The 71512-nt window shown below is 41.4% G+C and overlaps 4 protein-coding genes and 2 long non-coding RNA genes across 6 annotated transcripts; 3 read left to right on the top strand and 3 right to left on the bottom strand.

The window, feature by feature from the left end:
* The first annotated feature begins 13688 nt into the window (after positions 1 to 13688).
* On the top strand, positions 13689 to 17992 carry LOC146651437 (uncharacterized). The gene is made up of 3 exons (XM_085384235.1): positions 13689 to 13775; positions 16918 to 17335; positions 17754 to 17992. Exons 2-3 carry the CDS (start codon positions 16994 to 16996, stop codon positions 17943 to 17945), a joined length of 534 nt encoding a protein of 177 aa, XP_085240361.1. The 5' UTR covers positions 13689 to 13775; positions 16918 to 16993; the 3' UTR covers positions 17946 to 17992.
* Positions 17855 to 38061, top strand: LOC146651433 (serine/threonine-protein kinase pim-1-like). Its single transcript, XM_085384236.1, has 11 exons — positions 17855 to 17913; positions 32091 to 32164; positions 33162 to 33287; positions 34663 to 34905; positions 35040 to 35192; positions 35314 to 35408; positions 35534 to 35581; positions 35685 to 35903; positions 36915 to 37095; positions 37182 to 37352; positions 37442 to 38061. The coding sequence occupies exons 2-11, from the start codon at positions 32128 to 32130 to the stop codon at positions 37531 to 37533; spliced, it is 1365 nt and encodes a 454-aa protein (XP_085240362.1). The 5' UTR covers positions 17855 to 17913; positions 32091 to 32127; the 3' UTR covers positions 37534 to 38061.
* On the bottom strand, positions 23875 to 24374 carry LOC146651436 (zinc finger BED domain-containing protein 4-like). Its single transcript, XM_085385540.1, has one exon. The coding sequence runs from the start codon at positions 24360 to 24362 to the stop codon at positions 23964 to 23966; it is 399 nt and encodes a 132-aa protein (XP_085241666.1). The 5' UTR covers positions 24363 to 24374; the 3' UTR covers positions 23875 to 23963.
* On the top strand, positions 26349 to 28984 carry LOC146651435 (uncharacterized). Its single transcript, XR_014907941.1, has 4 exons — positions 26349 to 26690; positions 27286 to 27451; positions 27689 to 27784; positions 28228 to 28984. It is a non-coding gene; the product is annotated as an uncharacterized LOC146651435 (long non-coding RNA).
* LOC146651434 (uncharacterized) lies at positions 35638 to 37493 on the bottom strand. Its single transcript, XR_014907887.1, has 2 exons — positions 37382 to 37493; positions 35638 to 35849 (listed from the first exon to the last, which is right to left on the bottom strand). It is a non-coding gene; the product is annotated as an uncharacterized LOC146651434 (long non-coding RNA).
* Positions 38062 to 66208: 28147 nt separating the features above from the next.
* LOC146651432 (uncharacterized) lies at positions 66209 to 68791 on the bottom strand. The gene is made up of 3 exons (XM_085384521.1): positions 66672 to 68791; positions 66489 to 66581; positions 66209 to 66401 (listed from the first exon to the last, which is right to left on the bottom strand). The coding sequence occupies exons 1-3, from the start codon at positions 68642 to 68644 to the stop codon at positions 66209 to 66211; spliced, it is 2259 nt and encodes a 752-aa protein (XP_085240647.1). The 5' UTR covers positions 68645 to 68791.
* Positions 68792 to 71512: the final 2721 nt, after the last annotated feature.

Below are 71512 nucleotides of genomic sequence, written 5' to 3'. Positions count from 1 at the left end.
GATCCAGCCAAGTGAGGCCGAGCCAACAAACAGCCCAACAATAAGAGAAAATATCACAACATCCCTGTGTCGTGCCTTTTAGTTTCCAGTGAAATTAAATCTATTTATTGTTGGCCAGCCAGTGCAAACATCTACAGTATATTTTATGTTACTTATTTATTTATTTTTTTCTCCGTCACTGTGGCCTGTCAACATGCTGCAGAAGGAAAAAATATTTTAAAAGCGTGTATGGAGTCCAGCCCTGAGGCGACTCGTGTCACTTCTTGGATTTGGTCTCAGTCGCAAACATTTGGCCTCGGCTGCTCTTGAACACTCACCGTTTCCCACACAAACACCGTTACAGATACTTTCTGTGCCTGATTCAAGCAGCAGTTCTAATGTACATGAATTTAACTCGTTCGTTTTCAGCTAAACCTTAGCACAGTATCACGTTTCCTGGTAGTTTAATGAATTGCAAACTTAAATGGAGTAAAGTTACTACATTGTCCCGTGGGGTGACATTTCTCTTGGATGTAGTGGGGGAAACAAAAACAAACAAAATCTTACTTTACTATACATAAAAATTTAAAGATACCCAGTTTTAAAGGATTGTATGAGAGTGAAATTCAAGTGAAGAAACTAGAAAATGACCAAAAAGCTATTTCTACAGATTAAAATCCAAGTGAATGAATTTGCTGGAAAATATGCTAAATCTGTGGTTAACTGAATGCTCCAAGTTTGGACAGTTGCCTTGTGGTCCCCTGTCAAGATGGAGACCATCGATGGTGCGAAGTGTCCAGCCTTCCACAGTCGGCTTTCTGACCAGTAGAGCTTCTAGTATTCATATTTGTCAGTGTAAACTAAAAATCGGAAGTGTAAGTGGACAAATATATGATCTGAGATACACTATTAGACTCAAGGCAGAAATCAGCATGTCTTAAAAAGGTAGAGGTCACTGTGTTTTTCAGCAATAACAATATCTGGCTTTAGTTGACACAGCTGAGGTAAAAACTGTATGGCTCTATTTTAGAAAATCTTTATGGAGGTGAAGAATGAAAGAATGACTTATATCCGCAAAAACTGTACATTTATTTGATTTCAGGATTACCTGATGAGTCACAGAATGAGACTGAGGTTTATGCTCTAGTGTGTAGACGAGCTATACTTTATCCCGTTTCTGAGTGGGGCCTGTGAGCCAGGATGGGTGGTCGATAGCTCTGATGGGATTTTTCTCTACCTCTGAGTTATTTCTGCCCGTGCTTAATAGATCTAATTATGGCCTCGTTTAGTGGATGAAAGGGTTGCTTTACTGTGGTCTTTTCGCCAGCAGAGAGCTTCAGAGAGCGAGGGAGAAGATGTTGTTTATCCATCATTAATTTTCTAATGTAGTTTATGAGTTTTCCTACGTGCCAGGCATCTCTTCCAAGCAAAACTTGATGAGGTGATGGAAATAATACAGAAAGAGTTTTGATCTTTTTGTGCTTTTCAGACAGATTTGAAGTTGGCTGCAGTTGATTCTTTTAAGAAGCAAAACTGTAGAGTTACTGTGGGCAGCATCATGACAATTTACCACAAAGTGTAATCACTGGGTTGTCGCTGGGCTGGAGACGATCAGACTGGTTGAGAATCTTTTACCTGCTGGGAACAGCTGGGGGTGGTTGGTAGAATGCTATTATTTTGAAAAGTAGTGTGGGGGAGAAAACAAAAGGTAAGTGTGTTATTTTGTGAATACTATTTTTGTTTGAACATCAAGTTTTGTGTGTGAAGTGGGCAGGGCTACATTAAGGAAGAGGTTTCTTGAGGATTCAGCTGTATGTATCTTTAACTTTTATAATTTTCAGTCTTTGTGTTTATGTCCTAAAGCCACTTTAAATGTGTCATGGTTCGGCTGCGTGGCAGGCGGGAGGAGGACCCAATCGCAAGATTCACAAACACGGGGATGAACTCAAAAGCAGCTTTATTGCTGACAGGCAGAACATAGGAAATACAGAACTCAACTAAACTGGGAATCAATAAACTAACACTCGTAGGGAGACACGGGGAAATCCACACAGCAATGAGGGAGAACGCGACACCGAACAGAGGGAGACGCAGACAGAAATACACAGAGGGTTAACGAGGAAAGTGGGAACACACGGGGACCACAGGTGACACTGATAATCATAACGAGACAGGGCGGGGTGAACTGAACATGACATGTACAGGCGTGAGAGTCACAAAATAAACAGGAAGTGCACAGAGGTTCAGACAGGAGGAGAGAGAGCACGGGGAAAACACAGACATAACGGGCTGGGGAAACATGAAACAACCACAAAGGGAGACGAGGGCTCATAAATACACAGGGCACACAGGGGGGGAGAGAGAGCACGGGGAGAACTTAGACATAATGGGCAGGGGAAACATGGAATAAAACATAAGGAGAGACGAGGGCTCACAGATACACAGAGGGGCACACAGGGGGTAAAAGCCATGAAGGGAAAACACTTAGGGAACAACACAACAGGGCAACTCAGGAAACATGGCCTAAATAAGGAACGAAATACAAAAATACAAGGAACTAAGAATACTGGGCCCACATGGCCCAGGACCATGACATCACCCCCCCCTAAAGGGCTGGCTCCCGACAGCCCAAACCCGAGAAACAAAAACAAAAACAGAAAACAACCCACCCAGGGCGGGAGGCGGGGGACCAGGACGGAGGGACCAGAACGGGAAACAAAACAAACAACAGAAAACACAGGAGCACATGACCATAGTCCAAATACAGTTCAGGGGGCCGACCCAGAGCCCACAGGTAAAAGAGTTCACAGGTCACACGGTCGGGGGGCCGACCAGGCGGGCGGCACAGGTGACAGAGCTGGTCCGGAGGCCGGCCGTGCGGAAGGCAGCGGCGGCGGCGAAGGAGACGACGGAGCAGTTCAGGGGGCCGGCCGCGCGGAAGGCAGCGGCGGCGGCGAAGGAGACGACGGAGCAGTTCAGGGGGCCGGCCGCGCGGAAGGCAGCGGCGGCTCTCCAGTGTTAGGCGTGCTGGCCATGGACCAGACGAGGCAGGACCAGACGAGGCAGGACCAGATGGTGGCGATGCGGGGGCTGGACCAGGCGTCGCTGCAGAGGCTGAGGCTGGACCAGGCGACGGCGAAGGCGATGCAGAGGCCGGTCCAGGCGACGACGGGGCCGGGCCAGGCGACGACGGGGCCGGGCCAGGCGACGACGGGGCCGGGCCAGGCGACGACGGGGCCGGGCCAGGCGACGACGGGGCCGGGCCAGGCGACGACGGGGCCGGGCCAGGCGACGCACAGGCTGAAGCTGGACCAGGAGGAGCAGAAGCCAAAGTCGAAGCTGGGCCAGTCGAGGACGAAGACTCTGAGGCTGGGCCAGGCGAGGACGAAGACTCAACGGGCCCCTCGGACCCTCCAGCAGAGACGAGGAGGTGCTGGCCGGGCTGACCTGAGCCGCCAGCGGAGACGAGGAGCGGCTGGAGGGGTTCTCCTGAACCCCCAGCGGAGACGAGGAGGTGCTGGCCGGGCTGGGCAGAGCCGCCAGCGGAGACGAGGAGGTGCTGGCCGGGCTGAGCAGAGCCGCCAGCGGAGACGAGGAACTGCTGGAGAGGTTCTCCTGAACCCCCAGCGGAGACAGATGCAGAGCCAGCAGGTGCAGAGACTTCTGGCTGAGGGGACGCTAACTGTGCTAAAGACAGAACTGGTGACAAAACAGGAAACTGTGCTAATAACTGAGCTACTGACTGAGTTATGGACAGCAATGCCAGTTGTAGTGGTTGTTGCGCTTGTGGTTGAGCAGGTGTCTGACTCTGGGCTGCTCTCCTCCGGGGAACAGGAATGGGTGCTGGGCCTGGCCGAACACCAGTCATCCCCACCCGAGAAACAGATACGGGTGTAGGGACGAGCTGGGCTCTAGCTGCCTTTACCCTGGGGGCCGGTGTAGGTGCAGGAGCTAACCGGACCTCTGCTGCTCCCACCCGAGGAACTGAGACTGGTGTAGGAGTCGGCAGGGTCACAGTAGACCTCACCCGGGGAACCGGAACAGGAGCAGGCAATGGCTGGGTGTCCATCAACCCCACCCGAGGAGCCGGTACGGGTGCCGGGATGAACGGAGCCTTTGCCAGACTGGGGACTGCACTGAAGTCTGCACTGGCACAGGGGGCTGCACTGATGGCTGTAGCAATAGTTGTGGTGAGAGTGGAGTAGGTGGCTGCACAGGAAACCGAGCTAATGGTTCTGTTGCAAACGTAGCTGCTGAAGATGGAGCAAACGGCTGTACTACAGGGAGCTGGGACACAGGAAACTGAGCTAGTGGTGGTGGTGGTGAGAGAGGAGACTGGGCTGCAAACTGAACAGTAGGCGAGTTAACTGACAGGGCTGGCGAAGCTAACGGCTGAGCAGGGGTTGGTGGGGCTAATGGCTGAGCTGAGGGCAGACTGTAATCCACAGAGGAAAACACGGCTTTACTCCCGATGGGTATGTTATCATGACGTCTGGGATCTGAATGCTCGAGCGAAACGGAAAAAAGACAGTCGCTCTCGCCAACGGATGAAAGCTGCTCCGCTGCTCGGGAACGCCGGCGACGTGAACACCGTTTTCTCCGGGAAGGGGGAGGAGACGAGCCGGGCCGCGAATCCTCCAGCGGACCGGGCTGAACGTCCTCCGGCTCTTCATACTGGAGCAACTGCTCCGGGAGGACGCCTACAGTGGAGACGAGGAAGTCCTGGATGTGGGGGCGGAGCGCGCCGAATAGCCACGGGAGTCCGGACACCATCCGCTGTAGACGGACGGCTACGGTCTCCCGGTACTCACCCTCGGGCAGCGCCACCCACTCCTGACAGTGATACTCCACTGTATAAATCAGATCCTCCCGGAGGTCAGCGGAGGGGTTGTGAATCGCTGGGTCCATGTCGTGGTCGCGTTCTTCTGTCATGGTTCGGCTGCGTGGCAGGCGGGAGGAGGACCCAATCGCAAGATTCACAAACACGGGGATGAACTCAAAAGCAGCTTTATTGCTGACAGGCAGAACATAGGAAATACAGAACTCAACTAAACTGGGAATCAATAAACTAACACTCGTAGGGAGACACGGGGAAATCCACACAGCAATGAGGGAGAACGCGACACCGAACAGAGGGAGACGCAGACAGAAATACACAGAGGGTTAACGAGGAAAGTGGGAACACACGGGGAACACAGGTGACACTGATAATCATAACGAGACAGGGCGGGGTGAACTGAACATGACATGTACAGGCGTGAGAGTCACAAAGTAAACAGGAAGTGCACAGAGGTTCAGACAGGAGGAGAGAGAGCACGGGGAAAACACAGACATAACGGGCTGGGGAAACATGAAACAACCACAAAGGGAGACGAGGGCTCATAAATACACATAAGGCACACAGGGGGGGAGAGAGAGCACGGGGAGAACTTAGACATAACGGGCAGGGGAAACATGGAATAAAACATAAGGAGAGACGAGGGCTCACAGATACACAGAGGGGCACACAGGGGGTAAAAGCCATGAAGGGAAAACACTTAGGGAACAACACAACAGGGCAACTCAGGAAACATGGCCTAAATAAGGAACGAAATACAAAAATACAAGGAACTAAGAATACTGGGCCCACATGGCCCAGGACCATGACAAAATGCTTATTCTAGGCTTTTATCTCAGGCTCCTGCTCGAAAATGATATACCCAAAATAAATGAAATGATAGTGTTTCATGTCGGAGTGTCTCTATTTTTGGCTTCTCCAGCTTTTTATTAGCACTATTCATGTGTGGCATGTTTTTAGATTGAGTTTTTAAAAATTTGACCTCATGATCAAGGGATTTCACTTTGGACATTTCATAGTGATTAATCCAAACCGCAAAGCAACATGTAATGAATTATCTTCTTGTCAGTGGATCAATTCAGATATTTTCTTGGTGTAAGTTTGGTCTCTTTATGTAGGGCTATGTAGCATTTTTACTCCTTGTCCTCCTGCCCCACATACTGAGTGAATTTCCCATGTTTTGATTTGTTCCATTACTCTAAATTATTCCCTTTTCACTTCAGTTTTATTTATATAGCGGCTTCTTTTATTGTCTGCGATAGGCCCAAGGTGGAATTTTACAAGTTACAACAAAGCCACAAGCTATGATATTTATGGAATATGATGAAAACTAACACATTACAAGCAGAATATCAGTTACAGTAACGACTGTGGCAGTTCCAGTGACTGAGTGAAGCTGTTAGAAGGTGAGTATTATTTCTCCAACAGAGATGTGACAGTTGACAGATGAACCTCTACACTAACCCAAACGACTACAAGATAAAACAAGAACTCTGTAGTGTCATGGTCCTGGGTCATTTTGACCCAGCGTTCTTAGTTTTCTTGTGTTTTTATATTTTGTTCTTTATTTATTCTATGATTCCTAGGTTGTTCAGTTTTGTTTATTAGATTTCCCCTCATGTCTTTACCCATCGTGTCCCCTTCCACGTATCTGTGTGTCCCCATGCCTCGTTTCTCCTCCTTGTGTTTTATTCCATGCTTTGCCCAGCCAGTCTGTATTCTCTTCCCCTCTGGTCTGCGTCTCTGTGTACTTCCTGTTTAATTGAGAGCAAACAAAACAACTGCTGTACAATGCCGTCCGCCATCTTAGTTGATATGGTCACATGACTGTAGGGCTGCTCAATTAATCGAATTTTAATCACGATTACGATCTGGGCTTTCAACGATCATTAAAAATGACTGAGCCGATTATTAGCCCCTCCCTCATTTATCCGCGACACCTTAAAGGCCGGTCCGTGAAAATATTGTCGGGCATAAACCGGTCCGTGGCGCAAAAAAGGGTGGAGACCGCTGATTAAGAGGACCCGAGGGAAGCTCGGAAAGCTAAGCAGAAGTTATTTGGAGAGTGACTGCCGTTGGTTGAAAAGAGAGTTTAAAAAAAAAAAAACTTCAGTGGTGTTGCACACTATTTTATATTATTTTTTTAAAGTCATTGTTAACCCTTTAAAGCCGGTCAGAGCTGCATGCTCCGTTTTGCGTAACTATTGTTAAATCCCTGTAGAACCTGAACCGTGTAAGCTAGCGCAATAATTTGTTTTGCATATGAAATGATGCACATGCTGTTTTCTTTGCAAATTTGCATCATAGGATTGTTTTTTGTTTTTCCTGCAGTATATAAAAATTGCTGTATCTCCAAAATAAAACTATGAAGACACTCAAAATAAATTTCCTGTGGTGGGAAACTATTTTTTGCAACTTTATTGTATTTAAAGTTTTGAGGGATAAACCTCTTAAATTTCTCCAAGTAGAAATATATGTAAACAAAACAAAAGCGATTTTCAATTTTTTTTGTAGTTTATTGCACTTTTTTGCAATTTATGTAATTACTATGGACTTAATGCATACATATTATTAAAATATGGGCTATAGCAGTTGTATTGATGTATAGCAACTTGAAATGCTCCCACAAATGGCACTACAGCATGTAAAAAAATAATATAAGCTCTGGTGGACTTGGTTCTATAGTAGGTCTTAAAGGGTTAAATAAATATCGTCAAATAATCGTGATCTCAATTTCAGTGAAAATAATCGTGATTATCATTTTTGCCATAATCGAGCAGCCCTACATGACTGCATTATATGATTAAAATGCGTCATTGTTTTCGAAAGCCTCCGTTTTCGCAGTCCACACTGCTGCGCGAAAACAGTTTTTTTTTTTCAAATGTATCCACTTTGGAGAGCGTTTTCAAAAAGCTCAGTTTTCCTTGACCAAAAACAACGTCTCAGTGTGGACGAAAGGCCAAAACGTATTAGAGTGGACATGGCCAAAGTGGGCATAATAACATGCTAGGTTAATACCACCTATCTGAACAAAAAGAGACTTTAAACTTCAGGAGTTTAACTTTTAAAGGTTTACCTAAACAAATTTATCTGTTCACATTACATCTCCCTTTTTGTTTAACTTTGAAAAGCCTTTAAATAAAAAATAAACAAAACTAAAACTGGCTTTTGAGCTTTAATTAAAGTGGATTAAAGTTAAAAGGATGGGACTACAACCAGGAAACATTAAAGTTTAAGATGTTATCTTTACTTCTTTCATTTTTTGATTAAAAAAAGAAATTGAACAACAAATAAAAACATTTTGAAGGAACTTTTTTCTTACACTCACACACACACACACACACACACTGAGTAACAGTTCTGAATAAATGCATTATTTCCTATTACTTAAGATTTTGTTAACGCTACAGTCTCCAACTTTGTTTTTTAAAGTTCTTTCACTTCATTGCTTGGACACTTTCCCATTGCCTCAAACAGTGAATGGTTATATTTTTCATGGCTTATAAGACTTCTGTGGTTCATGATATGATTTACTTGTGCATTTTTCTCATGTGGCCTAATTATACATATTAACTATCAATCAAGTAAACATTACGTTGCATAAAAAAATACAAAAAGAGGCCACTTTCATCATTCTTAGGAGGCTTATTTGGAAAACAAACATTTATTAGGTCTTTACTTTTCAACATGAGCTAATAACATAATATCAACAAGTTCCATTTTATGTCAGCAGAACATGAAATATACACTCTTCATTTGCAATTTAGTTTGGATAGTCAGTCCCGCGGAGTTCAAAGAATCCATTTTTGTAGGAGACCCCCTTATGAAGTGCTAAACTTAGACTCATAAGAAATAAATTAGACTTCAATCAAAACAGTAAAAGTGATATGGAAATAACTGCCGTCACGGTGCCAGGACCTCTAATTGTAATCTGCTCGGTTGAAAACAGGCCACAAATGCCTCCGAGCTGCACTTCCAAGAGCTGCGGGAGAGTGATGGACGTCTAAAATGAGCTGCTTTTGTACTTCACAGTGCAGCAAAGGTTTAGAAGTTGTGCTGGACAGCAGGGGAGGCTTTTGAAGAGAGAACTTAAACAAGAAACTGAGCTGATAGAGTAACTCTCTATTATGCAGAAAGTATCTTGAAATTTGGTAGAAGTTAGAGCCCAGGGTCATAAATCTGTCACTAGTAATGAAACACAGGATGTTGCAATAAATTGTTTGAAGGGGTCTCAGGGATGGAGTGGAAACATGCACCTTGATGTGAGCAGATGTGGGAACATCATTTTAAGACTGGACAAAGAAATAAAATGATTATAACAATGTTTAATATAATTCAAGAAGAAGTGCATGTATATCAGGCCAGACTTTTTTTAATGAACCTGATCTGCCTGAATGTCTGCCTTCTAATTTAAAAGCTACTAAATTTATCCCTATCACCAAATAATCTTCTCTTTAGACAATGTAATCACGGGCCTTCATCTGTTACTATAGTAACTCTGTCAGGCCTCGCTATGTTTCTGTGCAACAGCTCCAGGAAATATGAAGCTTCTATTTATCCTTCCTGTTTTCTACTGTGGCAATTTCTGTCTGTAGAACAGTCATCATGAAACTCTCTGTGTCTCTGTATTCAATTAAATTACATTAACATTAAAATTAAGCAACGTTGAGCTGAGAAACTCTTACCCTAAACTAGGGGTCAGCAACCTTTAACACCCAAAGAGCCATTTGGACCCAGTTTCCACGCAAAACACTTGGAGCTGCAAATACTTTTTGACATCTAAAATGAAGATAACATTGTATATGTTGTTTTTTACCTTTATGCTATGTGTGAACAACTAAGGTGTGCTGCTTATGAAATCCATGAAGTGCTACAGAGAAAATTTAATTTTATTTATGTAATTAACACATTTTGAACTCTTAAAGAAATATAACAAAAGGAAAGACACCCAGCTGAACTAAAATGATCCATGTAGCAAACAAAAACTGTTGTGAGCTGCCACCCTTATATCGCCTTTGTGCTTTTGGAGCCTTGACCTGACTTTTAAAAAATAATTGGAAAAAAAAGCACTATGCTGCGGAAAAATGAAAAATAGATATTTGCAAAATTCTGCCTAGATATGTATTTTACCTGGTTAATGTGTGTGGCGGGGCGTGGTCTGCAGTGCCGCTGCAGGGGAGGCGGACGCACGTGAGCGGCACCCACTATCACGCCTCGCCGCCTTAACGTCTGTGCTATCTATGCTGTTGTGTTGGTATGTGTCGGGCTGCGAGCTGCAAAGCTACAGCTGGCTGTGTGTGTACAGCAGCCATGTGTGAAAAGTGGTCAATAAAGAGAAGCTGTAAAGCATGTTCATGCAAACATCGTTGGGTCTGCTGTGATATGTTTACAATGGGACTTCTGCTCCTGAACCTCTGCGCACAGCGTCTGCAAATCGGAGCTGTACGAAGTCACTTTCAGATTTACGCAGAACTGTAAGCTGTCATCTGTGAGGTGTGAGCGGTGTTTGTTTTTAACATAGTTCACGGTGGAGAACAGCTGCTGACATAATGTGGATCTGAAGATCCATAATTGGCCTACCTGGGGTTGAAAGTCGGCGGGTATACCGGCTTCCACGAGTGTGACGCTTATTTTGAGCGATGAAAAAATAATATAATATAATTATATTTTTATATTTCAATATCACAATAATCTTCCAATTTAGAACTACAAGTTAAAAAAGAACTAACATAAATAAAATACACTTCAGCTAAATACTTCTAATTTATTTTCCCAAACCACGCGGAGCCGCACTATAAGGACTAAAGAGCCGCATGCGGCCGACCCCTGCCCTAAACATTCAGAATATGTGATTTTTGTTTTATTAATTTGTTGTATTCATTTTTCCTTTTTTCAAAAATAGTTATGTAGGATTAGGGTTGCCAACTATTATTACATGGGCCTCAGAGTGTTTAGATGCGCTGCTATCCTTCTACAAATTCTGGTTTGTAACTTGATTTTAAACTAAGGGCATCTTTTATTGATTATAGGACATTTTTTGTTGCTACTGTCTAGATTTATCTTAAAATATGAGATTTTTATAAACTCAACACTTATGCTTGGTCTAAGGTAACACTTTCTTAGAAATGAAATCCACATTAAAAACCATTACACAAATGTGGCTTCACAGACGATTTAAAGGAGAATAACATCAAGCTGCAAGCTACAGTTAGCCAGCTAGCTTGGATTTTACTACTTTTTTTTTTAACCATGTAGGCTAATGTTAGCCAACATTAGCCAAAACAAAGCCAGGTTTATCTAATGAAGTCTGCGTGTTTAAACAGCAATTTTACCATCAGCAGAAACCTGTTATCAATATATGCGGGACTTCTAAATTATGGAGGGATCATTTGGTTTTTGTTAACTTAACATTAACGTAGCGAAACAGCAAGCATCTGCTGTTGGTAGGTTCCTCATGTCCATGTCAGCTTAAATAGGCATTACACTGATACTCTAGTGTGCTGTAAATACACTGTTCACTCAGCGGCTGACATACAAAACACTGAATTGAGCAACATCATATTACAGGACTGCTTATGTAAAAAAGCTTTTGGGTACCAGGTAAATTGAAAAAAGCTCAAAATTGAAGAAATAGAAACTAAGGGTGTTATCACACCTGCACTGATTACTCAGTTTAAATCAAACTCTTTCCCCCTTGGTGTAGTTTATTTGTGCAGATGTGAACACTCATTTCCCATTATGCAGCTCAGAGACTTTAAAACACTTAATTCCTACTCCACATTTCAAAAACACAATTACAAATTTAAGTTAACATATATATGTTTGCACTATTTTTGCACTAAGTGTGTTTCTTGGCTGTTACTGATATGCCTATAAATTTTTATTCTTCTGTGTAATGTATACTGAACAATTCAGCAAACTATCATTAAGAAGTGGGAGGTGAGACCCAGCAGAGCCCCAAGGTTCATTTACACCCAGTATGCTGTGCCTGCCAATTCATGACCAGCTTATGTGTGTAGAAACTAAAATGGAAAATTGCATCAGATACCCAGATGGAAAGACATTTGTACATAGTAACAAAAGGAACTAAAAACAAAAAAAAATATAAATACAATAAAGAAATGTCAGCTCCCATGCTTTCTGCATGGAAGACGTCTGCTTTTCCAGATTTTTCAAACACAGGATGTGGAAGTAGTCTAAATGAAAAAAAGGATTAATGCAAAGACCAACCAACACCAAATTTAAAAAAGTAGCATAGGAATCCAAAAGCAGGAAATCGCAAACCCCAGGAAAACTCAAAGACCACAAACAGACAAACTGGCAAAGAAACATAGAAAGAGTGGACTATACACACAAGGGTGATTAGTGATGTGATACAGGTGAAGCGATCCACATCAGCCGAAACTAATGAGGGCTGGCTAGACACGAAAGAGGGGAAGGAATGAAGATAATATTTCTAAAAATCTAAGACATGCAGAACGCAAGTTGGAAGTAGAATCTGCTTATTGTGTGAAAGGGAGGTAATGTAAACCATACCACTGACAGAACAATGAGGAATGCCTCGGCCTAGAGTAGTTAGTAGACATGAGTCAACCGATATCAGCTGAATATCTGAGAATAAAACCCACACACAACCATAGACACACACACACACATCATATTTCCCACACACAAGCATTTGACTATCCTTGTGAAACCACTGAGATGCCCTTCAGTTATTGTGGACCTTATTAAATGATACACGCACTTTATACTTATTCAGGATCAAGATCAATCACCTTAGCATGGGGATGAACAGTAATTTCACAGATTAGCATCTGCCACCATCATATAATTCCCCTTGCCTTTTTTATCTATATTACGTAAACACTGTTCTTAAACACGGGTTCAAACACTGGTTGCTGTAGCTGCATCTGTCAATATACAGACTCCTGGGCTTACTGGCAGGTTGTCACTTTCTCCATGACCAGGCTCGTGACCGTTGGTTGACTTTCAGAATGGATTGTTTCCTGCCAGCTTGAGAGCATCTAATATTTCCAGTCTTTCACATTTCTAAAACCGTTTTTGATTCAGTCTCAGGGGGCCTTTGGACTCCTCCTGGGAGAAAATGGTCTGTATGGCATTTGGTTTTAGTCATTCTTTTTTCATTCTTACAGCATTTGTGACTCTTAGAGAACTTCCAAATGAGCGTCTGCTGTATTCTCTGCTCCTTTCTCGATGCATTTAGTTGACATTGTCCATGAGCATTTTGCCTCTTTTTTTTTACTTGCCAACAGGGAAGATGTGCAGACTAATATCACTTTCCTTGTTTTTATGGAATGGAATTACAATCTAAGGTAGCAGCCCAGTAAACACCAGTATGTGGGCCCCACATGGGCTATGGGGGTTCCAAGTGGGGATGGGCTTACAATGGGCATCCAATCTGGGACCCACCTGGGTTAGCCAAGTAGGACCCACTTGAGCCAGCCCAGATGGGCTATGTTCTATGGGCACCATATGGGTAACATATGGGAAGTTGCATGAACAGGCAACTGAGTTTAACGATCTTAGTTAAGTATAATTATTAGTCATGTGTAAGTATAAACATGAATTAAGATGAAATAACTGATAATAAATTATGCCAGAGGCAGCATATGTATATTTAATTAATAACAAAATATACATATAAAATATATTAATATAAGTGAAACACAAAGAACAGATGTGACTTAAAATTGTAAGACGCTTAATAAAATAAAACAAATGGTTTTACATTTGAGTGGGAAAAAAATTTCACTCCATGTAGGAGTGCTTTTCGAAATCTCGCGTTATTTCATGAAATATCACGAGGTTTTCTCAAACCCGTCCCCCCATTCTGGAACATTCTTCATTTCGCGCCCTTGGACAAAGCTGACAGTTAAGCTGGCAATTTTTGGATTAAGTTCATCTTTGAGCTACGGACTTATTTTCTGCACTAACGGTAAGAACTTTTTGACTTAATTTGAATCCCTAAGTATAAATGAAATGTTTACAAAGTTATGATGCTGCAAAGTAATGTATGGCACAAGTGCTGGCGAACTTTTTCCTAGCACTCAGGCAAGGCTAAGCTAGTTTAAATTTTTAGGTAATGTTGGATTTAGCCAATTTTCACAGTTTGAAAGCATTGTCTGGTGTCCTGTATACTGCTTAACTAGCACCAAAATTAATGACTGCATGTACTTAACATCAAGTTGTACTTAAACATTATCTTGGTTTTTCTCTATGATTAGTATTAATAAAGGACTGTATTAGACCAATTTAATAAAGTTCTAGTTTTTTAGGAGGAATATGGGAGGGTATTTTCACTATCAGAGCAACCAAAATTGCTTTGGTGTTGTCTTTATTAGCTTCATTCCTCACGGCTAAGTGAGGAGGGTAGGCCATGGCCATGAGCAACTAGTCCCCAGCTTTTGCCCCTGTGTCAGGAGCATGCACAGCAGTCAGAGAGGCAGATCAGTGAGCACTCTATTTCTGTAGAAGACATAATCATCATTTTTCTTGCCATTGTTCTCATTTTTCCAGAAAAAGCAAAAAATAAAATATAGGTATTCTTGATTTGTTTGGGTTTTTTTTTTATACACACTTTAGTATGCAACTTTATATGTGTAGTTGTTTTAGTGAGAACTTCATCAGAAATACTGTACTGACTCAAGAATCTGCCTCTTACTGTTGTGCAAGCTCTGTACATGAGGGAAACTGATTATTTAAGCAGAACTGGTCGGTCTTGTTAGGGCCACAGTGCCAACTCCTTTTACTATGATTGCTGTGGCCCTCCTTTTTTCCTTTTTGTAATGTATATTTGGCTAGAATCTACACATTTATTTATTTATAAAAAAGAAAAGCAATTGCTCTTTGGATGTGGTCCTAAAGATCTGTGATCTTTAAGTGTTTGTCTGATGCCTTATTTGTGCATGCGCACTGTTATTTTAATTTGTTTCATTATGGCTTAAATTTGTTTGAATTTTGTGCATGCTCCTTTATCAGCCTTCCTGCATGGACAGCTTGTGTGGTTATTGGCCAGGAGGGTTTGCAATTATCTCAAAACTTGAGATGTTTGTTGTTTTGATTATGACTATGGCTACTTATAAATTGCATAGTCACACTATTACAATAATATGTTATTAATATCTGTATATTGGTTTGATTTTGCTGTTGGACAGTGGAGTGAATAGTAGCAAGGGTTATGTGTGATTTCTTTCTTTCTTTATTTTTACAGACTTTGACATAAGAAGCAGTGTATATTTCAAAATTCATTTCTATTTAAAATTTGATGCATGCCAGAAATATACTTGTAGGAATCTTTTTTTGAGTTTGTAACAATTAGAATTGTTACTTTATAAAGTGATGTCAGGGTCTTTTATTGTAATACAACAGCTTTTAAGGCTGGTGTAAGCATCACAGGAGATGTCTTTATGCCAAAGTAACTGAGGATAAAACACAGAAAAAAGGAGATTTTCCTGGAGTGGCTTTTTAAATCAGATAGCCTTAGAAATATTCTGCAGTTGAACAAAAACTGAAGAAAACCATGAATCAATATATGAACATTACCTGATGCTGCTGAAGTAAAGCAGAGCAAAGTTACAGAAATTTTTTTTAGAGGTTTTATTAGTGAACAAGGTGAGTTTTTTGCAATTTGGCATAATTTGGCACAAAAAACAACTGACAACAGCGCTAAGCACAACTGTACACTGATGTATAATAAGCAAGGGAATAACGTGGAAAACATATTTCAGATGGGGAAACTTTTCTTGAAGTATACTACGAGAGAGCTGTGCAAGAAGTATGATGTTTTGTTTTTTTTTGTTTGTTTTTTTTCAATCGTGGTGGAAACAAGACAGGAAGAGGGAATTAATGACAGTATTTATCAAATGTGAAGCGTAGTTTGGATCTTCTTTTGCTGCTGGTTCAGTTAATTTTGAATTTTGATTGGAGAGTGATGAAACCTGGAGCTTCAGAATCTGTGAGCTGTCTTTCAGAAAGCAATGGAGCAATCTCAGAGGACAAAGAGCTCAGAAAGTTGTTGAACATTTTAGTTTCGTTTCACAGTAAAATGAGTCAGAGCATCATCAGGACTTAATATTGTACTCTGATTCTTTTGAGAATAAAACACTTGAGGAAGAGCACTACGATTGCGATGAATATGCTAAAGATTATGTTATCATGAAATTTCTGTTGACTAAAGGACTGATGAAACTTTGTGCTATGGCCAACAAAGAGCACCAGGTTGGGGTGTCACTTTGAACGAGCTGGGTGTGGGATATGGGGGTAATGCACAAGCTTATTTATCTTTGGTTAAAAAGTCCCCGAAAATGCAGACAGTCTATGCAAATTCTAACTGATTTCAGCATTCATGGTTTCTGTCAGGCAATATCTTCCTTAAAGTTTTGCAAGGAAACCAAGGGCTCTCATTGAAATTAGCACGTAGAAAGCAACTGAATTGAGACAAGTTTTGCTTTACACAAGCCCAGTTCTACTGAATAATATACCAAGCCAAATGTATAGATACTCTATACTGTTATCTGTATCTACAAGAATTCTTCTAAGTCCTGATTTGTATATTGATAACTGACTGTGATTATGCAGAGGATGTTTTGAAGCAGTTTGTGAAAGATTTTGCTTTGATTTATGGTCTTGACTTTGTTGGTTATAATATACATTCTTTAATACACCTAGCTCAAGATGTACGGAAGTTTGGCCCTTTAGACAGCATTTCCTGCTTCCCATTAGAAACCTTCCTTGGTGGAATTTATTTGGATTCTGGAAGCAGATTGGGAAAGGGAAGCGGAAAAGGAGGTAATTATGTTGAAAACACCTTAAAAGCAAAAATTTATTATTGAGATTATAAGAAAAAAAAAACCTGACAGTTTCTTTAGCAGACCCTTGCTGCTCATCAGGTTCAGATATGATTTCAAAATAGCGCTTTATAACTTGTTGACTTTTAAAAATCTGTTTTAGACTTTTTTTTTGATGCCATTATATACATTAATGTTTTTAGTTTGTAGGACTAACCAGTACCCTAAATTATGTGTTTGGTTTATTATTTATTTGTGTGTGTATGTTTGTTGTATTTTGTTTGTTTTAAGGCCAGTGATCCCGTCGAGCTCTGATGAGGATTGGGACAACACTGCGGAACAGCCAGAGACCTCACCACCATCAGCAATGGAGAATAGACATTCAAGTGAAACTCACTTCCTGAACATCACTCATCCATTTGTTCAGCCGCTACAACCCTCAACTCCTTCACCTGTGGTTTCACAAACAGTTCCAAGACAACTTCTACAAGCCACCAATACGAGCATGTTTGTACGTGTTCTAACCCTCCTGGAAGACATTAAGGACACTCAGAGGATCCACAGTCGAATGCTACAGTCTCTCCTTACACAACGTGATGGATCAGTTGCTGCAGTATTACCCGAGGGTGCTGTATTTCCCATCCGGACAGTAGCAGATGTGGCAGCACTGGAGCAAAAACTGGCAGACCCTGTCTTCCTAAAAGAAGTGGTAAATAATAATGATGTAATAACAATATTCAATGATTAATGCCTCAATCAGTCTGTGTTTCATGCTAGCAGTTATGATCAAGGAAAGTTGCTGTTTGTTCGAACATGGTCAGTGCAATGAAGGAGTGGGAGGAGAGCTGAACAAAAGTTGCTATTTTTGTTAATAAAATAACTTCTCCAAACATTACCTAGTTATAAGTTGTGCCATGCCAAACCCAAAACTTAAGAAATTACTTTTGGTGAATCATTTAGCTCTTTGCATTCACATCAGACAGTGTTTGACTTTGACACCTAACTCTTTCTCAGTCAATTAGCATCAATATTATAGAGCCTAATTACTGTGTAGCTGTGCTTGCTTTCTTTTAGGTGTGACTGATGGTACTACTGTCAGTAAAATTATTGTCCTTGCGTGTCCTAAGGTTGCTGTTGTGGCAGAGATCAGAGGGAGCACTGTTGATGAAGCCACAAGAAGAATGATGGCCTACATTATGGACAATGCTCTTTTTAGGCAATATAACTTCGTTGGGTGCCATGGAAAGCGGGAATTTCGAGGGCTTAAAGTTTTTGAAGTGCTATATGGTAAGTTCATTAGTTGTAAGATATTTTGTTGATGTTTGAATAACGGATGCTCACTACAGCTGCAGTCATTCAGAATCAACTTTTCTCTCCACCATTGTGAGCGGCTAGCTTCGCAATAACAGAAGTTTGACTTGATTGACGCGGGAATGTTCCCAGTTAGCCTAGCGGTCAGCAAGGAGGCTTCAGCGCTGCATTATGGGATCTGTAGTTTGTATATTATTAGCGCCTCATATCGCCGGGCCATGCATAACAATAATAGTACATCTATATAAAATGATCTTGCAGGCCGGATATAAATGTATGCCGGGCCGGATGTGGCCCGCAGGCCTTGACTTTGACACGTGGTTTAGATAGACTGTACAAATTGTGGAGATGTCCTCTAACTGCCCACCAGCAGTTAGAGGACAGTGTCTGCAGGGGGCCTGTGGATAAGCATGGTTGTCTAAATCAGTGCTGACAGCCTCACTGCTCTTCTGTTGCCTGGTTTACAAGTGGACGAAGACTGGCACGGAAAAAAGCACACAGTATACGTCGTGGGATGAGAAATAAGGGCAAACCTGGTGACCTGGTGACCCTCCTGTGCATTTATTTTGGTAGTCTTCTGTTGGCCACTAGGCCCAGGATCCTCCTGCTCCACCAGGCCCAGGATCCTGCAGCAGCCACCAGGCCCAGGATCCTGCAGCAGCCACCAGGCCCAGGCTCTTCCAGCAGCCACCAGGCCCAGGCTCTTCCAGCAGCCACTAGGCCCAGGATCCTCCTGCTCCACCAGGCCCAGGATCCTCCAGCAGCCACCAGGCCCAGGCTCTTCCAGCAGCCACCAGGCCCAGGATCCTGCAGCAGCCACCAGGCCCAGGATCCTGCAGCAGCCACCAGGCCCAGGATCCTGCAGCAGCCACCAGGCCCAGGCTCTTCCAGCAGCCACCAGGCCCAGGCTCTTCCAGCAGCCACCAGGCCCAGGCTCTTCCAGCAGCCACCAGGCCCAGGATCCTCCAGCAGCCACCAGGCCCAGGATCCTCCAGCAGCCACCAGGCCCAGGATCCTCCAGCAGCCACTAGGCCCAGGATCCTCCTGCTCCACCAGGCCCAGGAGCGTTAAGATGCCGCCTAAGAGGAGCAACGTTAATGAGGAGGAACTGGAGGACATAAAGAAATCCCTAAACTTTATGTCTGAAGAAATAACAACAATTTCAAAACAACAAAAACTGATACTCAATTTAATGGATGATATTAAAGAACTAAGAAGGCAGAGCGAGGAAAAGGACAAGAAGATTGCTATGCTGGAAGGACGGGTGTCAGATCTGGAACAATATTCAAGAGTAAATGATGTGATAGTGACAGGACTGGAAACCAAGCATCAGACATACGCACGGGTAGCAGCAGCAGAGAGAGGGGAGCCACCCGAGCAAGAGCTACGCTCTTTGGAAGAGCAGGTAATGGCCTTCTTTAAAAGCAAAGGTATAGAAATGGACAGTAAAAATATTGAAGGATGCCATCCTCTTCCGAGAAAAAATCAAATACCTGCCATTATCATTCGTTTTGTTAATAGAAAACAGAAAAAAGAACTGCTCAAGCAAGGAAGAAAGCTAAAAGGTACAAATGTTTATTTAAATGAACACCTAATCAAGAAAAATGCAGACATTGCAAGACAAGCAAGAATATTAAGAAAACAGAAGAAAATACAGTCAACTTGGACGTCAGACTGTAAAATATTCATTAAGTTAAATGGAACACCAGAGCAGGCTAAGGTTCTAGTCATCAAAGAGATGACTGAACTAGAAAAATATAACTGATAAATGCAAAGCAGTGCTAAATATGATGTGACCGTCCAAGTGCACAACCAACGCAGATGTCTGACAATTTTCAACTAACAACTCATATAGATATTGAAAATAAGACATTGATGTATGACAGCAACATAGATCCTGATTGTAATTTCTTTAACAATAAGACAAATGAATGCAATTATTATACAAATGAGCAACTTAAAAAGGAATTCAAGGTAGAACAGGGTATAACAATGGTTCACTTTAATAGTCGAAGCTTATATGCAAACTTTCAATCCATCAAAGACTACATAACACAGTTTGAACAGCCATTCAATGTGATAGCCATATCGGAGACCTGGATAACTCCTGGAAAAGAAGAAGACTTTAAAATAAATGGATATGAATTCCTTCATGTAGACAGGATCAACAAGAAAGGAGGTGGGGTGGCACTTTACATTGATAAAAACCTAAAGTACAAAAGAATGGGAAGAATGACAACTGTTATTGATGGAGTGATGGAATGTTTATCAGTGGAAATAAGTATAGAAAAAAGGAAAAACCTAATTGTCAGTTGTATATATAGAACACCAGGATCTAAGATTGAGATATTTAAGGATAATATGGAGGACTTATTTACAAATATAAATCAGAAAAGAATGTTTATTTGTGGGGACTTTAATATTGACTTATTGAATCCAAATCATAATAAGAGTACAGAAGAATTTATTGATTCCATGTACAGCATCGGTTTATTTCCACTGATAACAAGACCGACCAGAATAACATCTCATTGTGCAACTCTATTAGATAATATATTTACAAATATAATAGAAGGAAAGATAAAAAGTGGGCTGTTAATCAATGATATAAGTGACCATTTACCAGTCTTTGCATCGTATAATTGCCATTATAAAGTGAACAACGATGGACATAAGATTATTTACAAAAGAATAAGAACAGAGAAGACCTTAAATTGTCTTAGAAATGAACTTTTAAAGCAAGATTGGAATATTGTATATGAACAAACAGAAGTTAATAAAGCTTACGAAGGATTTTTAAGAACATTTAACACATTACTTGATAAAAACTGCCCAGTAATTGAAATCAATAGGAAACACAACTATGCAGGAAGACCATGGATGACAAAAGGACTACAAAATGCCAGCAAAAAAAAGAATACCTTATATCGAGAATTCATAAAAAAGAGAACAATAGAAACTGAAATGAAGTATAAAACTTACAAAAATAAATTAACTAATATAATGAGATCCTGTAAAAGAGAGTATTACATTAAAAGGTTAGAACACAATAAAGATAACACAAGAGATATATGGAATGTATTAAACAGAATAATCAAAAATGAATCAAGGAATAATGATTACCCTGGGTACTTTATAGAAGGGACAAGAAGTATTAATAACATGGAGGAGATAGTAAATGGCTTTAATGAATTCTTCGTAAACATAGGGCCAAAACTGGCAGAAGAAATAAAGGTTGATGGAATAGAAAGGGACACTGGTGAAAATATTGAAAGGAATAGTAGCTCAATGTTTTTAAGAGCAGTGGAAGAGAAAGAGATTTATGACATGGTTAGAGGACTTAAGAACAAAACCAGTACAGACTGGAATGATATTGATATGGTAACGGTAAAGACAGTTATTGATGGTATCGTAAAACCATTAAAATATATATTCAACTTGTCGTTTCAAAAAGGAGTTTTTCCACAAAAAATGAAAGTTGCTAAAGTTATTCCCATTTACAAAACCGGTGAAAGACATCATTTTACAAACTATAGACCAGTGTCAATACTCTCCCAGTTCTCTAAGATACTGGAAAAACTCTTCATAAAAAGATTTGACAGTTTTGTGGAAAAATATGAATTAATGACAGATAGTCAGTATGGGTTCAGAAACAACAGATCAACAGCTTTGGCACTGATAGATCTAATGGAAAAGATAACGGAATGTATGGATAATAAGAGGTATGCGCTCGGAGTTTTCTTAGATCTAAAGAAGGCGTTTGATACTGTTAATCATGAAATTCTATTAAAAAAACTGGAAAAGTACGGGTTTAGGGGAGTGGTTTTGGAATGGTTAAAAAGCTATGTAGGGAATAGGCAACAATATGTACAAATAAATGAATATAAATCTAATTTGATGGATATAGCTTGTGGAGTACCTCAAGGTTCAGTACTGGGTCCAAAAATGTTTATTATGTACTTAAATGATATCTGCAGAGTATCGGAGATTTTAAAGTTTGTAATATTTGCAGATGACACAAATATACTGTGTGCAGGTGGGGAATTGCCACAGGTTTTGGAAATGATCACACAGGAATTAACGATATTAAAGAAGTGGTTTGATATAAATAAATTATCATTGAATCTCGATAAAACCAAATTTATGTTGTTTGGAAACCAAAAGAAAAACATCAAAGTAGAAATATGTGTTGACAATGTATATTTAGAAAGAGTAAATGAAATAAAATTTCTTGGGGTGATCATTGACCACAAGCTCTGTTGGAAGCCACACATTACTTATGTTCGGGGGAAATTGGCACGGGGCATTGCCGTCCTGGGAAAAGCAAAGCATATGTTGGATCAGAAAGCACTGCACATTTTATACTGTGCTTTACTACTGCCATATATGAGCTACTGTGTAGAGGTCTGGGGAAACACATACAAAAGTAACACACAAACAATAACTATAATACAGAAAAGGGCCATTAGATTAATAAATAATGTAGGGTACAGGGACCATACAAATGCACTCTTTGTCAAAATGCAAGCTATTAAATTCCAAGACTTGGTGAAGCTTAAAACAGCGCAGATAATGTATAAAGTCAGAAATAAATTGCTTCCCAGAGAAATCTGTAAATTGTTCATAGAAAGAGAAGGTGGGTATAACTTAAGAGGGAAATGGAATTTAAAAATACAAAGTGCTAGAACAACTTTAAGAACTATGTCAATCTCAATTGCAGGAGTTAAATTATGGAACAGTCTAACAGAAGAAATAAAAGACAGTCAAAACATAAAACAGTTTAAAGTAAAATATAAAAACCTAATTTTAAATAAGTATAAGAATGAAGAAAACGGGGTTAACCCAGGATGGTAATGTTGCTGGTAATGGTGTTGCGGTTCTTTTTTGGTTGTTTTTTTGTTTTTTTGTTTTGTTTTGGTTTGTTGTTTTTCCATAACTTGTGTATCTGCAAATATACACATTCTGTATTTTTCATATGAAAGAAACTATACTGTGGTGGGGCTTGCTAATTTCTTGTTTTTGATTTATGTATGTTATGTTTTGTTTTACTTCATATGTTTATATGTTTCATATGTTGTTTGTTTAATTTAAGACAAAAAAAAAAATTAAATGAATGAGAGGTAAAACTTGAGGGGGTAGGGACAAATAAGTAAATACTTCAGCCTACTCCTTTTCAAACAAATAATGGAATGATATTTTGTAATGATTGTGAAGGCACATGTTTGAAATGTTTGAAATAAAAATGAACTGAACTGAACTGAACTGAAACCATCAGCTCATGTTGTTCTGGAGGTTGGTGGCTGCTGGCAGGAATGACCACGTTTCTTTCTGGCTTGTAGCATACTTGAAGAAGTCTCTCACTAAACAGTTTTTTGGTTGCTCACAGAATGTGAATAAGCTCCATGAACTCCAGAGCCAGCCTCTATTTTTTCCAGTGTAATTAGTAACACACTGATTTATCTGATGGCCCTATTTTTGATTTACATGAAAATTATTGGCGCCCGCCTGGCACACACCTCAAGAAGTGGAATCTGTTTTCTCCTTGGTAGATGTAGCCCTTGTTAGGGCTGCTCGATTATGGCAAAAATGATAATCACGATTATTTTCAATGAAATTGAGATCACGATTATTTCACGATATTTATTTAACAATAACAATGCATTGAATAATTGCTTTAAAGATTGTCAAAAAATAATATAAAATAATGTGCAAATTCTGATAACCGTGCAAATGTTTGCAATATAAAAAAAAAAAAAAAAAATGTAAACATTAATGTTTAGTGAACTTCAAACTACTGCATAATATTTATGCATACAAATAACCAAACATCAAGGCAAGCTGTGTAGCCACACAATGCACAATTGCATCAAACTGACATTGAGGTATGTCAACTAAAATTGCAGCCTGTACAAAAATAAAATTAAACACTGAAAGTAGTACCTTTTATAAGAAATAAATAAAAACTAGTAGGCCCGAGTCCCATACAATCTCAAAATGGCTCAACAAAACATGGTTCCTGCAACCTTTCAAAGGTTTTTAGCCAAAAACACCAGCCTATTGACATGATCAGGCTTCAGGGATGCACGCAGGCAGTTGACAACATTTCCACCAGTACTAAAGACCCTTTCTGATGAGGCACTTGTGGCTGGGATGCAAAGATATTTCTTTGCCAGGATGGAGAGTCGTGGGAAGAGGTTCTGTGATAGCTTCCACCACCCCAGTGGGTCTTCCTCTGTGTCCAGGGTCCCTGCCTGGAGGTAGGCCTGAAGCTCAAAAGCTATGGCCCGGTCCAGTTGAAGAGCATGTTCTGCACCTGGAGCTGTGCTGTGAGGGGCCTTAAAGAAGCTGCTTAGGCCCTTTTTCCTCTTCTTTTGGTTTGATGCACCATCATCAGCAACCTCCGTGTTACCAACGGGTGTCCCCATCACTGCAGCCTCCTTTAATGGGACAAATATAAAATGACAGCAACACAGAATGAGGAACCAGTTTTATCTGTCTCGGGTTTGGCATTCTAAAATACAATCCTTAAATAATTACTATAAATAATGATAGATAGATGTTTAGTATCTTTATAAATACCATGACGGACTTCATTTCCATTGTCAGTCTGGCTTTTATTGTCTCTTGGCTGACCTCGCTTACATATCTCAGTTTGAACCTTGGGTCCAGGACAGTGGCCATGTCAAGCAACTCTTGTGTTGGTGAGTCACCATACTTTTCATTTAGGTACTCCAGTATTCTCCTCTTGATGCATTTTGAGAGGTCTGTGTCATCATCTTGCTCAGCCAAGATTGAGTTGTTAAATAGGTGGAGTGTTGGTTTTATTAAAGACACACTCACATATTTCTCTCCAGAAAGTGCATCAGTGAATTCAACCAGAGGTCCCAAGGTCTTGTTGATGGCCTCAAGGACATCAATGTCCTGCCATGAGGGGATGAGGTGCCTGGTTCCTTTGTCTTGGGAGAGGACATGGGCAATGGCCTTCTGCTGCTCAAGGACTCTGGAAACCATGGCCTGCCTAGATCCCCATCTGGTTGGACATTCAGTCTTTAAGGAGTGGTCTGGCAGTTTGAGGTCTATCTGTGCCTTTTTCAGCTCTCTCTTTTTTTTCCAACTGAATGAAAAGGTGCTGACCACTTTTTTGGGGCAGTCTGAGGTACACCTGTGCACTACTCATGATGTCAGATCAGCATCCTGATGTGGCACACCTGTGAGGTGGGATGGATTATCTCAATATGGCAGATGTGCCCACTACCACACATTTGGACTGATTTGTGACCACTGTTTGGGAGGGATGGTTATATTGTGTATCTGGACTGAATTTTAGGTCTCTACGTCCATCCCATGGGGAATGGGAGCAGTAACAAAGGTGTTGCGTTTATATTTTTGTTGAGTGTATATTGCAGATATCACTATCTGCAATAAAAATCTATCAGGGGCGCATACAAGGACTTCGGTTTCCCCCTCGTTGAGTTGGAGGAAATTTGCAGCCATCCAACGTTTGATCAAATCTAAGCAATCATTCAGACGCTGAAGCTTAGATAAATCCTTGGGGATAAAAGAAATGTACAACTGAATATCATCAGCATAACAGTGATAAGAAATGAAGAAGAGCCCATTGTATGCTGGAGGGGGAGAAGATATATTAAAAACAATAAAGGCCCCAAAACTGACCCTTGAGGGACACCATAAGTAAGGGAAGTAGAGGATGACCTAAAATTGGAGACTGCCACAGAAAAAGGATTGGTGATGGAGATAAGAGGAGAACCACTCTAATGCAGTTCCAGATACACCAACCCAATTTTTCAGCCTTTCAATGAGGATGTGATGGTCAACTGTGTCGAAAGCTGATGTGAGGTCCAACATGAGTAGAACAGAGCATTTTCCTGCATCATTATTCATCAAGATATCACTTGAGACCCTAAGAAGAGCTGTCTCTGTGCAGTGAAATCAACAAAAACCGGACTGAAACTTATCGTAAATGCCATGTTTATCTAGAGCTGGATGTATCTGTATGTATCCTCTCTTAACAAAGTTAAAAACAATAACATAGTGATCAGAAATAAAAATGTCTTCAACGCAAATAATCTCAAATCATGCATTCACTGTAAACCCGAATGTTCAAAGTAATTAAACAGATTAAGTAGTGTATACTCAAAGTTTTTAAAAAGTTCTGTTAACTTAAATATGTCAAGTTCGTATAACATGTTCTTCTTTTTGAGTAAATGAAACTAATAATATTTGATTGAATTGAACTATTTCTATATTAAGTAAGTTTCACTTAAAATCATAACTTAAGCACAACGTAACACAGTTAAGTTAGGACATATAAGAATGGTAAAGTCCTGTTATTTTTGTTGTTTCAAGTAGGATTTAATAATAAACTTAATTTATGTAGCACATGCTAAAATACAATAAAATCTCAAAGTGTTTCACCAAATAAGTAAAATCAAATTGTCTTAAATGCATTAGTGGAAGACAAAATGTATTTATTTTAATATTCATTGTTTTATCAATGTGTCCTACATATATATTTTTAATTTTTTCCGTAAGTGTTGAGCAGCTGCAGGAATCAATTTTTATTCCGAGTTAATCTCTGATTCACCCTCCGAAGCGGAAGGCGGCGCTAATGAGCATTAATACGAAACACAGAAGAAGTGAAGGTATATGGGCGGGAACAGCACCAAAGAGGCAACACGGACGACTGGAGAAAGTTGGACCTAACGGCAGCAACTAGCATCACTGGACTTACAGTAAGTTTTCAATGTTGATATTAGTTTATTGTTAAAATACGAATATTTAGTTGTATTTTGGGTGCGTGTCGAAAAGAATAGCAGAAATGTCGGTCTGTGTTTTTTATGTGCTTTGCTGCTCTCCCCGAAGGAAACTTTGCGCTTGCAGAGCTAGCATTAAGTTGTTGTAATGAGGGTCGCAGGCTGTTTAAAAAGTTAGATACTACTTGTTCTAGAGGTGGCGCCTGGTCGCCTAGTATAAAACAAAGTATTTTAATCTCTCTAAATTTTTAAACCCCCTCTCATGACTCAGAATAGTTGGGTCCAAACAAGCCCGTTGTCCCTGCAGTTACACAACGGAGATGCCTGTCTGCAGTGAGAGTGCTTTCAAGCAGTTTTCTTGTTAGAAACGCTATATTTTAAACTATATGTTCAGGGTTAGGGTTGTGAAGGAGCTCTTGGACCTCTGGCCTGCTCTAAAAATGGAGTCTGAGGTAATATGGATCAGCTCTCTTTAAAATGAAAATTGTAATTCTTACTCATGTGGCAGCTTTTTGCTGCTTTATAAAGATGTGCGAGATTCTTCAAATTGAACTGTATTGTTCTTCTGCTGTAGTTGTATGCAGAGTTTCAGCGGATTACAAATCAGAACCTGCCCAATACATTCTACGCTGAACTTGACCGCCATCTTCCTCGACTGATGACCTTATTCAGCCAGGGCATCAAAAACTGGGAAGACAGCAGATGCCCTGGCTGAAATTCTAAGAATTCACAATGAACAGGTAATAATAGATTGTTACACATTTCATAGGTTGAACCAGTGGAACATTGGACAGGTTCAATGATTTAAATGAGCTTTTTGAATTTTGCTATTACTCCACTTTGTGTTTGCTATTTGTCTGACTGTATTAAAGATGTGAACAGGTTATTTGTGGACATATGTTCTGATTTGACTGTTGTTTTTGTTGTTGTTCAGTAAACTCACCAGTATATACAATTCTGTTTTTATCTGGAAATAGGAAATCCATGATATCCACACCAAGCGCACTACCGTTCTCCACGCCCTTCCTGTCTTTCTGCGTGAGGATGTCTCTGGATTTTTCAGAACCTGCACTGTGAGTGTCCTTAAGTATCTAACAGATACTACTGTGTATATAAACAGTGCATCAAAGTACAAACATGTATTTTGATGCACTGTTTGGACTTATCTTTGTTTAGTCTACCCATAAGGTTTCCATGTATGGTCTTTTCTGTCTCCTCACTACGAATGAACTGAATTGGTGTTTTGTTGAAAGTGATGTTTAGTAAAACATTTTCCTGTGTATTTCCTTTAGCTTAGTTTCAGTCTATCTCACACCACTTGATTCTCTGGTGAATTAGCTGATTTATGTGTGCAGAACATGGATCTTCTGTTTTTCACCTCTTACAGTGAGACTCAGGTCTCCCTTGTAAAAGAGGTATTGGATCTCAGTGGGAGTTGGTAAAATGAGAAATTATATGTCGTCTGTTGTATTTCTTGGGTTAGATTGTGATTAGTATCTCTTTTTCATTAATTCAGGACGAATCTGATGAGTTGGAGCTTGATGGTGTTGAAGTGGCCCTCTTCACTGTCATCAGTGACCATGACACAACAAGTCCAGTTCACTACCAACCTGTGAAAATCTCTGTCGTCATTGTAAGTGATGCCGTGTTCAGTCTCCCCAGATTTGGTGAAGCCTTCCTGGTAATGTTTGGACTGATCTATGCACTTCACCTCAGCTACCCCAAAGGCCTGACCAACACTTTAGAATTTACTCAAAAGATTTTATTTGGTCTAGAAAGTGGTAAACTGTCACCCAGGTTACAGACCCTCAAGAATGACTTGGTTATGTAGGAACTCATCTGAAAGAAGGATGCAGGGTGAAGCATTATAAAAGGCTAGTTCAAAGTTCTCTCCTTTCATCTAAATAATGCCTCAAAACATTATTGCATTACTCTACAGGTGTTCAGCCAATAGGTCCAAACTATACAATGTTTGTTCTCATTAACATAATGCAAAGCAACACTAATGTTTTGTATGTTTTAATGTTTTTCGTAATACTATTTCCAAAACATTGTGGGCTGCGCAAGATGACCTAAATTTCACTGTTTGATACTAGTTAATGTAAAACAAATAGCATTGTAATTCACTCAAATTGCTGCCTTGTTGTCTTATTCAGATATTAGCCAGAGAGCCAAAAGCACATTTTGATATTATTAATTATTATTTGGCATTATTTTTCATTACTCTGACAGTTTTCCTGACTAAACAATTTTTGGTCTACTTATTTTAATTTATAAATGTTTTTGTTAATTATTTTTAATTAATTAAATTTTTTTTTTTTAATGTATTTAATTTCAACATAGTGCTAAAAGGGAGCAGGCAAGATACTGTTCAATGGCAGATGTTTATGACTTTTGCATATTAAGTTACCGATACTCAGTGTAATTGAGGCAATCAATTGCCTCAAAAATTTTAAGTTTTGGGTCACATGTTTTTAAGTATCAAGTAGTCAACATATTTGACTAACGTGTACTTAAAATAATGACAACACAAACTAATAAACATTTGAGTTTTGTTAACATAAAAATGTTGTGGTTGTGTACTTATTTTTTATAAGTTCTGTGAACTTATTTCTTTGAATTTGTAAACTTGAAACTTTAAGTCATATTAACTGCAAATATTTGAGTTGACCGTTCTCAAAAGATACAAGTACCATGTAATCCAAACTTTTATGTTCTGGAAAAATTTGACTTTTGAGTTGATCAACTCAAAAAAATTGAGGCAATCGATTGCCTCAATTTTTTTGAGTTCTGGTAACTTATTCAGGTTTACAGTGTTTCTAAAGTCTACCTTACTTTTCTGACAAAACCCTGACTTGAACAAAAAGGCGTCTCTTATTTGTTTTAAACCATAGAACGTCATTGTGTGTGTTGTCTCAGAGTGATTTCAGAGGGGACAGTCATATGCCGGACAGGGAGGTCACTGGATCCCACGGCGTCTGGAGGAAGACTGAGTAGGTCATTACTGTGGAGGTTGAGGCTGCCAGAAACACTTGTTCCGAACCCACAGATGAAAGCCAACCCAGTAATGATAAACAAATTAGGCTAGGCTACACAGAGATGGAACCTGCAGATGTGGTTGCTGTCCGCTTCCAGACATGAAAGCTGCTGTGTCGTCCAGATTGAATTACATTACTCGTTTACATGGCAGCGCCCTTTTCATTGGGGAGGCAGACACAAGATCCACTTTATGAGCTCTGTCCTGTACATTGAGAGCAGATGCTATGCAATGTGAATTTTACACACCTCAGTGATTCCTTAAGCCCTCGATCAGCAGACTGCTCAGATTTCTGCTGCAGCTTGCATCCACGATCAGTCCTATGGTGTGAAAACAGGTGCTTGAATCATCCTTGTGATTGTCCACTAACACTAAATTGCCAGTGAAAACAAAAGTTACATAAATAAAGAAAAGTAAAGAAAATTACGGTCTCACACACGAGTCAAACCCTAGTTTCTAAATGATGTTAGTAATAGGAAATTCTATCTTTAAAAAAAAAACAATTACACCACTTTGTCAGCCTCGCTGGCGTCAAGAATCATTAGTATTACTCCTATGCTAAAGCTTTAGTAGAAGTTGCACATCAGTTGGTGTCCCCGCCCCTTATCCCCCTTAAAATCCTAACTTGAAGATGCAGAATTTGCTCTGTGCTGCAGTTGTAAGACCGGCACTCGAATCCTTCCTTAAACCCTCTCCCCAGTCCCTACTGACATTGTCGTGATGTTACTGCTTTCTCACTGCAGTCATGCAATTTATTCTGTAAAAAGCTCTTAATGTTGTGCTTTTATTCCCCTTGTTTTTTAGTGTATTGCATTTATAAAATGAGGTTGCTGTTGTAAAGTGTGTGACTTTGGGTTATCCTTTAAGTGTGTGAGCTCTCATAAAAAGAAAAAAGAAATTTGTGGGATTAAAATATAATTACATTTTATCATAAGAATCAAGAATCGCACTAACTGTACCATGACATAAAACATGTGGCATTTTACCCAGCTAACTATTTTAATTGGAATTATGTTTTGTAAAGTATATTTTTTGTTTTTATTTTTTGTTTTTGAAGGCTCTGATAGGATGAATTTCTTAGACAACCAAGAAATTGAGGCACTAGTGACTAACACTGTATTTTAAGCGAAAGCATAATTCTGGCAACCACTACCAATCAGCAATCAGAAAACCAAAATAAAAATAATGATGAGGAAAATGCAAATAGTTCATCCAATCTGGGAATCACATCAGCTTTAAGTAAATCATGCTAGCTCACTGCATGTGACAATCCCACCACCTCCTAACAACAGTATGTTGCTGTCATTAGAAGGACCACATTGTGTGATTATTTCACCAAGTGTCTGAATAAAATTTGACCAACTAATTTAGTTTGTGTGGCTATTTCTGTGTGTATAGATTAATAAAATGATTAGGTTCCATTCAGTAATCCAAATCAAGTGAGTAAACTTTGGAAATAAATCAAGAGAGGATACATACACATTCGGTAGTAGAAGTCATGAGCCGAATCCGACAGGCCATTGCATGAACTCCTCTGGGGAGTTAGCTTGCAGCACATGTTCAAATTGAATGTTCTGGGTCTTATTATGCTGCAGCGAGATTCAAATCCACAACTGCGATGTTTTTGTTAAGGAAGAAAGCTAAATGTTGTAAAATATGTGAATGAAGTTATTACCGGGCTGGATAGCAGACTGTTAGCAAGCTGGCAGCTAAAGAAACCTGGCTACCTTTCCAATATGGCGGCTGATACAAGGTCAAATATCAAGATTATGTGTTTTTGCCTAAGAAAATTTGGTTAACAGCATTTATTTTTTCTGTTAATATTTTTTTATATAGGCCAGCCTGTATCTTTATGATGTTAATAATAATAATGGATTGGATTTATATAGCGCTTTTCAAGGCACCCAAAGCGCGTTACAATGCCACTATTCATTCACTCTCACATTCATACACTGGTGGAGGCAAGCTACAGTTGTAGCCACAGCTGCCCTGGGGCAGACTGACAGAAGCGAGGCTGCCATATCGCGCCATCGGCCCCTCTGGCCAAGACCAGTAGGCAAGTAGGGTAAAGTGTCTTGCCCAGGGACACAACGACCAGGACAGAGAGCCCTGGGATCGAACCGGCGACCTTCCGGTTACAGATGCGATTCCCAACCCCCTGAGCCACGGTCGCCCGTCTAGCAGTTGTTAAGACTGCTAGATGAGCTGTTAGTGACACTGAGTTAGTCATGACTATGCTTTCTGTGTTTTTTCTCTCCCCTTTTGGTATCCTGTTCCTGCTGGATGAACCACTTCATGATAATCCTGATCTGATGACTCCGCTGTGCTATCCTGCCTGGTAGATTCTCCTTGCTGCAGGTGTATGCTTCTGCCAGCTGGATGCTGTTACTGGATAGTACACCGTTCCAATGGAGCGGTAGGAACAAATTGAAACACACTAAAAGAAAAGGGTTATTGTTTAAAATTGTGTTTTAATAAATGTGTTAATGTTAATTAAGTGTTCATTGTGTGCTGGAGGTCCTACTGGTCCTATGGTGGAGCAGCTATTACCTCTCCTTTAAGAAACTAGCCTCTGATGGGATACAGATATTTGGGACACATTTCAATTCTTGTAAGGGTTTAAAAAATACACAAACTTGGAAGAGTTGGCTGGATTTGTACAAAATGAGAAGGCTGGCAATGGAAAGATGCAATTTGATTGTTACATGTTTAACCCTTTAAAGTCGGTCGGAGCAGGCACGCTCTGTTTTGCGTAACTATTTTGAAATCCCTGTAGAACCGGGAACCGCGTAAGCTAGCACAATAATTTTTTTTGCATATGAAACCAGAGTTGTACTTAAATCTTATGCCATCAGCTTGTCCTAGGTCACGGTTTCCTTCCACATATAGCTTTGCAAAAATTGCATAAAAAGCGCTTGCAGTAACAAAAACATAATATTCCAGAAACACGCTTTGCCGATCCGATCAGCTGTTCGTATTCCAGATGTATTTAATTTGCAATCAAGATGGCAGAGCTGTAATCGTGCTCTAAAATTATATATTGTAATAGGAAAATTGTAAAGTTACTTAACCTGTGAGTCCTTGGTAAAGACATTCTCTTCAAAGTGAACGCTGCAAAGATGAGATGCAAGTTTCAAATACAGTACATTTCAAGTACATCCTTCTTATGTTAGCTAGCCACTAGTTCAGTCTCTGTGCTACACCATCACCTACAGGACAACTTCCAAAAAAAAAACAAAACAATAACAACAAAGAATAAAAAAACAAAACATGTAGTTAAGATGATGGTTTTTAATTAGCTGCTGTAAAACAATGTAATAACAATAAATAAATGCAACATGACATTAACTGCTTTTTAGGTAAGTACTTTATATACTTTTGGAGAACTGTTAGATCATCCATGTTTTCTACAGTCATTGGTTTGCTGGACAAAGTGGCCCACCCGAGGGGTCCCCTGCCATCAACCAGCAAGCCACCCTGGCTGAGGATCATCTGGTTGCCAGGGCAGAAGGAGCAGAGCATGCCAGGCAGTCATGGAGGTACAGCATTCTAATAAGGTGTCAAGGGGGTATACACCAGGCTTTGGTGGACACGGGCTGCGCACAGCTCCTGGTTCACCAAACCCCGCTTTGCCCCGGGACATTATTGGTGTTGGAGTGGGTGGAGGTTAAATGTGTACATGGGGGCATTCACAGACAAAACACATGGAATAAAGGCTGCAGTCAGTTTGTACCTGTGGCGTCCTCTAATTTTAGGAACACGTTGGCAGGGATTTAATAAACCTTTGGGGCAGTATGTGGGGTTCTGATCACGATATTAAGTAGTGTGTAGTGTCTGCGTGGCGCTCTGCGGTGATGCAGGGTTGTCCGACGCTGATTCCGATGATTTGCCCCACAGAAGATTTTCTACTGGTGACACCCTACGCTCAGCCTTTGACAAAGTGATAGAAATTGATGATCACTTCCTGCTGCGTGGACCTACCCTCGCTTTGTACTATTGAATGATCCTAACAGAAAAAAAAGAGTTAACACTGACTTAATAAAAAAGTGTTATATTTTATCTCAGATAAACTAGTCAGTGTTTATTAGTGTTTGCTCAACTAGAAGTCTTCATAGTAGCATCCACACATCAAGTCTTTAAACAAATAATGAAAGGATAATGAAAGAAAGTTTAATGTGAAATTACTGAATTATATGAAATATTATGGCTTTGTCTGCCAGAGTGTTTTTCTTTAAACTACTTGGGACACTGCCTTTTAGTGATGTCACTAAAAGGCAAGGTTCTAATGTTGTGTTGCCATAGTCTCCGGAGTTTACTTTTAAAGCTCACTTACAGAACTGACTTATACAGCTTAGTTAGAAAAGTCAAGCATCCAGACATTTGAAGGACTATTCACTCATTAAGGTGACATTTTCTATTTTAAAAGTTCTCAAAAAATTAAGATGAAAAGGGAAACAAGAAAAGTTACGACTGAGGCAGATAAGAAAGATCCAGGAGATCAAAGTAAGTAAAAAAAAAAAAAATCCCCCAAATAACAGAATCTACATTTCTAACAATGTTGAGGCTCTGTGTATAAAACGATTCATTTTTAGAGGATTTAAATCCTGGTTTTGATTGAAACTAACCTAAGTGCAACATGTCTAATCAAAGAAAGGTTACTGGGGCACTTTGTCTTTTGGTAAAATAATGTGACAAGTTTATTCTTGGACTGAGCAGTGAAAACAGAGCAACAAGTGTCATCAGTATCTAGACTTAGTAGACCTAGTATGGACTCGTGTTGGTGTGTTTTTTATCAAAAGGATAAACTTGTTATTATATTGTAAGCAATACTAATTTAAAATTCAGTGACATCAAAATCCTTCTAGTCCTGATGTCGAGCGCTCTTTTTCACTAATGTGTTGTTGTTGTTTATAGATTGTAAGAGCAGGATGGCTAAAAGAAAGGCCAGTCCTGAAAAAACGACCCCCATAAAAAGAAGGAGGGTCTCTGAGCAGGCTGGTCCTTCCACCAGCTCAGATGCTCATGTGGTCAGGGGAGTCAAGCGAAAGGTCCAACAAGATGAAGCGGGGACAGCCAACACAGCAAAGAAGCGTAAACTTCTTGACCATGTGAGCGGTGACAAGGGGCAGGCATCTTCCTGGTTGGACACTGGTAAAGGTAGGCTAATTAGTTGAGTGAGAGGTAGATTAAGTGTACATCTGGTTGCTAGTTTGAAGATATTAGTGTTTGGGAGATATTTGTGTCTATTATCTAATAAGCTGACGTGCTTTTGGTGTTTTCCACATCTGCAGACTGCAGCATAGAGATTTCAGAGAGCTGCAGTAAAAACAAAAAGGCTGGCAAAAGGAAAGCTGCGGGAGACACCAGGGACCCACCTAAGAAAAAGAAAGTGGACCAGGACAAAACCAAAACTGTTGCCAAAAAGTCAGTGGCTGAACAGAAACGTGAGTAGCAAGCAGCTTGGCTTTTATATTCAGGTGAAGAGCAAAATGAACATTTAGGGTACAGCAGAGAGTAATTTGTGTGACAGCTGTAGTAAAACCCAATTTGTGTTTGTCTGTTTAGGTGACTTCCAAGCGAGATACGTGGAGGAGCACCGGCTTGGAGAAGGAGGATGCGGAGCAGTGTTTGCTGGCTACCGCATAAAGGATCATTTACCAGTAAGTGTTCAGATGGTGATAGTAAGACAGGCAGTAACGCAGATAAGGGATAATATCGTAAGCTGTTTTACACCTTTAATTATGTCATACTGAGGAAATGCTCATCAATGCCCTGTGTCTTTTAGGTGGCCATCAAACACATCCCAAAGGGGAACGTGTACTGCAAAGTGAAGGTAAATATGCAAAACTTGAATTGCTTTTACATTAGTGGATTGCATGCAGCGTTCACCTGTGGAACGTCTGTGCCTCATCATCCACTTTGTTGAAATATTTCAGGATGATAACGGGAAGAATGTGTCAGTGGAAGTTGCCATCATGCTGAAGCTTGCAGCTGAAGCAGATGGATCAGTGGAAACATCAGCCCCAGTGTCTCTGTTGGAGTGGTTTGACTTTGGCAGAGAGCTGATCCTGGTGATGGAGAGACCTGTCCCCGCTGTGGACCTGGATAAATACATAGAAGAAAATGGAGGATTTTTGCCAGAGGACAAGGCCAAGGCAAGTTGACTTGCCTTAGAAGAGTCTTAGACTCTACATCATTCAATCAAAGCACAGAGTGTTAGAGAAACATTAACCCATTGATTGATTATTGTCTTTTTCATCGTTTCCAGGTAGGGCTGGGCTATATCATACCGTTCACGGTAATACCGGTGTAATTTTGGGCAACGATAGGAAAATGAAATATCACGATAGAATATGGGTAAAACGCGCATGCGCAGTGCCCTTGTTTACATACGCACATGGCGGTGACGCAGAAAGAGAAGAGCAAAAGTGGATCGTTGAATGAAACGGATGAACCAGAACTGGTTTGTAAAAATGCTGCAACTTTAGTGGTGTGGAACTGGTTTAGCTTTTGTCCGTCAGATACACAACAAAGCACAATTTTTGGTAGCGAATGCTAGCGGGGCGTCGTTATTACCGTGTTGTTTGGAAAATACGGCACACTTAAAATCAATCCTTTGATTTTTCTGAAACTCGACAGTGCCCCTTATAATCCCGTGTGACTTATTGATGAATTCTGGTTGTGTTTACTGACCTCAAAACGATTTTATGTACACGGCAACTTTGCTAAGCTACAAAGCTGCACCGCTCGATGGATTGTCGGAGCATTACGGCTATCGTAGGCAGGCGCCTCGCGGAGTGATACGTACTGCACCTCAACATTATATTACCGTATTGTGTGTGTATAACCTCTTTTTAAGTTTTGTGGATATTATACATGGTTATGCTGAGGATATGTCGGCCAATTTCCACTGGAAATGCCTTTTGGTTAAACTGTCAGCAAGGAATTTGCACTGTTACATTTTTATATAACTATAATGGACATAAAAAAACAGCTGCTTGTTTAAGTGAAAATACATTGATGGGGTTTTTTGCACTAATAAAGTTGTGGAGTTGTAAAGTATTTTGTCTAGTGTCAATTATATCGTCAGTTATATCGTTATCGCAACTTTTCAAATGTATATCTTGATAAATATTTTTGGTCATATCGCCCTGCTCTATTTCCAGGTCATTCTGAAGCAGCTGGTTGATGCTGCGAAGCACCTGGAGGATAAACACATCTTTCACCGGGACATCAAGAGTGAGAACATTCTAATTGAGACCGGCTCAGATGTACCGCGTGTTCGTATCATCGACTTTGGACTGAGCTGCTTTGTTAAGGAGCAGTCGCAGTACCGCGTCTTCTATGGTAACATATTCTGCTCTTGCTCTTCACAGATGTCACAATTTTCGCCTTTTGTTTTAGAAGAAATTGCAATTGTCTCTGTTTATTAGGTACAGAAATTTACTCCCCTCCCGAGTGGTACGGGCGCAGTTGCTACAGGTGTGGACCCACCACGGTATGGCAAATGGGAGTGGTTCTGTACGAAGCGCTTCATGCGGGGGACTTTAACACCACGAGCTTCCTCAAAAAGCGCCTGAAATTCAAAAGACATCTGTCCAAAAGTAAGAAAACGTCACACTTCAAGACTGACTGATGGCTTGGACCACTGGAACTATCATCTTCATGTTTTTTCTCTTTCCTTTCTTTCCAGACTGCCGGGATTTCTTGGACGCGTGTTTAACCAAAGTCCCGGAGACGCGGCCAACGCTGGAGGAGCTACAGCATCACACGTGGCTGAGATAAGCATATCACACACACACACAAACACACACAATTCAGACGTTATCATTTATGTGTGATGTATGAATTACCTTGCTTTTTTTCAGGAAATAATTTTTTTAATTGGCCCACTTTAAATTTCAGTGTTTTGGAATTCCTGTAACCCCCCCAGCCATCCCAGGAAAGGGGATCTCTCTTTGAATGGGCTTTCCCGAGGTTTCTTCCCGTCAATCTGGCCCCCCCAGGGGAGTTTTTCCTCGTCTTCATAGAGAGCTTGGGCTGGGTCAGGAGCTCCATCAAAACTGTCTTTATTTAATTACTCTAATGTAATCATATACTTTAAAGTAATCAAATAAAAGACAGTAAAAATCTGAAGACTTGAAGTAAACTTCCATTAAAATAAAACTTGTTTAATTCATCTTTGCTGAGGATACTGTGTTATTACTATTTCAAGGATTGTATTTTACCTACGATGTGTTTTGAAAAGTAAGCAAATTAAAAGGTAAATCAGGTTCAGGTATATACAAAAAAGTCACGCTGCCACTGCTCTGAAGACTTGCATCTGTTGCCCTAACCCCCAACCAGTCTTGACAGATTCTAGCAGAGGTTGCAGCAGTTTTTCCTTCCCACTGTTGCTGATTGTTTGCTCATAGTGGGCTGTCTGATTGGTGGGATTCTTTCTCTAATATGGTGGAATCTCTACCTTACGATGTAAAGCGACGGATGTGATTTGATGCTATAGTTACGATTGAATTTATTTGTTAATGTCCGTTCAAGAAAGTTTGATATTTCTTAATATCCGTCTATGCTCAGTGTGAACTGTGAGCTGTTTGACTGATCACCTAATGTGTGACAAAAGAATGCGCTGTGATGCTAATGACAGTCTGCGCTCTCTTACCTGTCTGCAAAGGTTGGCCATAAAATTACTGCTGCAATTTATCGGAGATGTGCAGAAGCAGAGGCAATTTACCGGATTTAAAAATGATGTAATTCATGCAATATTGGTTAAGCTACTGTTAAGACATAACGTAATAATTTAACAAACTGTGTTTATTTATTTATTTCTATAAATATTTCTATATATATATATGTGAATTCCACATTTGTTCCTTGTACTTAACCTAAATATTCAACATCCTCACTGAGGACTGCAGAGATTGACAAAAACAATCTCAAAAACTATATCTCAATCTGAGCTTGGATTGAATTTGCGTGTATGTCCGTTCACTGAATTAGTCAAGTCAGGTGTGACTTTTTAAAAACAGAACAGAACCACTGTTGTTAAGCTTTATGCAACAGTTGCCCTAGATTAACAGTACTGGTGATTTCAAAATATGATTTTATGTTTCTGTAATAGTTAGATCAAAAATATAATGCTTAAAATTAAGGAGCTTGGAAAGAAAAGCGTCTGGACTTCTTTTAGTTGCTTGAAGGCGTTTCACCTCTCATCCGAGAGGCTTCTTCAGTTCTAAGAGTCAAATGGTGGAGAGTCCCAGATTTAAACCCAGTGAGAGTACCCCCCCAAAGAGGGACAAAGGACCCCCTGATGATCCTCTACCTAATCACATGTGCCAAGGTGTGAAAACAGGTGTGGGTCACAATCAGCCAGGGTTTCGGGTGAGCTCATTGTGAAACCTGGCCCCACCCTATCATGTGATTTCCTGAGGCCAGATGCAGTGTTGCCAACTTAGCGACTTTGTCGCTATATTTAGTGAGTTTTCAGACCCCTTAGCGACTTTTTTTCTAAAAAAAAGGCGCTACAAAAAGACGTGAAAGCGCGTATCGCTTTTACTCTCAACAAGCAGCGGGTGCTATAACGCAGTCAGTTCTTCTTTTACTCTTGTGCTGTTTTGTGGATCACATGGTTTAAAACTACTTATAAACAAACACACACAAAGTAGCTCCACCACAGTGCCTATTTCGGGTCACTTTTGCCGGTCCAAGCCCGGGTAAAGGAGCAAGGTTGGAATTGTGACATTAAAAAAAACAATAATTGCTAAAATAAATTTAATTTGTAGTTCTAAATAAACTCTAAATGCATTTAGGACATTTTTTACTCACTTTATGTCTCTTCCACGATGTTATTTCTCTCTCCAACAACATAGGTTACAATTAGATTAGCATGACCAATTATGCAAATTAGGCGATGACGTCATTTAGCGACTTCTAGCAACTTTTAGGACAACCAATGGCGATTTTCCTTACTGAGGAGTTGGCAACACTGGTCAGATAGCCCAGGATGTGAGTGGGTGTTAAGAGCCAGAGGGAGAGAGAGATAAAGAGAGCCAGGGGCAACAACGTCACATTAGAAAGGTATAGTAATCATCCACAACTATATTCAGTTGCAGATGATAAAGGATTCTGAAAGTTTATTCATGCAGGTCCATATGACAGAGAATATGCTTGTTCTTTTTGTTTTCATATTATAATTTATATTTAATTGTGTTGTGGTTTGCAGTGTTTTGTGTTGTTTCACTTTAAATTTGTAAAAGGAAAAAGCTGAAAATTTAAATAGTTAAAAGTTGAAATGTGAATAGTTGATTTTTGTATTATATGATTTATTTATTACATTTTATGTGGAGTGAATAAATAAAAGTATATTTATGGTGGCCCCTAGAGACAAAGCATGTAAAAACTCCAAAACACGTACGAACTCTGAATCACGTACAAACCCTAAAGCACGTACAAACTCAAAAACACGTAAAAACACGTACAAACTCCAAAACATGTACAAACGAAGCACGTGAAAACTCAGAAGCACATAAAAACTCAAAACACGTACAAAAGACATCAGAAGTGCTCCAGGATGCTGGGCGCAGTGTTGAGCTGTTACCTAGTGGCTACACAAGCCAGCAAGTACCAACGACCGATTTGGTGTGTGGTAGTAACAGGTAAACCTTTTACTACCACACACTACCTTTTTTAAATTATTTGAATATATATGAGTGCCTGTGTATAAATACACAAACAATACACACATGCTTTCAATTGTGTAATTTAAGTGATCTAGTAGCTCTGCTTTGGAAGTTCAGTTCATGCTAGAAATGTGTTTTGGCGTTTGTACATTTTGTCTCTAGGGGCCACCGCATATATTTATATATTAACATATATAAATAAAAACATTTTTTTTTACGTTAGTAATTCCTTTCGTGCATAATTTTATATTATTGTTAATAATAAATTAACTAGAGAAAGAAAACAACCTGAAGAGCCGGTTCGGAGCCGAAAGAGCCGGCTCTTTTTAGTGAGCCGAACCGAAAGAGCCGGCTCTCTAAAAAGAGCCGGAAATCCCATCACTAGAACGCGATAGACGCGAACAAAAACGCCCCAAACGCCCCTAATTTGACATGTGCACATTCGCGCCTCAACGCGTGTCCAAGAAAAATCCATTTTGACGTGCGTGAACGGGGAATGTGGGAGGAAGTTTTGCCAGACGGTATCTTTGCAAGATGGCAGCTGTCGAGCTAGCGCTTGAAGAGAGAGTCTCCCTTCTCTATGTACTGTGGAGAGCAGAGCAGTGACGTAAAAGACGTCCTCGCCATACCTGGGTCCATCAGGTCCTCCAGAGGCGTGAGCAGTTTGGTGAGTTTCACCATTTGCTCCAGGAGCTGCGCCTGGATGACGGCCAATTCCAGCGATATCACCGTCTTTCACTCGGCCAGTTTGATGACCTGCTTGCCCGCGTTTGGTCCCAGAATCGCCCGCCTAGACACCAATTACAGGCGCTCAATCCCACCTGCAGAGCGCCTGTCCATCTGCCTGAGGTTAGTAAAAGTATTTAATACAGTAGTCCTTTATTGATACCTGTGCTAATATATGCTAAACCATCTGTTTATACACTGCTAACATGGATGTGCTATGCTAACAGTGAATGCTCTCGGTGTTTACTGATAGCAAACTGTGGTACAGAGACGACTGTTTATAATATTTCTAGTGATACTCAGACGGTCTCATGAAGTCCTGATTTAATTCGATTTATGCTGTTATCAGTGTTTGCAATGACAGCATGGCTGTGGTGTCATATCAATGTATGCGCTCGGTGTTTGCTGATATCAAACTGTAGCATTAGGACCACTGAGTTAACCTTTGTAGTGATACTCACTCCTTTTTATTTAGACCTGGTTTAATTCTGGGATAGTTGAATATTTGTATATAATCACCGCAGACTGTTTTAGATTATATCTAATATATATCATGTAATTATCCTTATAATTACAAAATGTTTTATGTAAGATTTATGTTTTGTAATTTGTAATTTTGGAATTTCAATAATGTATTTTGTAACTGCAGTACACATAATACTCATTTTAAACAATTTTGTCCAGGTTCCTTGCCACCGGGGACTCCTTCAGGACCATCGCGTTCAGTTTTCGAGTTGGTGTGTCAGATCTAGTGATGGGATTTCCGGCTCTTTTTAGAGATCCAGCTCTTTCGGCTCGGCTCACGAAAAACAGCCGGTTCTTTTGGCTCCGAACCGGCTCTTCAGGTTGTTTTGTTGCTTTAATTAATTTATCATTAACAATAATATAAAATTATGCAGAAAAGGAATTACTAATGTAAAAAAAGTGATTTTATTAATATATGTTTATATATGGCCCCTAGAGACAAAGCACGTACAAACTCTAAAGCATATACAAACTCCAAAAAGCACGTACAAACTCCAAAACACATTTCTAGCGTTAACCGAACTTCCAAAACAGAGCTACCCAGATCACTTAAATTACACAATTGAAAGCATGTGTGTATTGTTTGTGTATTTATAGACAAGCACTCATATTTATTCAAATAATTAAAAAAAAAAAAAGTTCATTTACCTGTTACTACCACACACCAAATCCGGTTGTTGATACTTCCTGGCTTGTGTAGCCACTAGGTAACAAAAGCTCAACACTGCGCCCTAGCATCCTGGAGCACTTCTGTTGTCTTTTGTACGTATTCTGAGTTCGTACGTGTTTCTGAGTTTGTACGTGTTTTGGACTTTGTACGTGCTTTGTCTCTAATGGCCACCATGAATATACTTTATTTATTCACTCCACATAAAATGTAATAAATAAATCATATAATACAAAAAACAACTATTTACATTTTAAACTTTTAACTATTTAAATTTTCAGCTTTTTCCTTTGAAACAAATTTAACGTGAAACAACACAAAACACTGCAAACCACAACACAATTAAATATAAATTAAAATATTAAAACAAAAAGAAGATGCAAATTCTCTGTCATATGGACCTGCATGATTTCTGAATCTACTATACCTTTCTAATGTGACGTTGTTGTCCCGCGCTCTTTTTTTCTCTGGCTCTGTTCCTGTGCTACTGCGAGTGTAACTAACGCCCCTCCCCCCTCTGCCCAGCGCAAAGTACAGGCCGCGCATGCGGAGTTTAGCGGAAAAAAGGGCCCGAGAGGGTGAGAGAAAGAAAAAAAACAAAAAACCTCACGAGCCGGCTCGCGTCGTTCACTTCAAAGAATCGGCTCAAAGAGCCATTTCGTTCGCGAACGACCCATCACTAGTCAGATCATCCCCCAGGTAGCGACGGCCATCTGGGACTGTCTAGTGGACGATTTCATGGCTGTGCCTTCAACTGAAGACTGGCGGTCCATCACAGAGGGATTCCAGGAGCGCTGGAACTTCCCTCTGTGCTGTGGAGCTCTGGATGGGAAGCACGCCCAAAGGAACCCCATATATCATATAGGAGACACACACATTGATATATCCTAAATATTTATTCCATTTCTTTTTTTGTGGTGCCCAAATTTATGCACCTGCTAGATTTTGTTTAAACAATTATTGCACACTTTCTGTAAATCCAGTGAACTTCTTTTCACTTCTCAAATATCACTGTGTGTGTCTCCTATATGATATATTTAACTGACATTTTTTATTGTAACAACGATTTATACAGGAAAATAATGTCTATTAACAAGGTTGCCCAAACTTTTGCATCCCACTGTATTAGTATATTTTGTCATTAGTATAATATGAAATAAATTCTACATGTGTCAAGTTGTGTGCCAACATTTGCTGTGTAATAGAACTGAGACATTAGTCATTATAAAAATTTATTTGAAATAATATTAAAATTCTCAAACAGAAAAACATTAAACATAAATATATAAAATATAAGTGTTTACAGAGAGACAGGAATAAAAAGGACCCAGCTGCTCTCCAGAGCAGGAACAAGGCTGAGGAGGAAATGCTCCATTGGAGACTGGTGTGGCCAGCAGATGGCCAGCTCCACCGCCGATGGACCGTCCTGGGACCTGTCCCTCATCTGCCTCGGAGCTGTCCTCCTCTGTGGGCCTGTAAAACAGCACAAAACACAAAGAAATGAGAAGGCTGCTACTAGATTTTAATTTCAACATCGAAAAAAACAAACAAACAGGATATAATCAGATTGGTTGTAGACATTTAGTAAAGGTGATCACAAGGGAATCCCACTGAGTAAAAAGCTATCAGTGCTTGCTGTACATCTGATGCTACAATTACATACTAGTGATGGTAAATTTGATTCTTTTTACTGAATCGAGTTTTAATGAGTCACTCACCAAAGTGAATCGGATTTTTGAGTCATTTGATTCACTGGGTCAGTTGACCAGAGAGTGCAAAAAATTTACATTTTCACTCAAACTTAATTTGTTTCTCTTTTCATGTAAATCCCACTGCTAAGATGAATGATTCTAAAAAAACAACTATTTTATAGAGCAAAAACATTTCTAAAATTAAGCAATTTCCTATCAAAACTGCTTAATAAACATTTATTTTGTTTATTTTTATTTTATTAGCACTTTCCTTAAATGTGTTAAATATATATATTCTCATCTAAATGTCCACTGAGCCAGGGGGCGGTAATGCGCCTTAACATTGGTTGCCAACCAAGAAGAAGAAGAAGAAGAAGCTGTGAGCCAGGAGGGAGGGGGTGAGTGAGTGAGTGATTCGTTCGCTTGCTCTATGATTCAGCACAGGAGGGAGGGGGTGAGCGAGTGAGTGATTCGTTCGTTCGCTCTATGATTCAGCACAGGAGGGAGGGGGTGTGTAGCTCAAATGTGCTGTTAGCAGAGCAATGCTACTGTGAACCGAGGAGCTATTTTCTTGATGTGAGCTTCTACTCAGGGTTTTTTCTTCCAGTTCAGAGCAGAAATGCTTTTGTTAAGAAACTGGCTGTTGTCCCCCCCCCACACAATTTTAATTATAAGCTAGATATATTTCTACTAAGCGAATTAGTTTGCTAACAGAAACAGGGATGAGTCAGTGAGTCAGTTGGGCTTGTGAATCATGATTCACGAGTCAGTAAAGTGATTCTCGAGTATTGAACGATTCGTTCATGAATCGAACATCACTATTACATACCTGTGGTGCAGCAGCAGAAGCTCAGGGACTGGGGAGGCAGGAGAAGCAACAGGGGATGCTCTGCTGCAGAATCAGTTGGTTCTATCAATACAGTATTAAATGTTAACAGGTTGAATATAATAATCATAGAGTAGACAGTGGTCCCTCATTTATTGCAGCAGGGGTTCTCAGAATAACTAGCCCCTCGCCACACACTTTATACACTTTTTTCCCCACACACATGAACATTGGTCACAGTTCTCACAATTGATTCTCAAAGTGCAAACCTTTGTAGATTGCAAAACGTAAAAGTATTATTATGCCGCGTTTTGTCTTCATCTGCCTGCCACTTTCGTGCGCCTTTTCCCCTCACAGTGCAGGTGTCTATTTCCGAATGAGGGTCATAGTTATGGGTGTTTTTGTGCTGTTTTTTCTATTGGACGTGATGGTTATCAAAACCAAACATGATAAATTTGGCAAGCGCAGGAGACACGACACGGAGCAGATTTGTCAATCAGGCTGCAGAATGCAATGCTGTACTGTGCAATAAAAAATCACAGAAAAAGCAAAGCAGTGACGGATGAACAGCGGGACCACTGTGTGCTGTTTATTAATAAACAATAAAATATATTCCTAAATGACAACATGCATAAAAGCAGAACGGTATTTGTACGTCAGTGGGAAAATAGCGGTGGCTTGCTAGCTTTTGTGCGGCTTCCCCGGGTCAGCGAAAACTTTCAAAAGAGAAATGAATGAACTTACCAGGTTGCCCGATCTCTTTACATATCTTCCTCCAAGCTCGGTCCTTTTTATTCCTGTCTCGGTACAGAAAGCAGCTGGTGTCGTACAGCTCCAGGTTGTTTGCTACGGCATTGATTAGCCTTCCCTCCATTGAAGTATGAAGGGCTTTGGCTGGATCTGCCCCTTTGACCTAGGTCACAGCCACGTCACCAGGCTCCTGATTGGTTGTCGTGGCATGATTTGACAGTTTAGATTTTGGAGTTTAGATTTTTCCAACTCGAGCGGTAGACGCGAAACGCACGTATGCACAAATGCAACACAAACACTCACGCGCGTGGTTTTTTTCGCGAGTCAAACAGACCGACGCATGTTTCAGGCGTTTTCGCAACTCAAATCTGCTTCCGAATTTTCGCGGGAGCCGCAATCGCGGGTCATCACGCTTTTCCATTGACTTTACATGTAAACCTGACGTTCTATTCACGTCCATCGTGTTCGGTGTGAACACACCATTGGTCACATTACCATTGTTTAATTATAGTCCACAGACAGTGCATACCTACCTACAACAGCAAATGTCACATTGGCAGGCGGTGAGTCACGACAGAGTAAAAGTAGCGGGGCTTCGTTAGATGTGACACCGAGAGGCTCCATCTCACAAGTTTCTGGATGTTTTTTCTGCTTTTACCTCTGAACCTTATTAGGCTAAAAAAAAAAAAAGTAAAAGGAGAACCTGGAGCCGACGACAGGAGACGTCTAGAAGAATTAATGAGGTCAGCCATTTTGGTTGGTTAACAGTATTATTTTTCAGTGGTTGGGCCAGGCTGTTGTCTGCAGGAAGAGAGGAACATATGACATTTGCCTAATTAACTTGTGCCGCTGGTGGCGAGTTGGACAAATACCATCACGGCGAGGACCCGCCGAAGATGTTTCTGCTGCTAAACCATCATTAAAAGGAGAAGCTGCTGGCTAGTTTCCCCTCAGCCTGTCATATTATGACTTATTTTTTATCTGTTCTCTGTTCTTTTTAGCACTGAATCTTGTGCCAGAACATCTGACAAGGTTCAGAACGAGGGCAGAAGAAGATTATCAGGTTGCTGTGTTTTCCCCTGTTGAAGTGGGCAGACAGGGCTATGTCACCTGTGCAGAGATGAGGAGCTCTTAGGGCAAAGCCTCTGCTTTGGCTTAAGAGCTGAGTTAAACCAGGCAAAAACAGGTGAAAAGAATACATTTCTTTGCAGGTCTGTGTCTCTCTTGGTTAAGACTGTAGGGATCAACAAGTGAAAGATTTGAATCAAAATGTCACTGGCTGGCTGTGAAATTTAAGTGTAGCCTTGAACGGAATGTATCAAAAATTCCATAAAAGTAACATAAAAGAACTTAAAAAAAAATCAAACTTGAAAGTATGTTCCACATCAAAAAAGTGAAGCCAATGAGTGACCAGCAGGGGAAACTCCTCTGGCTGTGAAAAGAAGTCTGATTGTATAGAAGTGTGTTAGAAAATGAGCTTCCTACTCACCTGAACTCTAAGCTCAGTAACTGCTTCCCTGATGAGTTTATGGTCTCAGTCGCTAACTGAATGAAATGTGATGATCATTTCAAATGATCAAGTCACTGCTGTCTGAACATGCATTGTTAAAAAAATTATGATTGAATTTGTTTATAAATTTTATTCTTGGCTTAGCATAGATGTGATTTACTTTTGGAGTCAAGCTTTATCCAGGAATGTTTTAAATGATTCTTTACTTTTGCAAAATAGAGCAAAATTGGACATTTTGCATCATATTGACAAATCCAGCCATCCATTTCCACCTGCTAATCAAAAGTTGGGTCATAGTGGGTATTCTGAATATCCTTTCCAGTTCCTCCTGGGGGATTCTAACACCGTCTTAGTCAACATGAGACCTGTAATCTCTCAAATGATGTTTGGGTGTACTGTAGGGTCTCCTTCTAGCTGGGTGTGAGTTTAAAACCTCCAAAGGGAGACGACTAGGAGGACCAGATTCTTGAACTAAATAATTTGACGTGGCGGAGCAACAACTCTACTTTGATTTACTCTGAGGTGCTCACTCTATCTCTAAGGCCCAGCAGAGACAGCCCGAGTGGATGAACCTTATTTCAGCTGTTTATGTCTGCGACTGTGTTTGAAAGCTCCTCCATTCAGAGTTCAAAGAGGTCAGGATCCTGTTCACCAATGAATATAAAGTGGAAAACATTAGGGGAAAAATAAGGGGACATCATTTTGATTCTTAAGAAAAAACGGATATCCTTCTGGATGATGAACATTACAGGTACCGATAAAGTAAAAAAGCAGGATGCATGCTTTACAGTGTGAATGATAAGTAGCTAGCTTATAATCATACAGTGTACCTCAGTTTCTTAATCTAAGATTTACTTTCAAAACAACAAATTGTTGGCAGCACAAATGCTCACATCACGTATGGGTGACGTCAGGGTGACCACGTCAGTGATGGAAGGTATCAATATTCAAAATGAATTTTGTTTCACAGTTGGTTTGATGCTCTGATTATCTGTACAGCATACTTAAGACATACATAGATATAAGACATACAGGGTGAATTTAGTAAAAGAATTTAGTCATTGTAGAAGTGAAGTAATTTCTTCCCTCAAGTTTGACTCTAGAATTAATTTTAAGTGCTTCCTACAAACACAGCCAATTCATATTGGCATGTGTAATTCCAGGGATTAACCATCACATTGGATTAAATCCTCTGTCAATTCTGTCCCTTAACAATGCTGAGTGTTTTCATAGCTGTGTGACACTGCATCCTCCATCCTTCATTGATTGGCTCATTGAAAGAAGAGATCATCCTCTTTCTGCCTGGCCCCTGCTTATCTGACAGGCCCCAGCATCGTAAAGCTGATTGGAGTGGCAGACCTGCGCTCCTCGGCACCGGAGATGGCCCCTTTAGTGGCTGTAAATGACAAGCTGACTGACAGCTTGGGATTTAACCCTAATTACACCTGGCTAACCAGAGCCAAAACAGAGCATTTATAAGGAGAGCCCTTCGGCCGACGGAGAGTTCCATTCAATCCCCTGGAAGCTTCTATTTCACCTTCATTTTTATTTCCTGTCCCTGGAGTCTGACAAGCACCATGAAGAAGAAAACAACTTTATGCTCACCACCGAAATTTAATAACAGGTTTACGTGGGCAAAACAAAACTGCAGAGTTTGACAGCTCAGGGGACAGAGAGTGAGCCTAGCCTTGTGTTAGCATCATCGTTCTGTTTGAGCTGCTGACGACCACAACCAAACCCCTTCCTCCAGGTATCACATACAGATGTAAAATGAAACCGGAAGAACTTAATCTGTCGTAGTTGTCGGTATCACCACCATCTCTCTGCCTGAGCTGTAATTCCTGTGTCTCTAGCCGTTTTCTCCTCGCAATCACTCTCCTTCTTTCCCCTGCCACCTCACACCTCTCTACCTCCCAGCTCTCTCTCTCTTCCTCCCTCTGTTCATCTCTGGCAGTCCCTGCGGGCAGATCGTAGCCTGGCAAGGCGCAGTGGCTTTATTGAACGCCGTCTCCTCATCTTTCATTTTATCGAGCGGCCCGGCCGTCGGTGCAGCCTGCCAGCCCCCTTCCTATTGCACCCCATTTGTCTTCATGTTTGGGCAGCTTTTCTCAGTCAGTCACTGATTGCATAGTGGACAACACCCTCTTGGTGCCGGCCCACACCAGCACAGACACATATCTGCACATGCACAAACACGTACTGGACCATATGTCTGGAGTATGCAGTGTGGGGGAGTGCAAGTTCTGCCGATGCATCATAGTTGTTAGTGATTGTGAAACTAATGCGCGCTTAAACACATGAAGTATGCTCCAAGCTGATCTTTGAGAAACCATATGCTGGGTACTTTTTTTGTTATCAGGGTTAGCACTGAGAAGGCTCCAAGGGTTCAAGAACTTAGTTATCAGCTGCACAATGTGACTGCACACTGTGGATTTTCTTACCATTATAAAGAACCAGAATAACCAGAAGTGTACACACTTCCAAACAGTTTGAATAAACATCTGGGAACTGAGGAGACTGGCTGTAGGACTTTTGGGAAAGGAACGTTGCCCCATGTCTCTTGTCTGATACTGGATTGTAGTTGCTCAGCAGTCCTGGGTCTTCTTTGTTTGTTGTTATTTCTTTTTTTAAAAACTTAATTCTCCAAATGTTTTCAGTCAGTCAAAGGTTTGAACCGCAGTTGGACCAGTTCAGCATCCAGACCCCTGCTAGATAAATGCAGAATGATGCTGGATAATTGAGTATCTTGCTCTACCCATGACATAAAGCATAAACAGTGGCTTTCTTGCCTTACAATACTCATGAGAAAAAGATTCTTAGAGTCAGATTTACTAACAGTCTGCACCAACACGAAACCTTTTGCCTCTAAAATGCTCCTGTGGGGATTTACAGTGTCAGCTTTGCGACTGAAAGGTGTGGACACAGATATTTTTCTTATTACATATGTTTTTGTAGGAGTTTCCCTTTCAGAGCACACAATTTTGTGAGGAAAAGATTTAAATGAACTGCACAAATATAATTTACTAAAGTCTGCAGCACACAGTTTACTAGAAATCGTGTTGAACTGAACATAGAAAAGTCTAATTTTGTGCCCGACGTGGTCATTATGAGAACAAGGTTGTAGTTGCTGGGGTGGATGTCTCAAAGCTCTGCGCAGAATACCAAAACTATGCCTCTGTCCTGTAACTCTTCATTGATTTCTCACCCTGAATGTTTAGAGCCACACGTTTGTTTGGTCCCTGATAATTCTTGTATTTTCATGAGACACAGGAGAACCAAGAGGAGTAAATGGTCGGAAACCACAATAATGTCTCTGCGTGTCTTTTCTAAGCCGTTCCCTTTGTGACCTTTGGTAAGATGGCAGTATCTGATATCCTGAAAATGCGCAGTTAGGGGCAGATTTTTGTTGACATGATCTCAGAGCATTATCCAGAAAATTTAGCTCATGCTGAGCTACATGTGCGAAAATAGTAAATTTATATCGAAGCGTTTGGAGCAGCGTGAGCTGTGTGTCTCCTCAGTAACAGAGACTTCAACAGAGGAGCTCGTGTTAAATCCCCTGCAAAGTTATGAATGACGCTCTAACGGCAAAGTAAATCGTCCGAGGAGAAAAATCAATTTAGAAAATTGCTTGAATTCTTGCCGGCCTGTTTCATTGTCATTAAGAGATCAGACAGAAGGAGGGGATGAGATGAATGTCTCCTTGTGCTTAGGGGGCAAGTGCATAGCTTATACAGCGGCCTCTGAGGGCTTATTAATTTTGTCGGTGTTCCACCAACGTCTGCCGCTTCTCCTCTCTGCCTTTTTAAAGGGTCTGTCCAACAACGAACAAAGGAGGAATGTGAGTAATCGATGAGAAACTCTCTGGAGGAATTTACTCAGTCGCTTGTGTCGATCTTCACAATGGTGAAGAATCCTGTCTGTACTTGGCTCTGATCTCTGCTGTTTTCCGCTGAATAACAGCAAAGTGTGCAGCAATGTTTGATTTTATCCTTTAACTACTTGAAGCAGCCGTTCTTTGGTACTCAGTGATGGGACATGAATGCAGTATGCCGTGATAGGGAGGAAGTGAACAGATGTTGCTATTATCTTCAGCCAAGATGTGCACAATCCATGAATGCAGCTCCCAGTCACTGTGTTCCTCCGTCTTTGTTTCCTGCAGCCTTTTGTTGCTCAACAACAGCCTGAATTAGATCACTGTCCACTGTTTTGCTCTGATGATTAGCTCATAAGCTACTGCAAGCACCCGTGATTACTGAGGCACGAGTGGAACAAGAGACAGCAGAGAGTGACTAGTTGTCATGCACAAGTCCGCCAATAGCCATCTGTTCCAACGTGTAAAATCAGTCTGTGTGAGAGCCTCGACGTATCCCAGAGGAACCGCACACACATTCAGCCACAGAGGAAAAGGCTTATTTAGGCCAGCTATACCTACAGTCAGAGTATATCAAGAATGAAGGAAGAAAAATTCAGTTACATACTGGAGAGCCAGCCTAACCCTTCAGTTAGGGTTAGTTTTGGCAACATGCTGAACGAAAAAATTTTAAGAAACTAGCAGATGTTACAATTCAAAATGAAGGCTCCGGTATATTTTGCCATCACATATTTTTTGTGAAAGATTTTCCAGTTGGCTGTCTTCACATAGTTAAAAGGTGTATAGAAAGGGATGAACAATAACTCTCTCAGGTCAAAGTTGTAATCAGTGATTACAGTGATCACTGGTGATCCCAACACTAATCCTAATCAACTGTAGCTAATGAGAATATGCAAACATGCAATCGCTCTCTCTCTCGCTCCCTCGCTCCCGATTTCCCTGTAAGTCTAATGTTACTGTGTCCTAAACCTCCTCCATGCCCAAAGCTGGCTCCAAGAAACAACTCTAAGGCTTTGCTTTTTAGAGGTCTCAGACCACAAAGAAAAATATTTTAAAATAAATTCTTATGAAGACTCTTCAATTGAGAAGTGGGAATGGGCAGACCTAAAGACTTTTATCACCTTTAGAAGTCTTTTACAAATCCAGATTCAATTCAGTGATGGTTCTTAGTGGGCAAAAAGTGCCATTTAAACTCACACGGTCAGTCTGTGGTCATTCCGTGATCTTTGTTCAATGTTAAGGTCCTGGGTATTTTTCTTCCTCACTGTCAACAAGTGCTGCTCATAGGAGATCACCAGATTGTTGGAGTACTCTCTCTCTTACAATAGAAAGCGCTTTGAGATGTCCTCCTACGAACTGGTGGGCAAAGTAATTTTTGTAATATCCATGTGAGATGGAGCAAAAGTGGAAATATTCCAATATCTTCAGGCCACATGAAAATCATGAAAAACAGGAGATGTTATCTTGATGTTCTCAAGAAAACATCTTGGATCCAGGAACCCAATTCATGCACGGTGTGGAGGAAGTATTTAGTCTTTATGAAAGGTACGCAAATCTTATTTATTAATGAAATTAATTAAAACATTTTGTGTTATTTGTTAATTAATTGATTTAATATCAACTTAAAATACCATAGTCAACCATTTCCTAAAGAACTAAGCCAATAGTCCTCTGACCTCACAGTTCTTACACTGTTTCTGTGACTGTGATCCAGACTGATAAAGGTCCTGTAGTCAAGTGGTCAATAAAATGGCAATTTATTAAAAAGCTGGTCATTTTGTCAAGTGTGTAAATGTTTTAAATTTAAACATTTATTAAATCGCTTTAAGTGAGTGTTGTTAAGGGCATTAAAACCAAATGATGGCGGTGTAATTACCCCTTTATTGTTCTCTTATTACTTGATTGCAATTTGTCTCTTTATGGTTTATTTATTGTATTTAGTCTCCAGCGCTGTGTTGTGTAAAAGTCAGAGCTGAGGTATTGCTTCATAAAACCTATGAGGGTACAACATAAGAGTTACAGATACTTGCACCTGATTCAAGTCTTTCACATCAGTAACAGAACGTTGTTTTCACACCCTGCCAAGCACTGAGGTGGCAGTAACCTCTAAACTACACCGACTGAGGGGAAGCGGTGATGGTGGGGATGAAATGTCAGATTAGGTGTTTAGATAAAGTCGGGGCTTTCACAGCTTCGCGGGATGACATGTTTTCATAGCCAGAGGTGGATTCCATCAGCAGCGAGTGCGAACGCGCCTCCTGATGCATCCCAGCAGCGTGACTGCAGAGTGAGACGGAGTTAAGGGGTGTTTGGGTTCATGCATGTTAAAATGTGCTCACACTGACTGCACACTTTAGCTGAGGATGTCATGAATATTGATCTGGAGGTGTGAGTCTGCGTGTGTGTTTGTGTGGGTGTGAAGCATGTGTAAATGACTGCGTGTCAGCTGTGTATATGTTTTTCTGTCTTGCGGGCTCCTCTGTGCCTGTTTGTAACTGTGGTGGCCCAATTTCTTGGTTGTGATCATTAAAGTTTAATCTTAAGCAATTACATGAGGTTATTTTACTTTTTGCAGTAGCTGCTGCTGCGGTTTTCAGAGATTTTGCCTGGATTTTGGTATGTGGAGTTTAAGTAAATGTTAAGGATGGAGTTTCTGTACAGGTCATAGCACTCACTGAAGACATTTATTGAAACTTAAGTTCATATTTTCAGAGGAAAGCATTTAAACTCTTAGTTAAGATGCCTGCTAAATCATGGATGGGGCAATTGGGCTACCTCACCAGGCTATGACTGAGTTGTCACATTCACAATGAAAGGACTTGGCACAGGCGGGATCCACATGCTTGTGTAACCAAAGTGGAAACCTCCAGGGCTCCAGCATAGCTTTTGTAGGAAAAAAAAATGTATTGTGTATGTTTGCATCAAGCGCAAACCTCTTGGGCTAAAAATGAAGCCAACACTTAGTGCCAAACTCTCCAGTTCTTCTAACATCCACTAGAGGCACCAGCGGTACTTGAGTTCAGAAAGAAACACGTTCATAGTCTGACAAGGAAAATATTTTTGTTAGTATGGATGGGTACCTCCTTTATAACTATGTGGGGATGAGCAATTTATAACTGACATGTTTGGATTTTGAGGCTTCAACTTAAGACTGTGGCTTTTGTGGATGACAGTGTGGTGCAGCGCTGTAGCCTCATACAGATGGTAAAACATGAAATGGCTGCACAAGATTTTGTTGGAGTTTATAACTGTTTTCTGGGAATTGAGTATTTCAACTGTTTACTTCAATAAAAGTTTTAATCCTTCTTTAGTGATAGTACTCAAGTTTTAGCGCCCATAAAGTAGCTAAAGTCAAATACGTGATATTACTGGGCCATAATCATGGATTCATGTGTGTCACTAATGTTTATGTCATATTAATGGCATTTATATTCTTGATTAGCTTTATCTACAATAATAGTGATTCAAGTAGATTTAAACTAAAAATCAGCAAACTACAATAGAATTAAAGCTTAAAATATCAAACAAGAAACATTGAAATTAATTTAATTTTTCAATTTTTTTTCATTTATATAGCAACAAATCACAGCATTCGCAATAACAGCCTCAATGTGCTTTATGTTATAAGGTAAAGACCCTGCAATATTAGAGAGAAAACCCCAACAATCAGATGACCTATGAGCAAGCACTTAGGTGACAGCGGGGAAGAAAAACCCCCTTTTAACTGGATGAAACCTTACCAGACTCAGGGAGGGGCAGCCATCTGCCATCTGAGGGTGAGGAGAGAAAGAAAAGACAAAAAGGACTGTGGAACAGGGCCAGAGATTAATGGTTAAATGATGAAAAGTGTTGTATAAACACATGGCGAGTGAAAAAAGGTGAGTTTAATGATCCACATTTAGCTTTTTACTTATTTTTTGATGGTCTGAAGGCAGACACAGTCTCTGTGGGGATGGGGTTTTGAGGGGATGACAGGTGGGGAGAAACTGCAGTGACACGTTTAAGATTGAAACTCTGCTTATTGGTCCAAAAAATGGATCATCATATATGTTATTGTAGGGGAGTGGGGTGTCAATAAATTTGGCCAGATTTCGAGAAATGAGAGCTGCTCTACCCAAAGTGAGATGGATGTCATCTCTACTATCAAGACTGGGTTTTTCTCAGAAAGCTTACAAGTTATTGATAAAAGCAATAAACACCACAGGGACCTTCCTGGTGAAACCTGCACAACCAAGTTCAGTTTCCCTGTCGCTAACCATCTCTTCCTTAACATTCCCTGTCAGTCCACATTTTTTGCTTATACTGCTGTCAGGACCAGCAGCTCTACCTTTGAAAGAGCTGCCTGTCCCCAGTCTAAGTGTTCTACCACAAACCTTTGGTGCAGGATGATAAAACAAATCAGGTGATATGTGGAGAGGAGCTGCATGCTTCACAGGAGGTGATGGTAAGCTCTGAGCTCTTGCGAGCTGTAGCTACAGGCCTCGTTATGATTGTCAGATTGTCTAACAGCATCTGACCCCGCCTCCCCCGACACCTTTCCCCATGTGGGTTGTGGGAGCGCTGCATCCGACAATTTCTGTAACCTTTCAAAGTGGACAACCTGAAAATTGCACCTACTTACAGAGTGATGGGCCAGCTGTGGGGAAGTGAGAACGTTTACGGAAAGTCCAACACTAGCAATGACCTGAAGCAAGGACTGTCCTAAATTATATCTTCTTATGGCCATTTGTGGCACTCAACACTTCTCGCCTCACTCTTTGAGGGGAGTAGAGTTGAATACTGTGAACTGACATGTCGCCATTTTCTTTTCTAATATAAAATGGATCGAAACAAAGACTCTTGTCCTTCAGACCTTGTGAAACAAAAGACGATCCATGAAACTCTGCTCTAAAATGTTACAGAAGTGCAATATTTTAGTAGTGCAACTACACAGCCTTTATGTCCTCTTGTCCCCCTGTCACTCATATTAGGACAGTGTCCTGCATTGTGGTTGGTTAGTTTGCAAAAGTCAACCATGTAGGAGAGACATTATCCTAAAGTCTAGCATTTATTTAACATCTTTTGCTGCAAGTAAGGCTTGCACAGAGTGAAAAATTGCAAGTCAAATGAAGACTATGTAGATTTTTGTGCTTTATGATTAAAACTGCCAGCAATAAACAGAAAGCTGCATGAGGATCATGCTCAAAAAGAGAGCAGAGAATCAGCCACTGTTCTTTGTGAGTTGTATAGGTGACTTAGGTACCATGACAGGCTAACCAGGGATGCCACCTTGTTGGAGCCCAACTTTCTTTAGAAACCTAAAGAGGAAGTCTCCACCAAGTTGCAGTCACAGGCATGTGTGATTGCTGTGATTCTCGATTGTGTCATTGCTGTGCATCATTTTGTGCACAGCCGAGACTCTGGGCCTGCGTCTTTAGCCGGGTTTTCACATTTATTTGTTGGAAGTGTTCCTCTGCAAATACCCTATAGCTGCTGAATGGGAAGTATGAAATAAATCGATTTGAGGTTATGACTGTATTACGACCAGCTGTGAGACTGAGGTTAATCTGAAGTTAAAATTGTTTTCATGATAATCTGCAGTTGTGTTTAAAATCAAAGTAGTTCTAATACATGGACTGTCCTTAAAATCTCACTTTCCAGCAGTTCCATACAGACTCTGGTTTTTCAGGCATACTGCAGCCTTTACACTGTTTCCTGCAATGAAAAACGCACGGCTATGTTTCTGCAAACTAGTGAAAGTTGCATAGGAGGAGGTGATTGATTCCCAGAAGACTGTCACCACCACTTTAACATGTCCATGTATAATGGTACATCTTCCTGTGTGGGCGTGCAAGCTCTGTATACAGAAGCAGCACAATGATAGTGATCAATAATAGTTGTGCTAGCAGAGTGACCCGAGCAGCCTCACAGGCCGCTCAGAAATACATCAGCCAACTCCTAACAACACCCCAGCTCGTTATTTCCTCCCTGGGGCCGCCATGCAATGCAGAGGCTAAAGGCAGCTGCAGCCACATGTATGTATATAAATATATATCTGCAGTGGGAGGTGGAGTTTGAAGGTGACAGACAAAGTCTCAGTCTCTCCAAAGTGGCTCAAGGTTACAGCTCACCCCAGAGGTTTGTCACTGAGAGGAGGGAAAGGACAGCGAGACAGCTGTGAAACGAATCGACAGTCACCAAAAGAACTGCGAAGGAGAGGCAAAGAGCTGCGTGTCTGATGTTTGTGCTGACCAAATTATTGGACAGTCATACAGCCGTTTCTATTTTAACATCATCGATACTTGTTGGTCGATTTTCTAATGACATTAATGCATTCAACTGGCGGGACGCTAGGGAGTTATACCTCTGTTACTGTTGTAAACAAGTTCAAAAGCACCATTCTGGCTCTGTGGGTGATTTGTGATCCAAATTCGGATTCATTCATTCATCTTTTTGTGAATCTGGAGGAATTCTTTGCCCTGGTGACTCATGAATCTTCCAAATGAAGAGCAGAAGCAGCCATTAGGCGACTTGTGAATGATGTCGAGTCAGCCAAGCCCCGCCACAGCCAGTTGCCGTGTGTAATTGTTCACCCTGTAGCCAGTCCTATCATTCATCATGGGCTGGTCAGTGGAAATCCGTGAGCAGGGTAAGAGAGAGGAGAGGACAAAGGGTGCGAGTTGAAGCTGAGGTTCATTAAGATTGGACCTTTTCTGCCAAAATGTGAGGGACTATAATGTCACTGGAAGCCAAAAGATGCAGTTTGTGGTGACAAGAATGAGCTTGATTTCTTTGACCTGACAGTGCTTGAAATGCCTCCAAAAACCCATTCATTTCCATGAAAGGTCAGGTTTTTTAGCATGAGATGCAAAAAGATAATGTAACGAGGCCAAAGTTAATTATTTGGCAACAAAAATTGTCCTTCTGACATGTGTGGCTTTAATCTTAACCTCTTTATAAATGAATTAACTTGAAAACATTGTTTTCTTAAATCTTACGTATATATAATGTATGTATAATGTGGGGCCAAGGTGATACAGCATAATAATATAGCCAAATTTTAATATGTAACGTGTTTGTGGGTATTAATGATGTAGTATATTCACTTCTCTATCAAGATTGTCCCACACAGTCCCAATCCATGACTGATAATGTTGTGTGTGTTCTTTTACTGTATTTTGCAGTGTGTTTGGGATTATTGTCGTACATTGACACCATTTCCAAGCAGATGCTTTCCAGATGCTTTTCATAGAGGATCAACATCCAACAGACACAATCCACTTTTTATGTTGGAATGGTTCAAATGTTTGTTCAACAACAACAACAAAACACATTAATTTGAATGTGTTCAGGTGCGAGGTTTGAACTAAAAGTGAGCGACAAAGCAGTCCAAAGAAATACTTTGAAAAACCATCTGAAAGCCTGGAGAACTACTACTTTAGATCACTTTTAAGTACAAAATAGTATAATATAAAGAAATGAGGGGAGGCTCAATACTTTTGCACAGCACTGTATGTGCAAAGCCCAATTGCATGCAGCGATCTAGTTTCTACTCTATTACTACTCTACTACTCTATGGCATGCTTTAAAGTGTTAGTTTTTAGCAGAGATGTGTATAACTAGTCAAGTCGTATGATTAAACTTTGTTACCATCACCCATCACCACCAGAAATACTGGTTAGTTTGATGAATTGTTTTATTTCACCACTGTTCAACAGCACAGAACAGATATCAGCACGTCCCTTTTTTCTCTATGATACGAAGTTGCAAACAAACAAGGTGGGAAATAATATTTAAATGAAATTCTGCAGAAATTCTGCAATAGATACTCTTCAGCCTTATAGGGCTAGCTATATTCCACTGATATGATATTGATGATGATGCTTAGTTAATATTGTTTGTAAAAGGAATCCTAATGTCTATAGAGTTATGGACTCTCTTGTCTCTCTGTTTTCAAATATCTTCTACTAGAAATCCAATAATATCCTTCTAGTGAATTTTTTTGGTCCTGAATGACCTTGGATGCCGTCCCAGCCTGAATTGCTGTTTGAGTCAGCCGCTGACTGTATGCATATTTATGGCCTGACATTCAGTTCGTGACGTCTCCTATTATTAGAGAAATGGTTTCCTGTTCAATGTGCCCAGCATGTTTCCATTAAATACTTTATAGAAGAAAGAGGTACAAGAAAGCAGTACACACACACAGTACACGACTGTGTCGCAATTACAACGTATTCACTTACAACAAATCAGAGGATAAATGAGCCCCACTGGCCATGGTTTATTAAGTTGACATTGGAATACATTATTTTGATTTGAATTATTCCGAAATGTCCCAGGCTTTGCCAGAGAGCGTCACTGGCTTTACATCATTAGCAAAGCCAAACAAATAAACTCACATAATCATGTTCCTTCAGGGGAACGCTCGGCTTCACAAATGTCTCAGTTTATCTGCAGAAGTTAATGTTTCTGTAAATAATCCAGGAGCAAATGTTACATTAACATGGTCATATTTCTGTCTGAGTGTAAAGTTATGGGATTCACAAACTATGACCTGAACGACTGCTTCGGTGTTTTGATGCTTTCTCTCACAAAGTATCCATCCATATTTCCCTATTAGCTGGATTTCATGGAAGTATGGCCAAAGTTCCGCGTGAATATTGAAAGAATGTAAATGAAGGCAAATTTTTATCTGTTAACTGTTGTTAGATTATTAGGAGTCATCACATACTGATGCTTGGAGCATTTCTTCTCCCATTTCCATTCCATCCTTTAGCATCATTTTTGGTGGGTTTTCTGATATGCATGTTAAGGGTAGCGAACTGGACTCAAATCTAAAACACACTGGAAATACAAATTCATTTTAAGGCTTGTGTGGGTTGTATCAAATGCTATGAATGAGTTTGAAGTCCTTAGACCATTTTTAATGCTGGCATACACAGAGCAGCATTGGCAGTGCTTTGGCTACCGTATGAACATTGCTCTGATTTTTCTTGCTCTGCTTTTGGTCTCCTCCACACTCTCACTTGGAAGCTTTTAAAATAATCAAGAAAGTGTCTGCTACTTTTTCTACTTATTTTTAAGTTGATGTCTTTATTAGGGATGGGAATTGATGAGAAATTAGTGATTTCATTTCCTTTCTAGATATCACTTGTCAATATGATTCCTTATCGATTCTCACTGGATGCTCGTTGGTTCTGCTTTCAGAATCACCACCTGATACAGTTGACCACATGCTATATCAGTATGTGATGACTCCTAATAATCTAACAATCTTGAAGGTATTTCCCCTCTTACAAATGGACTGATACTGATCCAGACTGTTATCGGCTGACCTGTGCAGCTACTCCAACATTCTCTGATCTACCCAGTTGAATTCAACAAAATATAAGATATTGCCCAAGCTATATAGATGATTTTCAATGCAAAGACACTACATAGCTAGTTCCACATGTAGAATTCAATGAGTGAATCTAATCAGCATCATCTTAAACATAAATTGATGTCTTCTGTCCTTGATGTAACACAGACAATCACTAATGGATCAACACAATACTTCAAACTAACCAGTGTAGCCAAGTAGAAGATTTTCATGCAACCTTTAAATCACACAAAATTAGTATACTTCAATTTGTTTTCCAAGATTGATCATAAAAACATCACGTATAGATTCAAAATCAGATTTAAAAAGTCTAAATGAATGAGAACATTACACGTAAGATAAAAAAATTACAGTTTACAAAATTTCACTTGCTGAGGAGTCTTTATTTCTAAAAACAATTTCTCATCTTCCTCTCCTGCTCTCTCCCCGTAACATTTTTTCCATCTCAGCATCACACATCAACTTTTTTTCTCTCCCCGTAAATACAGCAGCTGTACATTTAACTCACTGCACAAAAGCAGTTTGTGTTTGCTGATATTTTTGTTGAGCTGTTTGAAAAGCTGCATTTGAAATTATCTTGCCACTTGAAAAAAGATATGCTCCCTCCTCTTCCGTAGTGACTATGACAGCAACGTTATTTATGTCTGCACCATGAATGCATCACAGGGATGAAAAGGGATGTGCTGAAGATGTAAGTGATCTGTGAGATGTCATTATTTTCTTATTACTGAGCAAATGCGTGGCTGCAGCACACAGAACAAATAACTCATTCAGAAGTAATATTGCAATCCATCTGTTTATTAGATTTATTAACTGGTTTATTAACTCATTAACTGAATTTGCCAAAAGACTGTTCTAGCACGTTCTGGTCCATTGATTATGAAGAGATTTATAAAGGAAATCTTGAATTAAAGTCCGACTTTAACTGATAACTCCAACTAATCATACTTAAAAATTGTTGCATGTAATAACTAAGGATTTTTGATTAATCGTAGTTCTGTGAATAACTGAGCGAATGTAATTCTCTTTTATAGTTTTATTGTGTACTAGACATTCTTACAAAAAAAGAAGAAAAACTATTAATTTAATCATTTAAGATAACATCTGTAAGTTGTTTTATTCAGTTGAGTTTCTTTTTCTACTGCTTATGTGTAGCAGTATACAGTGTATATGTTAAAGGCTTTTATTGTGACAAGCTGGAACAGGAAGAAGTCCTATCTAGTCGAGTACAACAAATTGGATTTCTGGTGACATGCCCCAGTTGGATTTGTAGTCTCGTACACAACATGACCCAACATGAGATGTTCAACTGGTTTTACAGATGCAGTCATATTGGATTCATCTCTGTGAGAGCCAAGCTGTGAAAGTCTCTTTCCAAAAAGGGACTTGTCTCTTTTTTCCCCTCCGTCAGAAATCTAAGATGTCACACTGTGTGGATAGTGAGCAGCTAAAGGAAACCTAAACTGGATTGATGTATTTATCCAAATTTTTAGTTACAGTTTATGACTCGAGCCATTTTGCATCTTTACAGTTGAGTCCAGCGTGAATGACTGTGTGCAAACGGGATAAGAACAGTCAAGAGCTGGTTATGCCCAGCCTTGAGAAATAGTGATTGCTACGCCAAGCATGAAGCGTGAAAATATAAGGTTATGCATCAACATTCTCTAGATGTGACACGCTTTATTTACGAGATGTCACAGCAGTGAGCGATAAGCAGATTTACTATTGTGCAGTATGTCAGGGGTACAGGGACGGCTTCCTGCGTCACACTATGGCAAATGAATCTCAAAAGCAATAACAACCACTGTAGAGACTGTTTAGTTATTCTTTAGGCCTCAAAGGATGATTCGTGTGATGGCACCACCCAGGACGAGCAAAGTACTGTACTGTTTTAATGACACGGTGGCTGCGTTCCAAGATCAGCTAGGCCTGTGAGCCTGAAGGCTGGACCTGCAAATAAAAGACAAGAAACAAACTTTCTGCCTTTTCTCAGGCTGAGTGGGTTTTTTTTCTTGTTTTTTTCCCACCACCTTTTTACAGCAATACCCCAATGGTGCTGAAGGAGACGATAAATACAGTTATTACTGCTTCTCTTTAGACCTTCCCTTTAAATTCATCTGGATTTGTTAGACATTGAGATTAATTGCAGTCTCTGTGAGATAGCTGATAGCTGAAAACAGTTTTTATCCCAAGAGTGTCCACAAGAAAAGACAATATCAAATCTAGAAATCAGACTGATGCTATCTGGCACTCTGACATGCCTGCCAGACACCACTCATAAAGTCACAGGCACTTTACTGAAAGATCCATCCTACAGGTCAGTACACAGCTGATAGCCATGATGGGTACTTTGGGTTATTTCCTTAAATACGTATGCTTTTCTTGGCATTTTCTTTTAACACAGCCGACATGCTGTAAAGATTAATTGATGCATGTTTTAATCTTTGGATTTGAGTTATTTAAAGGCAGCAGAAGAAATCAAAAATTGATACAAAAATACTTACTGTTGTTTTCTGCTGACAGCTGGAGGAAAGAGATAAAAAATTGGGTTTATGACATTTTTTGATTTCAGTAAATGCAGAGATAGGAATATGTACTAGTGTCCTTCACTGTGATTTACAGTTTGGGAATCAAATATAAGTTTGGTAGGTTTTCTTCTTACTTTAAAATCCTTAATCAGATATGGGGATTAAACATAAAACCCCCACAAATTGTTCTTTTCAACTGACTGACCACAAGTCGAGAGAAAACTTAGTAAGGCATCAAAATCTTCAAATCTGCTACTTTGCGAGTTTCATGATTCTCAGAATTATTCTCAAAATGAAATTTCTGATTTAATTTGAATGTTACTTGGGTGTTAATTAACAGGTATCTGTTGCCATACATACATACATTTTATCGATGCATCGTCATGACCAACCAATTAAACCTCAGCTTCACACTCAGCTCAAAGACGTTAGAGTGACTGCATTCATTTTTCACTTGTTAAAAAAAAACCTAAAATATATTTTTAAATTACTGCAAAAGGTGAAACATTAGTTGACTCACACTTCATCCACAAAGAACTCCTTATCATTTTAATTACAATTTGCTATCTCGTCATGACAAAAAAGATCTTGTAATTACCGGTTATCCTGGTTGTACATTAAATCCAGCAGGGCAGGAACTACTCTTTCTTAAGAATTGATACAGTGGCACAAAACACAAACTAACTGTTAACACCTCATGTATGCTGTTTGTTGTAAGTGAAAAAACATTTCCATCATGCTGCTTTTGTGTTATCTTTTATTAAGTGTCTCCTAGTAGTTTATTTTTTTTTAATATGAAACAAATCTTTTTCTGCTAATTACAGCTAATATAAGCAAATGTTAGCTAATTAGTTATAACTGGCCAGTTAGCTTCCTACACTTTTTCTACACCTTTGACTGTAACTGTACCACATCATGGCTACAGTTTGCATACAGTGTTTGACTTGTACGATTATGTGATCAGACTTTGTTATTTCCTGCTTTATTTTGAAATCACTCATCTCCATGCATCCCAGTTTTTGTGTACTTCCTGTGTTTGCAAGAATGTATTTGTACTCGTAATAGTTGAGCTGTCTGCTCATTTTGTGTTTGACCTTTGCCATAGCTGAGACACAGGTCGAAGACGGGCTTTCTTTTGTTAATGTGTAGATATGGATTTCTGCCTTTTCTCTTGGTTTCTGTTTGTAATGTTTGCTATTTTGACTGCCTTTATGTGTGAACTTTGTGCTTTAGCTAATGTTTTTTGTTATATATTTAAATTGGTTCTGACTGGTTTAACAGTCACTACAGTTTGATGCAGTACAGTTAGAGTGAATTATAAAGGCTGGAACAATCTGAAGACTACCTGATATATTTTTAGTCATTAACAGCATAATGGGAAAACAATGTGTTATCTACTGGGTTTTGATTGAAAAGATATAAGATATCTCTGGTAGTATCAGAAAACCTGAAGAGATGTTAATGTGGGACTATTCAGCTGTTTTAGCTCCTCCCATCTTTGTTTTGATTGGTTGTCCCTGACAAGCAGAAGATTTGAATGACAGGTGAGTGGGCCTTGAGTCATTAATTCCGTAAATAGACAGATTCTTATATAGCACGTTTCTGCTCTCCTTTGCACTCAATACTTTACAGAACATTTTTACACCTCAGTGGTTTCTAACATTCAAACTCCAATTAAAGTATAACAGAGGAACTTCGGTTTATTGTTTTGCTCAAGGATACTTAGGCATACAGACTGGAGATTGGAAAACCCAGGTATTCAACCACCAGCCTTCTGATTAGTAGATGGCTTACTCTACCCGATAGTCTTTTTCTCCCAGTTCTCCCAGCGGTATCCCACTCAGGAATCATAACTATAATAATTGTATAATATTTTCATCAGAAAATCATCACCCTGGCACTTTACCATATGTAATAATCCTCTAACTGTTACCCTGACATCCTGTTAATGGAGTTTTGGGTGCTATTAGTGTTTATAGTGCACAAAATGGGCTGAACTGAAGCATGGTTGTTATATTGAGTGGGTTTTTTGTGCACAGCCAATTGTCTACTGGGTTTACATGATGCTGATGATGATGGTGTCAGATGTGGTTGCTAGGAGATTTGCGATGCAAGTCTCTATTTTGTGTTTACTCCCCACAGTGGAAATCCATTATAGTCCAAAGTGAGGTTAAAAAAAGCCTCTGTGACTGAATGAGTGAACTCGCTGTGCTTCAAATCTCTGACTTAAAGACACTATATGTCATGGCATGTGTTGTTCCTTGATAATAGGATGCAGATTTTCTATCTAACAAAGGTAAGGTCTTCAAATTGGAAAACAAAAAAATGTGGTTGAGAAGAGAAGAGATGCTTGAAATGTGTGGTGCACAATATCTGCTGTCACATCCTCTGACAGTAGCAGACATAAATGCTTGATGTTATGTGCAAGTGAGAACATGAGGATTAGCTTTTACCAGAGGTGCTGCCAAATCTGACAAGACAGGAGGAGGCAGGGAGAAGCTAACAGCATGAATACTGGCTGGTGAGTGCAGAACGGGAGTGGTCAGGTCCAGGAGCACAATGGTAGAGATATTCAAAGACACAAGCACATGCCAACAAGCATGAGTGCATGCACCAGGACCACAGTTTTAATGGCTGATGAATTTCCTAACTTCACAGCAGCCTAATTTATGAAATCTCAAGCCTAGAAATAAGCTGTGCAACCTGGCCAGCAATCAAACCACCAGTGAGCTTTATCAGCTGATCGACAGCCCACAGCAATCATAACTTCTGTCACGGTCTGGAGGGCAGACCGTGGGGATGTGGGGAAAGGAGGACCCAAAACGCAGACTCTGCGATGCAAACAGTGCTCTTTATTTACAGTGGAAAGCTGTAAACACAATAACTCCCCGTTGCTCCCTCGAACCCCATGTGCGTGCTTCCCTCCGACGTCTGTGCTCGTGCTCGTGCTCCCCGCTGTTGTGTTACTGCACACCCTGTGCGTGCTGCCCTTCTGGTCCCTCGTTTCACCTGCAGGACAATACAGAAGCAGCCGTTAAACACTGAACCCGCGCGCACACACACACACGATCCGCACTTCCTAATGCTACACACTGACTTGGAGTCTTAGCTTAATGATCCCGCGCCGGTGGGAGCTCCAACTCTCTCCTAAGTAGCTCCCCCGACAAGCCCTGATCACCAACAGGTGTGGCATGAACTTCAGGTGTGGCCAAAAACCACAAAAGAAACAACCCCCCCAAAGTCACAGTTCCAAAGTCCGACCGCACCCCCTGCAACGGAGCAAAAAAAAGAAAAAACACCACAAAACAGTCTCAGGCGGCCCATCATTACAAAAAGAGTTCAGGGGGCCTACCTCGAGTCCAATGGCGGCAACGTTGCAGCTCCGGCGGACGGCCACGGGTCCGGCAGCAGCAGCAAAACTGTTCTGGTGGCCTGCCACTGCTCCAGTGGCGGCGGCACCGCTGTCCCTCCGGTGGCGGGCCCCGGGTCCAGTAGCAGCGGCGCTGTTGCAGCTCCAGCAGACGGCCACGGGTCCGGCAGCAGCAGCAAAACAGTTCTGGGGGCCTGCCACTGCTCCAGTGGCGGCAGCACTGCTGCCCCTCCGGTGGCGAGCCCCGGGCCCAGTAGCGGCGGCGCTGCTCCCCAGGCGGCCTGCCCGGGATCCAGTGGCGGTAGCGGCGCTGCTGCTCCTCCGGCGGCCTGCCCTGGGTCCGACGGCGGCGGCGCTGCTCCCCAGGCGGCCTGCCTGGGATCCAGTGGTGGTGGCGGCGCTGCTGCTCCTCCGGCGGCCTGCCCCGGGTCCGACGGCGGCGGCGCTCCTCCCCAGGCGGCCTGCCCGGTTTCCAGTGGCGGCAGCGCAGCTCCGGTGAACAACAGCGAGGTGTGGTACATGGCCGATGACATGCCGGTCGATGACGCGCCGGTCGCTGACGCAGACGCGTTGGGCGTAGCTGGCGTGGAGGGCGCGCTAGACGTGATGGTCCATCTGACTCGCTGACCTCCAGTTCAGGCTGAGCGAGTCTCTCCGGACCTCCGAGCTCCTCCGGTGGCAGCGCGGGCTCCACAGGCTTGCTGAGCTCCTCCCGCTCGCCTATCTCCGGCTCGCTGAGCTGCTCCAGCTCCGGCTCACAGGGCTCCGCAGCTGGCGGTGCGGGCTCCTCCGGCTCGCCTAGCTCCTCCGGCACGCTGAGCTGCTCCTCCTCCGGCTCGCTGGGCTCCACGGCTGGCCGTGCGGGCACCTCCCGCTCTCTGAGCTCCGCCTCGCTGAGCTGCTCCTCCCGCTCTCCGGACTCCTGCTCCGGCTCGCTGGGCTCCACGGCTGGCCGTGCGGGCACCTCCCGCTCTCTAAGCTCCTGCTCCGCCTCGCTGAGCTGCTCCTCCCGCTCTCCGGGCTCCTGCGCCGGCTCACAGGGCTCCACAGCTGGCCGTGCGGGCATCTCCGGCTGCGCTTCAGCCACAGATGGATGATCCGGAGGCGAAGATGGTGACGCGGTGTCCGCAGGTGGGGAAGGTGAAGGTAGAGCAGGTGATGCGGACAGCAAAGCCGAGAGTACTGTGGTTGCTGCAGTCGGACGGAACTCTGGTAAAGAAGTGTCTGCAGAGGGCGGAGGCGACGATGGTGTGGCAGCTACTCCCGGTAGACTGGACAGCGATGCAGGGACAGATGGGTGAAATGATGGCAGAGGTGGTCCAGCCGGCATATCGACCTCCAACTGAGGATGAAGGTGAGAGGCTGACTGGACTGAAGACTGAGCTACCAGCTGGGCAGCAGGCTGAGGTGAGGGTGAGATGGCTATTATGAAGGGTGGAGAGGATGAAAATGTTACAGCTGGCTCAACAAATTCCAGGGGTCCAGAGGCAACTGAGACCTCCAGTTTGGCCTCTGGGGAAGCCCTGGGGAGAACCTCCGTCTCCATACGGTCAGACTGAGCCAAAAAGTCATTTGGGTCTGTATGCTCGGAACTCCGCAGCTCCCAGCTTACAGTCTCAGAGGGAACATTTTCTGAGTCTTTGGAGGTACAGCAAACAGTTTCTATTTTCGTGTTTACAGGAAGGGAATTTATAACACCGGCAGAGTCCATTTTACTCACTGTGGCGTCCAGAGCCGCTGGTCCTGAGTCTTCGACCAGCACAGGAGTGAGTGTGGATGTGGTTGAACGCTGCTTGCGAGGACGCCTTCTCCTCCGTGAAGGCGGGGCCGCGTGCATGGAAATCCGCTGTTCATCTGTGTTTTGATCGTCAATGACAGGGTTTATTATTGAAACAATATAGTCTGGTTTACTCATTGCGGTAATGAGCGCTGTCGGTCCGTTGCCAGCTGACCGGGCTGAAACCGCAGGAGTGGGTTGAGGCGTAATGGAATGGCGGTGGAGAGTGCGGCATGCCTTCTGTAATGGCGGATCAAACGATTGTGCCGCGAGCATCGACGGGAAAGCCCTCCGCCGACGCGTGAAAAACCAAGCGGCTAGAGTCTCTAGGAGAGCAGCCGAACTGTCCGTGCTCGGGCCACCTAAGCCAAATAATTCAAAACTCGAGCTCTCCCTTAAACTAGTGATCAATTGCCTAAGTTTGTTAATGTCCAAAATGTTCATGGTGAGGGTAGTGGATGTGAGGTAATTGTCAAGGAACACTACCTGTAGGTGTCTCCTGTGTGGGTCTACAGCCTGGATTACGCTCCGGCAGTAATCCCATAGCTGCGCGAGCGATCTCTCCTCCATGGCAACTCCTGAGTTTGCTGGGTCCATGGTGGTTGGCGGGATCATTCTGTCACGGTCTGGAGGGCAGACCGTGGGGATGTGGGGAAAGGAGGACCCAAAACGCAGACTCTGCGATGCAAACAGTGCTCTTTATTTACAGTGGAAAGCTGTAAACACAATAACTCCCCGTTGCTCCCTCGAACCCCATGTGCGTGCTTCCCTCCGACGTCTGTGCTCGTGCTCGTGCTCCCCGCTGTTGTGTTACTGCACACCCTGTGCGTGCTGCCCTTCTGGTCCCTCGTTTCACCTGCAGGACAATACAGAAGCAGCCGTTAAACACTGAACCCGCGCGCACACACACACACGATCCGCACTTCCTAATGCTACACACTGACTTGGAGTCTTAGCTTAATGATCCCGCGCCGGTGGGAGCTCCAACTCTCTCCTAAGTAGCTCCCCCGACGAGCCCTGATCACCAACAGGTGTGGCATGAACTTCAGGTGTGGCCAGTCCTTCCGCAGGGCCACACCCCTCAGGCCTGCAGGTGGCTGAGCTCCATCCTCCAGCCACACCCGCAGACATACACACCCATACCCTGCCTATACATATGAGTGGGACACAGACTAACACAGCACAGTGCAGAAAAACACACACATCACCAAAATAATAACAACAACAATATCAACGGGAGGTGAGTCAAAACTGCTCACGGACCCCGAGTCCTCCAGAGCTGGGTCCGTGACAACTTCACATGTAGGCCCAGTGAGTATTCGATCAGCCCCCGCAGGGACTGCTCAACACAGTCTTGTGGCAGTTTGTGAAACAGTCACAACATTCAGTCAATTAATTTGTGTTTCTGGGAACAATGTTTCACAGTTTTTTTTTGTTCCTGGTCACAAATTTCTCCCCTCAGCACAGTATTTGGGGCTCTTCAGATGTGGTTAACAAACAAACAAACAAAACCAAGTAACCCTCAATTAGGTTTCGGCAATAAAGGGTAAAATGACAAAACTTCCAAAATTTCCAGTTTAGTACAGAGTTGGCTCACCTTAAATCCATGGGCCTTTACATCATGTTGTGTGTCGAGTTACATTAATTATGTTCTTGTGTAAAGCTTTGTCCTGAGTCTGCGCTGCTGTTGTGCTGTTTCTAAATATAGACTATTTTAACTTCATCTCTTCTTCTTTGTCTCTTGCTCTTCGCTGCAAGTTAGGCCTACTGTCTCTACTCCACTGTGGAAGACGGGTATCCAGTACGACCTGTATACCATGATAAATTGAACATAGCCATCTTCACTGATTGGTGCTAACACAGGACCATTGCTTTTCCTTTCTTTAGCATAACCTTATGAAAAGACGCAGCTTTGGGTTAACAATAAATTTGCTAATGGCTTAAAAAATTAAATTTGGCTAGTCAGCTCATCCCAAAGACAGAAAACCCTCACAAACTATTTAAAACCAAGTACACATGAAATGAACAAACATCGACCAGGCAGACATTTAATGCATACTTTAGGTGCTATATGAAACTATTAATCACATTCTTCATTAATCAAATCAGGTGTGGCTGAAATGTGCAGCACTTTGCAATGTGTGCAATGTGGCAAACTCAAACAGTATCAGATTTTAGAGTTTGGCTAACCTTAGTATTGCTAGCAGCAGTAGCCTACCCTACCCTAACAGCAGCTAGCATCCTCATCCTGGTGCAGAATCTGTTCACACCTGGCTTCGATTCTCCGGTTACATTCCAGGTAACTCTGTAGAAAGCCGATTTACAGCTTCTCTTTTTGTTTAATACATCAAAGTACTGCAGAATAACACTGGTTAGCAAGAGGTCTGCTCATTTAAAACTTCCATTTGTCATGGTCCGCGGCCCGGCGTCCGGGGTGCTGTTGGGATGCCCACGCCCACGGGCGTGGCTGCTAACCCCACACCTGCATCCCATCCCAGGCGATCACCAGGTGGACTATTTAATCCTGCCCTACCTGCTGCTCCACGCCAGTCCGTAGTCGCCTTTCAGCGGTAACGTACACCTGCGGGAAAAAAAACCCTTATGACAAATTGTCCATTGGAACTGACTCTGTTTTACCCTGTGTGTAGATCACAACTCTGCGTTTTTGCGAGCCACCTGCCTGTCCACCTGTCCGCCTGAGATTCGGAAGCACTATCAGCCTCGCCGTCTCGACCCTTTTGGAGCCCCCCCCCCCTCTGGTTCACTCAGCCCGGCTACCTCCGTAAGACGTATACTCCACCTTCCCTCGTATGCTGCCTTTTTTCCGCACCCCAGTAATCTGTTTCTCTTTTTTTGTTTTGCAGCTTCTCACAGCCCCGCTCTCGGCGTTCCCTGCGCAGTTCACCTCCCCAGTCCCTCGGTTTCTTCTGGTTCCATACGTTGTTTTTTCGGCTACCCTCACGGGACACCTTTAGTTATAATAAATTTGCTTTCTTTATTCCCTCCTACCCTGGTGTGTGTGTTCTGCTTCTGGGTCCAGCTTGCGCACGGAACTTCGGTTCATGACAGTATGGACTGGCCAGTATGGACCCAGCAGATCCACTCCGCTATTAATAAACAGGGCGCTATCCTCGGTCGCCACGATCAGCAGCTCCAGTCTCTCCAAGACCGTTACCAAGAGCTCAGCGACACTCAGGATAAGCTGCAAACCAGGCCACCCGACCCCGTGCACCGCAGTGTTTCGCCTCCGTCGCTGGAACCCTTCCACGGGGAGTTAGACCTGTGTGGGGGGTTCCTTTTCCAGTGCTCCTTATTTTTCAGCCGCACGCCTCACGCTTTCCCCACGGATGCCGCTAAGATCTCCCACTTCGTGGGATTGTTACGGGGGCGTGCTCTAGCATGGGCTGAGGCTTACTTAACCTCTCACCCCATTCGCGAATGTGAGTACGATGAATTCCTGGAGGAGTTCCAGGCTACATTCTC

This window comes from Rhamphochromis longiceps, linkage group LG16 (assembly GCF_057381845.1).
Source record: "Rhamphochromis longiceps isolate RC_006_pf linkage group LG16, R_longiceps_female_GT1.1, whole genome shotgun sequence".
NCBI lineage: Eukaryota > Metazoa > Chordata > Actinopteri > Cichliformes > Cichlidae > Rhamphochromis > Rhamphochromis longiceps.
This window is presented reverse-complemented; position numbering and strand designations above follow the sequence as displayed.

Coding starts and splice junctions, on each gene's coding strand:
- LOC146651437 (XM_085384235.1), top strand. CDS start 16,994: ATGGAGAATAGACATTCAAGTGAAACTCACTTCCTGAACATCACTCAT. Junction 17,336..17,753: donor CTGTCTTCCTAAAAGAAGTG/GTAAATAATAAT, acceptor GCGTGTCCTAAG/GTTGCTGTTGTGGCAGAGAT.
- LOC146651436 (XM_085385540.1), bottom strand. CDS start 24,362: ATGGGGACACCCGTTGGTAACACGGAGGTTGCTGATGATGGTGCATCA.
- LOC146651433 (XM_085384236.1), top strand. CDS start 32,128: ATGCTGTTACTGGATAGTACACCGTTCCAATGGAGCG. Junction 35,904..36,914: donor TGCCAGAGGACAAGGCCAAG/GCAAGTTGACTT, acceptor CTCTATTTCCAG/GTCATTCTGAAGCAGCTGGT. Junction 37,353..37,441: donor CAAAAGACATCTGTCCAAAA/GTAAGAAAACGT, acceptor CTTTCTTTCCAG/ACTGCCGGGATTTCTTGGAC.
- LOC146651432 (XM_085384521.1), bottom strand. CDS start 68,644: ATGATCCCGCCAACCACCATGGACCCAGCAAACTCAGGAGTTGCCATG. Junction 66,582..66,671: donor CGCCGTCGGACCCGGGGCAG/GCCGCCGGAGGA, acceptor GACCCAGGGCAG/GCCGCCGGAGGAGCAGCAGC. Junction 66,402..66,488: donor TACTGGGCCCGGGGCTCGCC/ACCGGAGGGGCA, acceptor CCGTGGCCGTCT/GCTGGAGCTGCAACAGCGCC.